General features: G+C 33.4%; 2 protein-coding genes and 1 long non-coding RNA gene across 3 annotated transcripts; 2 read left to right on the top strand and 1 right to left on the bottom strand.

The window, feature by feature from the left end:
• The first annotated feature begins 9350 nt into the window (after window positions 1-9350).
• On the top strand, window positions 9351-11921 carry LOC143612711 (uncharacterized). Its single transcript, XM_077086628.1, has 4 exons — window positions 9351-9622; window positions 10041-10676; window positions 10749-10893; window positions 11556-11921. The coding sequence occupies exons 2-4, from the start codon at window positions 10121-10123 to the stop codon at window positions 11623-11625; spliced, it is 771 nt and encodes a 256-aa protein (XP_076942743.1). The 5' UTR covers window positions 9351-9622; window positions 10041-10120; the 3' UTR covers window positions 11626-11921.
• A 9245-nt stretch (window positions 11922-21166) lies between these two features.
• On the top strand, window positions 21167-23562 carry LOC143612712 (uncharacterized). The gene is made up of 3 exons (XR_013149985.1): window positions 21167-22365; window positions 22466-23207; window positions 23258-23562. It is a non-coding gene; the product is annotated as an uncharacterized LOC143612712 (long non-coding RNA).
• Window positions 23563-52533: 28971 nt separating this feature from the next.
• LOC143612713 (uncharacterized) lies at window positions 52534-53041 on the bottom strand. Its single transcript, XM_077086630.1, has 2 exons — window positions 52952-53041; window positions 52534-52884 (listed from the first exon to the last, which is right to left on the bottom strand). Exons 1-2 carry the CDS (start codon window positions 53039-53041, stop codon window positions 52534-52536), a joined length of 441 nt encoding a protein of 146 aa, XP_076942745.1.
• Window positions 53042-72089: the final 19048 nt, after the last annotated feature.

Genomic DNA, 72089 nt, shown 5'->3' with positions numbered 1-72089 from the left:
AATTAATATAAAATAATCACAAGTTTCTTAGTTTAGTAATCTTGACCAATCAATTCTGAGTTACAATTTTATTAATATTAACAAACCGAAATTCAAAATTATCTTCCAAACAATTTCAATTTTAAATCCAAAATTATAATCTCTACAACTACTACGAATTATTTCGTACTTTCATTTCAAAACATAAACACATAGGAAATAAAATCTTATGAATCATTTTTTATGTTATAATTATAATATGTATGTTTATTTAAACTTTTGTAATTGTTTATAACATATGAATCCATTTTGTTTATAACATACTAGTCTGAGGCCCGTGTATTACACGGGTAATTGATGAAAAATTTAAACTTTAACTATTAAGTGAAATGAATTTAACAAATTGATCATATTGTTAATACAATTACAATTTACATTAAAATTACAGAAATTATATAAGTAAGATTACACAAATATGTTACAAATAAGTAAATCTTCCTTTTACACTTCATTTGTGATTGTATTAGTAAGTATACATTTTTTTATCAAAAATCATAATCTTTATTCTATATCTGCTATTAACTCTTGATAAGATAACATATAGGTCTACTTATAACTATTGATATAGCCACGTATAGTCTGTGTGACAAAAAATGTTCTCCAATTACATACCAACTCTAGATAAATTATAATATATCCATGAAACTAATAAACAGAATATTCATACACATAAAATATCATAGCTTTTAATCAATTAATATGATGTCATTTGAGAACATATGCTCATGTTTATACCAAAAAAACAATGATTATCTCAAAAACAATATTACCTGAACTTTGATTATATAATCATCCTTATAATATTTAGAATTTGAAATTGATTTATCATGATAAATTTGTTGTCATTAATATTCTATGTATGACGAATTTTTAAATGACTTTATATTTTATAATTATAAAATGTATAATCAAGCAACATAAAAACCAAAAATTAAACTATAACAAAATGATATGCTTCATTTCATATAAATGTAATTGTCAGGAAAATGACATATACATACTAACCTTAAAACCATGTTCAAATAATAGTGATTATTCTGAGTCAGAAGAATATTAGAAGATTTAAAGTTGCATAAATTGAAGGTAGTGATTCTAATCAAACAGTTGAAAGTAGGGTTGTAACTTTTACCCGTAACCTGTAACCCAACACAAGAAAACCCATACCAAACCCAAACTAACCCAATCCGAGAAACTCAAACCCAAAAAAATACTAACCCGAACCTGAACCGAAGTAATTAGGTTTGGTTCTTGGGTCCGAATTCTAGGTTTCGGGTCAATCCGAATAAGGCATATCAAATGCTTTTAATTAAGTAATTTATCTTCTAAGGCATATTAAATTAAATATATTTAAATGTATTAAAAATTATAAATCAAGTCATAAAACATATGTTTCTGAAGCATTTTGGTTTGAGTTATTGAAGAAAATATTGAAAACTAAATATTGATCTTCTTATTTTTAAAACCCTTTATACTACACAAAAAAGTCATATAAATAGATGACAAATAGTTCATGGAGTAAATCATTATACATATGGATTATGATTATAATATTCAACTTCAATGATTTAATGCTTAACACCACGGTATATATAATAAGTAGTCTCCATGTTTGTAATAATTATACAAAATGTTTTAGAAAATTTAAGAAAATACACATTTCATGAGTTCAATATGTATATGAGAAAATTTTAAATCCAAATTTCAAACCAATCTTTATATAAAAAAATTATTCACTGATGTTCGAATCTCAGCTTAAAAACAATTTGTAGTTTACAAAATCCAAATTCTTCGACAACGATACACCTTTATTTTTTTTAATTTGCAATTACCCATGACTTTCAAATTTTATTCAAACAGACATTGCAACTTCAATTTTGAAATTTCTTATTTCATCATTAATGTTAATGAATGAATCAATTAAAATTACATTTAACAAAAATAAACTTGAATTTATATATTGAAATAACTTACAAGATAAGGACCATATATTGAATTTTGTTGAAAAAAAGGTGAGGAGTGCTATTGTAACATCCTACTTTTGGTTATTAATAAAATAAATTTTGTTTATTTTATAATGGGCGTTATCGATTTAGATGAATAGAATATGAGTTGGGCTAGTGTTGGGAGAATGGATATGGGTTATGGACTTGGGTTATGAAAAGAAAGAAAGAAAGACCATGGGCTTAAGCCCATGATCCATAAATATATAAACCCTTAATACCCATTTAATTCTTCATTCTCACATATTCCATACACCACCAAAACACACACTTAAGATCTCTCTCTAGTTCTTCCTTTTCTCTAAGCCGAAACCAAGAAGGAAAACGATTCCGACCCGAGGTAATACTAGTATGATGTTTTATTTACCTAAACTCGTTAGACATAATCGCGAAACTACGAGCCGACACCGTTAAACCGTTTAAGTCACGAGATCCGGATGGAATCGGGTATAAATCGAACCTAAGATGAGCTTAGGGATCATCCTAGCTCAGATCTAGATCGAACGGGACGAAAAACGGTGAAAAACGAGTTAAAACACGTTTTTCCGACGAATCCGCGATTTTTCCGGCGGCTTTCCGGCGGCAGCGCAGGAAAAGTTAATACGAGGTAGCAGGAATGTCAGGGAATGTTCTGACATTCCCTGACCTAACCCTAGTTCGCTATGGGGACTTAGCGAATCGGAGGGTGATTCTTTAACTGATTCGCATAAGGAAGCCTAACGAACTAGTCCTGATTCGTATCCGATTCGTTAAGGGAAAAGGGTAATGAATTACCCTTGTTTCGTGTTAGCCAGTTCGTTAAAGAAGATAAAGAATTAGATTATCCAATTCGCTACAGGAACTGATTCGTTTAAACAACCAGTTCGTTAAGGGGGTCAATTCGTTACAAGAACCAGCTCGTATGACAGCCCGATTCGTTAAGAATAATGTAAGGAATTAGAAGTTTAATTGAATGACAGAATGGTCCCTAGACTTAGAAAAAGAATGATTTAATTACAAAGAAGCCCTTGGACTTTTAAGTGGCAAATTAAGTAATGATTTAAAATGCTAATGGAAAACGTGATAAGACAGTTAATAGAAATAAAATTTTTCCAAGCTGACCTGGCAGCTTAACCCCAGCCAGGGGCTCTGCCCCTTGAACCCCGCTAGGGGCTGTCGCCCCTAGAACCCCGCTGCCAGGGGTGCTGCCCCCGGACCCCCGTTCGTTGGGGGTAATAATTAAACTAGAAAGACGATATGTGTAGTGATAGTTATTGATACGTATAATTATTATACAGTTAGTCGTGCACAGCTAAAGAAGGGGATAACCTTAAACGGTGAACGCAATCGCCTTGAGGTGAGTTTCTAGCCCCACTTCCTTGTTATGTTTTCGGGGCTGTGTGCATACTCGATGTGATAGTTAATACACTTACCTTAAGTGGTAAGTGTATGTCTGGTATGATTTATGTATGATGATTGCTTGACGGTGCGTGAACGATCTTCGGATATTGCATGTACCGTCAGGTGGTGGTTAAAGATATGATTGATAAGTATGATGTAAGATATGATGCATGTATGAATATATGATGTATGCATAATGTATGTATGTTATGTTGATGTGCGTGAACGCTCTTCGGAGATTGCACGTATTGTCAAGGAAAGTATGTATGAACAGGTACGGTACAGTTGCATGAAACAAAGGGACCAGACCCTAATAATATCTGCGATGGTAGGGACCATACCCTAATAATATCTGTGTTGGTAGGGACCAGACCCTAATAATATCTGTTATGTTGGGGACCAGACCCTTTATAATATATGTGATGTTAGGGACCAGACCCTTATAATATCTGTGAGGTTATAGAGCGGAAGGCTCTTTAAATAGGACAGATAGTTATGTATGAAAAGTAAGTATGAATAATGTACACCCCTTTGGGCACGTGTGCAAGTATGTGAACAGATTGTATGTTGTATGATTAACTAGAACTCACTCAGCGTAGCTGACTTTTAGTATGCACACAGGTGAGTAAATTGAGACAGCTTGCATAAGAGGAAGCACATGGCATGAACTTGAAGAAGCTGGCATCTCAAGAAAAGTTATGTTATTCTAAAGACAATGTTTTTATGTTTTAAATAATTTGAATGTCCGTTAAGACAACAAAGTATGGTTTTGTAATATGATGGTTTGAATGTTATAATATTCCGCGAATGTTTTTATTAACCCTGATATTATGAACTGTGTTTATGAGTAAATCCAACGTCAAAAGTGAGGCACCGGTAACGGGGCCTTACAGCTATGTGATTGACAAGTGGCAAAATTGGTAGTCTTTTATTATAATAGTTAGATTAATTGTACATTGGAGTTTTACTTTTAATTTCAAATGATGCAATTACCGTTTAATTAATATTCATCATGTAATACCTTATAATTCATCTAAAATAATCCGTTATTATAAATATAACATTTACAATTCGTTTTAATTTAAAACATATATGTATATTTTACGTTTTCTATAATTCCCGCTCATGTGTTACACGGGTCACTCACCAGGTTATTTAATTCAAAAGTGGATTTTTTTTTCAAGATGGTAATTTAGTAACTATATATATATATATATATATATATATTTCCAGCTTGACCTTTGTTATAAATAATTCGAATTTGCAACAGCCAAGCAAATCCTAGAGACTCACAATACAAAGTTGATCATTCATTTCAAATTTCATATTGTTTTAAGGAGATGAAGGTTGTGGGTTATAGTTTACTTTTAATTAGTAGTTCGGTACCATATTGTTACTTTGTATTATTAGATTATAAATATGTTTTGGTATATTGTTAGTTCAAATAGTAGCTGGATTATTATGGATTTGAAACTATGACCTAGGTTTGAACAAATTAAGTATATTTTTTATAAGTTCTTATGTTATTGTTTTTATATTTTCAACTGTGTGTAACACGGGCTCTAATCTAGATATCAAACAACGATTATATCAATAATAATCGTTCGCTTAAATATATTAAACTTTCATTTGTTCATTTTATATCAACAATAATCGTATTACCAAGGTTATCGTTATATTAAATAAAATTACTTAAAAAACTGACTTGTATTAATTAATTATCTATTTAGTAAATGTTGCACTTTTAATTATGTTATCAAAACTATATCAATAACTTATTTCTAACTAGAAATAAAATTATTTGTAACTTTTAACTTATATTCGTTAAATAAAATTAATTATAAAGTTTCTTTAATATTCATCAACCATATTCATATACATCATCTACTAATTAATTATAAAGTTTCTTTAATAGTCATCTATTGAATATTGATTAAGACTTTATTTTAAATATAAATTAATTATAGTATTATGAAAGACTAAATTTGGGGTTTTGATTGTCATAATAATTTGTTTTGTAACGTAATTTTATAATATACTTATAAAAAGAAATGTTTTAGATATTGTTCATCTTTTAACATTGATGTGTAATAAATGTTTTTAATTGATGTGTAAATAAACACGGGTATTATCTTAGAGTAATAAACACTACAGTTATTGGTGTGTAACAAATGTCTTAGATAGAGTTTATTTTTTGAATCAAAATTGAGATAGAAGCTTTGTTGAATCGACATTGTAGAATTATTTTATTGATTTGGAGACTAATTTCCTTTGTTTGCTTAATATTGTACTAATGGTGTAAGTTATAAAATATTTAACTTTTCATTTATCTTTGTTAGTCTTTGTATTTGATTTATATAAGTTATGATGTCTTATAATTCATGTAAAATATATTTATGTGATGTTACATATATATATATATATAATATATATATATATATAAACGAAGACATAAAAATCCTACGTGTCGCGATGTGGTCGCTTCCCCCTTTTTTGGAGTCACCAGATTTGCTTGATTTTAAAAAAAAGGCTTCTCATGCATTTGACCTGAATTCATGGGTATGGGTCTTACCAAACCCAGATATTCCTTAAAAGGGTTATAACATCTCATTAAATTAAAAATTATTCTCACCAAATTATTTATGTAAAAATCCTATAAAATAGGATATAATAAAAAATAATATCTTATTTATTTTAGAGAAAAATACTGTTTGCGTCCATGTGGTTTGAGGACGGAGTCACATTGAGTCCCCAAAAAATAAAATGAACTGATTGAATCCCCGTGGTTCCGAAAGTGACACGAATGAGTCCCTGCAGTTAAGATTCCATCTATGAAAATGATAAATTACCAATACGCCCTTTCATAAGATTTTTATGAGTCCCTATGGTTTGTGATCATGCTCAGTTTTAGTCCCTCATTATATATTTCACTCCATACAATTTTTTAATAAAAAAACTAATCGAACCGGGCTACTTTTTTAACAAAACTAATCGAACCAAACTATTTTAAAGAAAAACTAATCGAACCGAACTACAATTTCAACGAAACTAATCGAACCGAACGACTTTTTTCAACAAAAACTAATCGAAATGAACTACTTTTTATCAAAACTAATCGAACCGAACTACTTTTTTAACAAAAACTAATCGAACCGCACTACTTTTTTTAACAGAACTAATCGAACCAAACTACTTTTTTTAACATAACTAATCGAACCAAACTACTTTTTTAACAAAACAAATCGAACCGAACTACTTTTTTAACTAAACTAATCGAACCAAACTACTTCTTTAACTAAACTAATTGAACCAAACTGCTATTTTTTAACAAAATTAATCGAACCGAACTATTTTTTTTTTACATAATTAATCCAACCAAACTATTTTTATTAACAAAACTATCGAACCGAACTACTTAAAAAAAACTAATTCGAGCCAAACTACTTTTTGAGAAAACTAATCGAAGTATCGAACCCCAAGTATCGAACCCCACTTGTTTTCTTTCTTTTGGTGTTATGATTCTGTTTACACTTGTTTCTAGACAATTAACCTTTTCTTTCCTGCAAAAAAAAAAAAAAAAAAAAAAAAACTATCAGACATATATTGCAAGATGAAGCTGTTGTCATCTCAAAGTTACAGACTTTAGGTTGAGCAAAATTGAACACGAGAAATATGTTAATAGATACAAAATGACATGAGGCACTAGTTCATGTACCAAAATGTGTCATTGTAACATAATAATTATAAAATTGATTTTTTTTAAGATTACATGTTTGGTGTGTTTCTTTTAGATTGGTACATGGCTCTTGAAGTGTATCGCCAGGAATCTTACGGCAAGAGTTTTGATGTTTACGCATTTGCTTTCATTGTTCACGAAGTACGGCATACTCGGCTGTTAACTAAAGATACATAATTTGACTTTTACTGTCAAAATAGTCAATCTTTGAATGCAAAACTTGTTTGAATTCTGTCAAGGTTTCATAACAAGCTACCTTATAGTTTAAAGCTTTCTTTAATCTTTTGACTCCAATAGTCAATGTATGCATTAAAAAGAGGCACATGTTATATTGACTTTTATGATTAAATTGGTCAACTTTAGAACACAAACTGGATGTTAGTCCAGTTAAATCTAAAAATATATCAAAAATAATGCCAATATAAAAGCTTGTAATCTGAAATCTAAACTAAATTATGCAAAAATTACCCTTTTCTTTTTCTCAATTTGACTTTAAAAGACAAAAAGACTCCAAAACTTTTATGTTCATTTAATTTCCAATGTTTCCATATTATATCTAGATGTGGCTTTAGATGTTTCAGGGAAGGCCATCTAACAGAGAAGAATCACCAGAACATATAGTGGACAAACGGGCATACGAGAATTCAAGGTCGCCTTTATCTTGTTATCTAAACAAATCGAACCGATTTACTTTTTTAACTAAACTAATCGAACCAAACTACAATTTTTTTATCAAAAATTAATCGAACCAGCCTACTTTTTTTAAGAAAACTAGTTGAACCGAACCACTTTAGAAAACACTAATCGAACCAAATTACTTTTCTTACTAAACTAATCGAACCGAACTACTTTTTTAGATAAACTAATTGAACGACCTAACCTTATTAACAAAATATTTTGAACCAAAATTTATTAATGTCAAACCTAATCGAATTAGGTAATCATTTCACAAAAACTTACAAAAAGCGCTCAATTTGATAATTTGATCCTAAGCGGCATTTCGTCGAACACTTGGTAGGCATCACCAAATTAGTGAACTTTACACAAAACCCACTTCAAATAAGCACAAAATTTGACAGTGATGATGAAAAATTAAACATTTTGGGTATGGTTGAGGTTTAGAATACAAAAACACAATTGAGTATGAACCCTAAAATAACAACAATTAACAACACCTAGTTCAAACCTGATAACAGATCACCGTCAGCAATTGAGCTAACCAAGAATAGAACTAGCTAACAATGCAACAACATCAAATCGAAGAAGTAGAATTTTATTATTCATAGATGTCCTCCACGTTCGCTTCAGATTCACAAAATTCAGCTCCGGCGACGGATCCATTTGATATTATGATTACTCGAGGAAGGGAGGGGGAAATTTATAGAATCTAGTGGTGAATGGATGGATACACAGACTTAAATCTTGGTGATGAGCTGCAAGAACAGTTATGCTTTTTTATTTTTCTCTTTATAATCTTTTAAGGAGTGAAAGACCAGTTTGCCCCTAATTTTAACAGCCTGAAGGTTGATGGAGGGACTCATTCATGTCACTTTCGGAACCACAGAGATTCAATCAATTCATTTTTTTTTCGAGGACTAAATGTAACTCCGCCCTCAAACCACAGGGACTCAAACAGTAATTTTTTCTTTATTTTAATATATATATATATATATATATATATATATTATTTAAATTAAAAACCCAATTTGATAGTAAAAGAAATAAATGGGTCTTAGGTCTCATAAAACCATAAGTATATTATTAACTTTTATAAATATTATTTATAATTAAAAAACCAATTTCATAGTAAAAAAAATAAACGGGTTTTAGGTCTCATTAAAACCATATAGCTTTTAAACCGGGTTATAACATCTCATTTATTTGTGAAACAAATTATCATCAAACCATAAGTATATTATTAATTTTCATACAATAAAAACATATAAATTAAAAAAATAAATAAATATTAGAACAAACAAATAGATGGCCACATATATTCCTGAAAGCTATATACCAAAAGACATTATACATGTAACGTTTACCTTTCCTATCTATTTTGAAATAGTCAATTGTAATTAGGACTCCACATGATATTTAGGATAAGGTATATTACTAAACCTTTTGGCATCCTTATGCAATACAACTAAAATGACAAAATAAAATAAATGAAAGAAGCCAATATCGGATAAACAAGATACAATTAAAAACCAAAAACGTCATTTTTATAAAAACTAGACTAAGACTAAAATATTAAAAACAACAAACGGGTAGAAATTTGAGAAGAAGATTGGGAAAAGGAAGAACAAACAAACAAACATCCCTCTGCTCTTTAGAATCTCGCAATATGCTCAATAATCCAGCTCATATTATTTATATCTTAATAATATTATTAATAATAATACACCATTAATATTTTCTTTCCGGCATTTGTAGCTGCTCTGTTAACAACGATCGGTGGTGGCTGAAGGTATTAAATTAAATTATTTTCTATTCATTTCTAGCTTTACGTTTTTATTATTATTCTGCAATCGTATTATGATTTTTCCTCCGTGGATAATGTTAGGGTTTTGGATTTATATGATGTTAATATCTAATCGGTGTGATACGTTAACAATTGATTTTATAATTAATGTTGGGCCTTCAATCATACATACACATCTGATGATTATGTGGGGGCTTTTCATGAATTAATTAATTTTTTTATTAAATAAGTTTTCAAATGATTTGTCAGAATATTCAGAAAGAAACCCTACCAATAAGTTTATGTGTATTCACCGATCTGTATGTTTTGAAATTACGTAGATGATTCAAATGATGGATATTAGGTAGTATTTCACTATTTCTTACTGTTGATCGGTTGGTTATACGTATATTCTTACATACAGGATTTGGATGATTAGGTTTTGTGGTGAACTGGTGATTATAAAGATTTTTTAAAGAATATTGGAGTTGTTGATTACATGAAATGGACAATAATAAACCGCGAATAAACACGGACACGATTGTTGACATTGTGAGTAGTGAAAGTGAATATTCAGAGGACGGGACAACCGAGACTGTTACAGCTAACAAACGAGCAAAAACTGTGGTTCGAAGCGTAGGTAGATCTGTTAGTTTTGAAGGATTAGAAGATGGTGAATGCAGTAGTAATTCGTACAGAGCTTCGCAGATAACATCAAGTGATAATGGATATGAAGATATAGAGTCACTAAAACACATGAAATTTGGGAAAAATGGTCAGCTTTTGGAAAAAACGAAAGAGAAACGGAAGATTTCGAATTCGAAAAAGGCGCCAAAGCCACCTAGACCACGTAAGGGCCCGTCACTCGACACAGCCGACTTGCAGTTGGTTAAAGAGATTGCTGAACAGACCATGAAAAAGCGCGCTCGGGTTGAAAGGTTGAAATCTTTGAAGAAAAGAAGAGCGGTTAAAGCTTCTTCACCGCCACCTACGTCATCAAGTATTAGCATATTTGCTATGGTTGTCACAGTTCTTTTTTTCGTCATTATTATTTTTCAAGGTAGCACATGGATATTTAATAATTTATGTATGTGATGTAGCATGAATTATTATTAATGGACCTTGCTTGCAGGTTTTGGTTCTGGTCACAGTCCAAATTTTACTTTTGATGATTCACCAAAGTCATCTGGAGAACCATCAGACGGTCTGATCTCGGTTCAGCTCGGGAATGACATCTTGGAAAACAATGGTGGTCAGCAATTTGCCAAGCCTCCCAAGTATGTTACTCGTTCTTCATCTTATACGTTTATTAAACCTTAATTAATTACTCAAAAGACGAGTGATAGAATTTTCCTACGAATCTTATGAAGGCCTGTAAACGGACCGAACGTTAAGTGAACAGTTCGTGAACCACTGAACTGTTCAGGTTCCGTGGAAAGTTTGTTTAAGTTGGTTTATTTAGAAAACAAACGAACATGAACATAAAATTTTGTTCATTGAGTTAAACGAATGAGCATGAACACACGTTTCATTCGTTCATTTATGTTCGTAAACGTTCGTTCATTTACATTTGTTCATTTCTGTTTGTTCGTATTCACATTACATAGTCTAGTTTCAATAACTTTTTAGACAACACATTGTTATTCACATTACTTTTAATTGGTTTTAGCTCGGTTATGTTCGCTCATGAACTGATTGTTTACACTGAACAAATATAAACTAACGAACACGAAACATGTTCATTTTCTTAACAAACGAGTACAAACAAGAAAACTCCAGTCAAACTGTCCGTGTTTGATTGTTTGTGCTGTTGAAGTTAAATGAACGAATAGTCGAACACAAACATGCTCCGTTCGGTTCGTTGTTCGTTTACAAGTCTAATCTTATAAAAAAGGGAGAAAACTGTACATTTTATAACTTTTTTATTAATTTACCTCAGGAAATCAATGCGACGGGAGATATATCGTACTGGTTCCAAGTTTGTGGAACAGAAATCTGACCGACTGTAGAGTTGAGTTAGTTAGTTAAACATGTGGCTACAGAAATGCATTATCTTTCTGATTTTCAGGCTAATTTCGAACACAGTGAGTTTTTTTTTTGCTGTACATACTAATTTAGACTTGATTTTGTTTTGTAGAACGCCATCTTTGTTGTTGATTAATTCAGAAGTCTTGACACTTTTTTTCGAAAAAAGATTAAGTGGTCTCATTTTTATTATAAAATCTGCATATATCGATAGTTTAACACGTTTACAAGTTGGTTTAGATGTGTGCGAGCCAGGTGATAGGACTTTTTAATATGGAGTGAAATGAGTAAAAACACTTTTTGGTTAATTTTTAGCTTTTTGTAGATAATTCATTTACTGAACATCATTATGCAAAATATTTGCTATGGTAAGGGAAAATGTACACACATGTTAAATTTCAGCATCATTTTGGTTTTGTTTTCTCTCTAAGTAGGGTTGTTAAAGGACAAACTGTCTCTTAAAGTTTTTTCTTTCACATATGGAGTTGTGGAACGACAAAATAACCTTGAATCTTCTGATATCTTTTGGCAACCCATCTTGGTTGATTGTTTTTCAAGTAAATGATAACTTTAGGTGATGCTTATATATTTAATTTAACGTCTTTCATGTAATAAGGACACAAATTCGACGTTAGTTTATTCAAGATCCAGAAGCACAAGTGTATGCCTGAACCATGGTATTTTAAGGTTATGCAATAAGGACACAAATTATTGCTTTTCAAATTTGGTCTATTGTCAGACTTGTGAAAGAGGATTGTTTCTGTAGTGTTTTTCCCATGGATGAAAAAATGTTGGTTGTTTGGTTGTTCAACTTTGGGCCAGTCCCAACAGTACAGATTCTTATACAACAGTTCATTTTGTGCCCTGATTTATAACCGAAGGTCCCCATCAGTTTCAAATTTACTAATCAAACTTTGAAGTAGGTTCGGGTCTAATTTGTATTTTAGATTTTTTTTTTTTAAAAAAAAACCTTAAAATCATGTTTAATAGTTTGATTTAATCATACCCCCCCCCCCCACCCCCCAAACCCAAACCATGATATTGTCAGTTTTGCCCTCACGGTCTTATGGTTCATGTCAAGGCCGTCTCCGAGAATCATATGTCTCAGCTGGGCTGAAATGGGGCCGAAATGAAAAAGCCCGTAGCTAGGCCCTAACGAGTAACTGAATTATATAAGTTAATTTTTTAAACAACATTAACGTAATAACAATAAACGTAACAAAAATATAGTATTAAAGTCAAATACCTTAAATTTATACATAACACCAGTTTAAGACTTTTTTATTGCATCTAGTTTTCGTTTTTGAGCACTGGATGGTTGTTTAGGAGGTATATTCCTATTATTTAAATACAAAATTAATGATTATGTACAGTTATACACACTAATACATTATACACATATTACAAATCACATATAACAAATTTTCAAATATCACAAATAATTACCTAAAGCCCAAAAGCGTTTGCACCTCACAATCTCACATGATGTTATGATATAATTGTTTCTCACAATCTCACATGATGTTATGATATAATTGTTTAAGAGCATTCTCAACTCGTTCCCCATCTCTATCTCTATAATTACACTAAAAAAGATATATTTCTTTATCCTGTTCAATTAAATAATATTTTTATACCTTTATAATTACAGTTTTTTCTCTCCTTTACTCACAACCAATCCAACAAATATTAAAAAATAAATAGGGACAAACAATGTTTCCTCAAATTTACAAAAAGTCATTACATTTATCTCTCCACCCTATAATTTACACTCACAATCACTCACAACCTCACTCTATAATTTACAAACTTTCCTCACATAATTATAGGAATGAGATGAGAATGCTCTAACTAAATCAGTAAATGGAAGTAAAGATAACTAAATAAGAACCAATGTATCACAATTTGACACTCATTCAATGATAAATTATTCAAATCTTCAATCAATACAAGTCAAATATTAAAAAAACATAACTTATTAATTATTATGAATATCATAATATGATTTGGTCCATACTCAAGATTCAGTAGCTTCTGGTCTTTTGGAGGTCACAATTTGGATTTTGGAATCAGCCTCTGGTCTCTCAATATTTAGGAAATTCAATCAGCCACCGCTCGTGTATGTTTATATTATTATTAGCATTATTTGATTTTAAATTTAACTTTACCCCAATAACTCAAATGGATTATGGGTAAAAAAAATATCAGGCTCAATATATAAGGAGATTAAGATTTGTACCTATGTTATAATTTTTTTAAAGTATATATGTATAAAATCTACCTATACTAATAAAAGTAAATAATTTTGGATACATGGCATTCTAAGTTTAATTCACACTATCAAAATCCCGCTCAAATCATTCTCTTCTATTGATGAAAAAGGAAAAAAAATATATCTTTCAATATATAGTATTGATTATAAATTCAACATACCGTATTAATTGGTAAATCTCAATTGATTGAATTATTAATGCCTTAATTTATATTGTAAACATACTTAATATAAAAAAATATATTAAAATAACAATTACATATCGTAAAAGATATTTTCTTTAAAAATTAATATATATATATATATATATAAGAGTTTATGTTTAAAGAGTACACTAACATTCAATTTTTGAAACATCTAAGAAAACTATGATAAATTTTTTTATTTTAAACTTTTTACAAATATTCAATGTTTAATAAGTCTTAGAAATAATAAGTCTTAAAAATTAAATAATATAAAGAGACTTAATTATCATTTTTTATTTGTATTAATATATCATTGTAATATATACATTAACTTATCCCGTGTAATACACGGGTTTCTAAAGCTAGTATCTATATTATATATAAATGAAACCTTTAAAAGCCATCAGATTGTTTTATTTGTAAATGAATGATTCTCATGCATTTGACCCAAATTCTTGGGTATAGGTCTCACCAAACCCAAATAGCCTTTAAACGGGTTATAACATCTCATTAAATTAAAAATTAATCTCATCAAATACTTGATATTAATATTCCTATAAAATAGGAATATACTACTAAATGAATATCCTATTATTTACAAAAATATACTCCCTCCCCAGTAAAAGTGTAATGGTTTGAAAACACATAGTTCAAGGTAGATTGAATGATAATTTTTTTTGATTACCAAATGACAGTAATGCCCTTGGAAATTGGGTCCATCATTTATTAATCTTAATTGCGTTTGTTTAAGGGTAAACTTAGAAATTGACTAATAAATTTTGAAAGTGAACATTTGTAATGAGACAAACAAAAAATGAAATATGAACATTTTTAATGGGACGGAGGGAGTATACAATTAAAAAACAATTTTATAGTAAAAAAAATAAACAGGTCATGAATCACCAAACACAGATTAAAACAGATTATAACATCTCGTTTATTTGCGAACCTCGTTCATCATCAAATCCTAATTACATTATTCAGTTCCTTATAATAAATAAAATTAAAATCCAAAGAATATATAAACATTAGAAACGAATAATGTAAAACAGCCCTTTAATACGGAGGGATAAAAGCTAGTGTGTGTGTGTATATATATATGGTAGGGTCAACGTAAAAAACAATAGTTTTGTGTGAGAAACATAAGAATAAATTAAGCCCTTGGATCTAGGATCTAGTGGTTGAGATTGATAGTTTTTTAAAAACCGTATAGTTTCCTATTTACATGGTATAGTGTCCTATTTATGTGATATTCTTTATTTTAAAGCCTTCTCACAAAACAATTATTTTTTATTTGAACCATTATATATATATATATATTTATATATATATATATATATGAGAGTTATCCTAAAAATAAGTAGTTTTCTAGGAAGACTAGGAATAAATTATAGCCATTGGATCATGTCAATCAATGGTCGAGATTTAAAATTACCAAAAACCGTCATAATTTCCTAGAATTACTCTTTCACCATTATAACCAATATAGTTTCCTAGAATTGTTATTTCACCATAGATTGTAACGCCACATGCCAAAAATTTATTGGTTCTTACAATTTCTAGGAAACTCCTTATTTTTATTTGAACAATTTTCTATATATATATATATATATATAAAGTTTTGTACCCCCAAAGTTCAAGTGCCCCGTCCAGGTTACAGTGTAACCATTACACTATGCCCAAGTCGGGCCCAGTTTTTGCTCTCGGTGACTTCACAAAAAGAATATCATAGGATCTTTCATCCTTGTACTACTATCGGTCATGCCCACTTAATGTGTTGTGCTTGTACCCTCAAGACGTTTCATACATGGAGATGCATTGCACTATATTCAATATCTATCTAGTCCATGATTAATAGATTCATCTAAGGTAAAGGGTTAGTGTGTTACAAATATTACTCCCACATGATGAGCTCATTGTGTTTGCACAAGAGTTGTTTGTATATTAGCCCACCAGATCACGTGGATCCTAATCTGCCCCTCCATGAATCCCAATCTGGTCCTCTCTTTTTCTCACAACCTTAAATGATACACGAGTTGCTAACACCCAACTGGCTTGCGATTTTGTTTTTGTCAATCAGACGACCACTTCCAAGACTCTTCCATTCTAATGATACATGCTTGATAATGTAGTTCTGATGGGAAATCCTTATGTTGCCTCAACATGCATAATACCTTGATGCACTTTGTTTAATGGGATATCTTTCATGTCCACGACTGATGTGTGATTCATCTAAAATGTTACAAAATGATTCTTCATATAAGATAAAGTTGAAATGGAGATGACTTGTGCACAATAGAAATGGTTCACAAGTAACATGCATGCGTACTTTAAAAACTATAAATATAACACTCATTCCTTGTTCATCTCCCATCATCTTCTATGTATTTTAACTAATAACTAAAATGTACACAGTTTTCTAAAATTAGCTCTCATTTTTAAAAACATCTCACATTTCATCCCCCCATATCTAACCCTCTTCAAGTAAACAATACCTTACCATTCCCTCTCTAACTAATTTTTTCTCTTTCTTTTATTCACATCACACTCAAAAACTATTAAAACAATATATATGAGGGTGACCATTGACCCATCAAATACGAGAGATGTACTTGCTTTCCCCAAAAAATACGGGTTTTAATGTCTTACGTTAAAATATGGAGATAGGTTTTGAAATGAAGGTTGGGTTCATGTATGAATCATAGTAATACACAAATTAGAAAACTAATATTTCAAAACATCTCCGCTTGCTCGTTAAAGTTTTGTGAGTGAGTTTCGTAAGTTATGGTGTGATTATGAGTGAAAGAATGAGAAAATGTGGAAAGTTAAATTTGTTGATACATTATTCATACCACATAATTTTTTATTATTTTCTGAAAGTGGTTATAAGTAGAGAGAAAAAAGTATTGATAAATGTATAAAATTGTATTATTATTTGAAAATGAAAAAAAATTTAGTGATTTTAAATGTAATTATATCGATGTGGACAAGAAACTGGCCGAGGGTTCTGTCACACCCCTACTTAGGGCCTAGAAGTGTGACCAATCGTTGGCACCTGCTTTGTAAATATATTAGAGTTTAATGTTGTAAAGCGGAAGTTATGATTAAAATATTAATATATTTCAAAAGATGGGGATTAAACACCCGTTCGTTTGTTACAAATAGTTTGAACATGAAAACCATAATTTACATTATTTTAATATAAAAAAGCTTCATCTGAGCCATCAGATCATTGACAGGTGCATCGGAGTATGACCCGTAAGTGAGCTTAAACGATATAAAAATCTACGTAATAAGTGTTAATTTCATGGAACTAGATGACTACTGTTGTGTGGTTATTTGCAGGTTAAAAGGATGTTCCGGAGCTATTATGGTGTACAATGAGGCAACCGAAGGAACTGGAGACTCGAAAGAGGTCAAAAGAGACAAGTAAATGAAGATGGCGGCTGAAGACCAATGTGACCCACCGTCTGGACCGTGGGCCACGGTCCAAATGATCAGAATGGACCAGAGCCTACCATATCGTGAGCTCTGGTCCACCGGTGCCCACGGTTTGGATAGTAACTGCCGAGTCTCTTGCGTTTTTATTCCGTTTTCAATGTCTTTTCACCTATCTATCATTTGGAGACAACCTAGAGGCGATTTTTGGGCTCAAGAACAATAGTTTGGTGAATCCAATCATTGATTTGGTGTTTTTGATTCATATGCATAATCTAAATGATGTGAGGATGAACCGAATTATGTGTGGCTAATTTCTTTCGTGTTCTCTCCCGAATTGTAAGGTTTTCAATTGAATGTTTGTTAATTGTTTGTGTTATTTGTGGGATAGTAATTTGATCTTATGATTATATTGCTATGGTGATTGTGAGTTTGATTAGTAATTGTTAATATAGTGTAATTCGTGTTCTTGACTATCAATTCTTGTTGCCATAGGCAATCGGGATTTATTGGAAGGGAATTAGGGTTGGCTATATTAAACTGATTATCGAGTGACAACCTTGCGTTTTTACAACCCAAGTACTTAGTCCTCTTTTACAACCCAAGTAATTTGATCTTATGATTATATTGCTATGGTGATTGTGAGTTTGATTAGTAATTGTTAATATAGTGTAATTCGTGTTCTTGACTATCAATTAAACTGATTATCGAGTGACAACCTTGCGTTTTTACAACCCAAGTACTTAGTCATCTTTTATCACAATCAAACACATACTCACGAACTATGTCTATGTAGTACCTCCCAAAAGTAAAAATTAACATTATCAATCTTGGAAACCTGAAATCGGGAGATAGCATTCTTTTTATTGAATCAGTTAAAACTCGTTATTTGTTTTCAGTTCTTTTTGTTAATCAAATCAAACAACCAACTCTTTGAATTTATTTTCTGCATTTAGTTTAATATAGTTAGATTACAAACTACCTAGTAACACATTTTCCACAAACTCCCTGTGTTCGACACCCACTTACTGCTATCTAATTAGTTGTATTTGGTCTATTTTTGAGTGAGTCTTCGATATCACATTAATCATCCTGCTATCCATCATCTCCAAACACCTATTATTGATGACCTGTAAAACAATTATAAAATACGTCAGCAACACATGCTGGTGAACGCTTTGACACAAAATATTTTGTTACTTAATTATCCCCTCAAGACATAACTTAGGTCTTGGCCCGACGTTGCTTAGGAAATAATCAAGTTTTGAAATCTGAACAACAGTTACAAACTCTAGCTCAATTCAAAACCGCTTAGCAAACACCGCAACGTTCTAGATTACGCTACTACCAATATACACAAGACAATCCCCACTCGGACTTTACTTAGGCCTGGTCCAACGTGGCAGAGGCATTATCAAGCGTGGTGCGGTGCGCCCACCGTATAACCACATATGCAAGGATCCGGATAAACGTGTACGATAGCCTAAGGGTCAACGATTACATTTGTTTATAATGTTTTAAGAATACGTAATCCCATGCAAATAATTAAAGACACTATTTATAAAGTTGTAAAGAGTTTGGATGTATTCACCTTTGTTAAAATCATTGTGTCTCACTGATATATGCTTCTTGTTACCTCAGACCTATAGTACATGAATAACCTTTTATAAATACTAGATCAACGATCTAGCTTTAGACCTTTAGTTTATTTGCATAATCATTACCTTGATCATCATTTTTTTTACAAAATACTTGGACCTTTAGTCCAAGGGATTTCATCATTTAGATAGTACGTTTCTTCTTTATGAAAAACGTACATACCAAGTTTCTTCTTTCTTAAGAAACATTATAAAATCTTTATAATCATAAAGAAATAATATTTTATCTATACCATCGTCTTATGAAACTATATTTCACTTATTAGTTGATCAAGGAATAGACTATGCCCCCGACTAAGGTCTAAGCCATATATAATAAAATAATCGCGCAGAACCCATACCTTGTATGGCTAGTATATATGAAATGCCTAGGCTTGACGAGGGCAACACATCTACTTGTTGGTGGGTATTCGAGAAAATAAACGAATATAACTTCAACTCTTTGCATGTACTTCGAGAAACGAACGCGTTAGAGGGTTGGGATCGTGGCACGCTTATTGAGGTTAAGTGTGTGTCTTGAAGTATGGATGGATGAATGAGACATCACCCCATGGCTGCCTATTTATTGGCAAAAATTGTGCTCCTTCGCGTCGCGCTAAAGGCTTCCATCATGTCCGTTCGCGTATCTGAAAGGACCACTTAACCGTCATTGTTATCTTTTGTCCTTCGCGTATCGCAAAGCACTCGTTCGCATCGCGCGAAGTAGACATATAGTCTGATGTGTCAGCTACTAGGCTTTCCATATGTTGTTACCTGGCACGGTTACTTCGTGACCATTTCGCGTGCGAAACACTTCTTTTTGGTTTCTTCGCGTAGCGCGAAGTGTCTCATATTTCAGAATTTTCATATTAGTCCCTTGACTTTGATAACTTGTCACGTCTTGGTTGTCACACCTCGACCAAAGACGGAACATGTCGGGGCGTAACGTATTGATTGGACATAAGCTCAAAAGACACTAATTAAAGTGACAATAATTATTTAATTCATTAATATCAAAACAAGTACACAATTATAATAATCAAGACAATTACATCATATTTATTGTTTGGATATATATCCTATGGTAAACTAATATCTTCAATCTTGATCAATGTAAATTACTTGTACCTGTAGCATGTATAAAAATAAAGTTTGTCAACACGAATGTTGGTGAGAATACATAAGTTTTAGTTTTGTATAAATATAGAGAGAGAAATCACAATTCATATGTAAATGATGAGTATTACAATTCATATGAAAATGTAAACAACTAAATAGATGCGGACCCGTTCTTATTGATATGAAATCAAAGTACTTGGGTAAGTGTATGATCATACTAGATGAGGATAGATGAGGATGAGATACCAACCACCAAACATAAAATAAACAATTAAGCACATAGAGCATTATCATAGAGCATGCAATAATCACACATAAACATATATTGAATTGTGTTATAAATAGATAAATAAATAAAATGAGTAATTTAAATAGGGTATACATACCACCCTCAAAATTTAAAAGATGAAAAAGGGGGATATGTAAACTCACCTCAAGGACGAACAAAAGTGATTAAGATAACGAGAAGACGAGAAAAGTCACACGCGAACGTTAAAGCCTAAGAGAAACGAGAGTAAACGGATTTGCTAAGTATAAGATTTAATTATGACAACTAGTTAATCAATAACCAAAAGATATTATAATAATATTATCTATATTACATTGATAGACAACTCTTCACCTTACTATCTTCTCTCTTCATAAGACGCCTTAATATTTATGATGTTCATCGCCGGGAACTTTAATTCACCGGTATATTTATTATCACTCACCACCGACGACCTTTCTTCTGCCGTTATAGATTATCCTCCTACAACCTTTATTCTTCAATTATTACCTCATCAATGAACATGCAATTACTCCCTCATCAATGATCGTGGATATGTTAACAATTCAACTCGGCGCTTCAGATTGCCCCAGAAGGATGACTGGTGATTGCAGTAATATGAACATGTTCGGTCTCGGTTCTATGTGGTGTTGGTCATTCGGTCCTTTGCAATTGACCGAGACCGGATATCAACTCCTTCATCCTGGGCGATTGTTGTCTAAATTCATGGCAATGATGTTGATTCGACTCACTTGCATCTTCTAATCTGTTAATAGATGATTCCCAAAAATCAAGTTCTCCAATAGGTATATTGCATCTTCTTTTTGTGCAGTTTATTTAATGATCGATTATAATTTTCTTTTGAGATTTTGAAGTATTTGTTTGATGATTCTACCTATATAATTGTTTAGTACAATCTAATTTTGCAATTTTGCTGCTTAACTGATCAACATATGCTTAGTTTATTGCTTGATTATATATGCACTCCAACTGTTTGATAAAATGTCTCAGTGAACTTGTGCTGGTATGTCATCTGCTTGATTATGGAGTATGGATTAGAGGTTGCGAATTTTATTGTGTTTAGGAGATGTTGGCTGCTCGTTTTTTGGACACGACTGTTTGCCATCCTCAATCGATCGTTCAAGTCGTTTTGCTTCAAATGGCCTCAAGTGACTACCACCACCGGGTCGCCGTCTCAGTAGGTTTTCGATATTACTTATTATTATTGTTAATAAATTTTATTAGAAGTCGAGTAATCTGCCCTGAGTTCAACATTTATTTCAGTTACATTTTGTTAAAAAATGACCTGAATTTAGTTTGAAGTTGGATAATAATTTAGAGTAGTTATGATTTGGATTGTTTGGAACTAATTTGAGCTAAATTTGAAGCTTATGGATAACCCTAATTTTGAGATTCTGAAATAAAATTTGAGTATGTGGATGGAATCACACTGCAAATTGGATGTGAATTTGTAGCCTGGTTCTGATTAGTTAGTAAATTTGTAATGCACAGTCCCGGACTTAATACTGCAACTACTGCTAATAATCCCCAAAATTTATAAAATTGGTGCTCTTGAAGGTGACAGATTTGGTGTAAGATAAAATAATGGCGATACAGTCTTATGCTCAGGCGGTTAAGTCGTTGAACAATGGAGCTGGAAGAAGTTAAAAGATGAGGTAATAGCTCACCCCAAAAAGACCAAAATCAAACAAGAAACTTATTATGACTATGAAGCATCCGTAAATGGACAAACTATGTGATCTGAATTCATGGATGACGTTCCTTCCAAAAATGAGAAGTAAGAGGTAATAATAAGCTTTTTAATGTTTAAATTTTTATTAGTTTGTATTATATAAATACCATATTAATGCTGATGCTCATGAACTAATTACTATTCACCAACAGAGTTTGCAACAAATCTCTTCTCAGTTTCATGTTTCTCTAAGGTTGAACCAATTTGATGACATTTTTGTCCTACAAGATCATTGGTTTTGTAACGGAACGCTATTCTTTGTTTGGAATAATACATGAAAAAGTTCATTTTCTTTTGTCTAATAATGAAGGTGAAGCTCGGATTTAAGTATAGGACAGCTAGCATCTGCTGTCATTGCACCTCAAGTTATTCAGTAATCAAAGGATGGTGAGGCCTACCAAAAAAAGCGGATAACATTACACATAATAATTCATCGGTACGAAATATTGCAGCAGGGGAAGGCTTTATTTGATGAAGTAACTTTATTGGCTTGTGTCGTTCGAACAATACCAGCTGGTCCGTGTTGAAGGATACAAATTAAGTCAACGATTTGTAACATTTATGATATCTTATTATATAATAAGTAAGTGGATTATATTTATATGTTAACAATTATGATTTTTTATCATATAACACATGTTAACAGCTTTTGACTCGGCTCACAAAAATCTATATCACCACTTTGTTGGTCTAATTATGAGAATAAACATTAAAAATGTGATGCTTTTTTGGCAGACCTGAAGTAAGCTCAAATGCTCAATTGTTTACTTACCTTTGAGCATTTGACTTTTATTCCGGGCTTCCTTTTTTTTAGTTGTTTATGATAAAAGGGGATTATGTTCAGGTGAGTGAGGGTGCGAAGAAATCATAGTTGGCATGGTGATACGCGCAAAGGTTCGTGTCACGCAGTAGAAATTATAGTTGGCATGGTGATACGCGCAAAGGTTCGTGTCGCCTCTGAAGCCGCATCTCACCCGTAAAAATTGTCAATTGTTGTAACACATGCGGCTCAACCCCGCTGGGTGGGTCCCATCTTCTGACTCACGGAATCCAAATGGTGGTTCACTCAATCCTATATGTGTGAGAATTTTGAGCAAAAACAATGATCAAATGAAACAAGTATTGGTAATGGTAATGGGACATATTTGAATTGAAATAATTTGTGGAATCAAGGCAAGGTTATTAACAATGGGAGATGTGGTCCAAGTTGGTGGTTTTAATTTGCTTTAGTTTATATTATACTTGTAATAATTTGTGGTCACTGATGTGTACTTTTACTATTTCTATTGAACTCCTTAGATCCATCTTGTCTGCTGTAATATGCTTATAATTACTGAAACAGTAATTCAATCAATTTGTTTTGGATTTGATGATTTCTACCTTTATCATACATGAAATTAATTGGTGAGTGTACTCTAACAGATCTTTGTTCTTGCAAAAACGCAAGTAAAATTAAATTTGTAACATATGTATCTATATTATCCGTATCCGTGGTCACAAAAACCGCGTCAAGGCGCCGAGTACTCGACGAGTAATTCGTGAGTACTTCCTGCCTAGACCGAGTATTCACGACTAATTCTTGAGTACTCTAATTTTCAAGATATGATGTGCAATTAAAGCCAACAAAACATTTAAATATAATGATTATTTGCATAATTTGAACGGAGACTAGATGAGATGATTTTATCCGTATAAATAAAGGTGTGTGACATTGACCTTGCAAAGATTCTGAAATCAACGAAACGATTCAACTTATATTTTTTTTCACGGTCCTAAATAATGGAAAAGTAAATAAATTGCAGATGTCAATATAACATCTATCAAGTAAATTTTGATTGGTTTCGGTCACATTTGACATACCAGTACCACTTAGTCCAGTTCGGTTCGTGATGACTCTTAAGTGTTTTTTATTTTTTCAAAATTTTTATTTATGATGGGTCAAAATGTAAACAAAAAAAAACACTACATATTTATATATATAACATCTAACCAGTGAATTTTGATTGGTTTGAGTCACAATTTTGGGGTCTAAAAAGTTTACCACAGTCACATTTGATCCGAGCATGACCGAAGCGGATAATTTGGAAATAATATGCGCATGTGCTATACTTCTTGTTGTCACTATAGTTCAAATTCCTAGCTTTTCATATTGTTGACATGTTTTCTAACACAGAAACATGTCTTTTTATCAGAACATGTTATTATTACTTGGCGTATGCATTTTTTTTGTTCAGTTACGCTACAAACTAAATCATATACATTTAACGTAGGAGCAATACTTTATGGAATTAGCGTATTACACACAAACACTCATAAAATTAAACTACTATGTCTACCTCTGGATGTATGGAATAAAATGTTTAAAACCAACATTGGCTTGCCGGATACACAACCAAATTTAATCTAACATTAGAGTTGTGACACCTGATTCAACTCACCTGTTTTATAACGTCATAGAGTTATGCATTATTCATAGTTAACTCGTTAGATCCAATCTAATAACAATAGTTTCCTTTCTTTCAACTATATAAATCATTTGTTCACTTACCGACCGCATGTCACTATGATTCTAATCAAGCACAATCAAATGCATCTCACGCCCTCGTCACAACGCCCAAAACGTGACTGAATTCTCATTGCATTATCCCCACACCGCAAACCAAATCATACCGACCGCATCCCCATTGTGTCCCCGCCGCAACGCGCGGGCACATCTACTATAATAATATTATATTTATTTAAGGATTTATTATATAAACTATTATTTTGATTTATGAAAACATACTTAATAAAATATTATCTGTAGTTTTTATAAATATATATGAAAATTTGTTTACTTGGTTTATATATATATATATACCTTTGAGTTAACACGTATATGAGTGAAAATGAAAATTTAACGAGTGTTACAAAGTTGGTTTTTAGTGAAATAATTATTATTTAGTTGTTATTATAGTTAATCTATCAAAAATAACTTGAAAATAATAAATAATGTAAATTTAAAAAAAGGATATAGGGTGCAGGGAGGGTCGAACCCGCGACCTCCAACCCATAACACATAAGAATTAACCAGCTCGGCTACCAGCAACAAGCGACAATGGCTTGTTTCCATGATTTAAGAAAACAAACAGATGAAAAAAAATTGATCAAGAACCCTAATTTCCAATTTGATTAATCCCGACGTTATTAACCAAATTAACATTGGGGCTTTTGATCTTTATGAAATCTAGATTTTAAACATGTGCTTAATTACCTCAAACGAAGATCAGAAGTGGGTTAACGAGATATAACAGGGCCGGCTGAGATGAGGTGAAGAACGAGCTACTGAATGAACAAATTAATTTAATTATCTATAGGGGTTAGGTTCGCGACACATAGAGGAGTGTGTGATACCAGTTAATTGAATTAAGATTGTGTATTTATAGGGTAAATTGATCTTGCTAGCCGCGGTTCGTGAAAATGACGAATTAGTTGTCACTCGCTATCAATTTCCATGTTTATGTGATGATTGAACGCGTAATTGGCTCCTCGACGCGTAAGGATGGTCAATTCTGTGATTCCCGGCACATTTTATGGATCAAAATCACAAGGGGGTGGGTTGGACGCTGACGGGAAGAGAGGGAAAAGGTTTTGGGAAATTTTGCAATATAGTCCCTAGTTTATAGGTGTGGATTCAAAAATGGTAATAAGTTAGTTAGGGGGGGGGGGGGGGGGGGGGGGGGGGTTGGGTATTATATCTTATTGTTCATAGTTATTATTAATAAATTATTAAACGAAATATATATCCTTACACGAGGACAGAAATTTATTTAGTAACGACCGTTCGAATAATAAATGAGGCAAAAATAAATAAACGGGTCGGGTTTCGAATTTTAAATTTGACGAATGTTATATTGGTATTGCTTTCATTTCCAAAAATACTAAGGCTGCTTGCAACGACGAGAGCGTACCAAGTGCGCCCATTTACAAAAATATTATAAATACTTAGCCAACATCCATCTATTTATCTCTTAGTTGGCTTCTTTTATTTTTTAGCCTTGTTAATTTAGGCCCCAAAATTAAATATTTTTACCTGCCCAATTAAATACTTAGCCGACTTTTTTTCCCTCTCATAGCCGTCGGCGTGTTTTATCCGTAAAAAAAATAAATGCTTTTACCTACCCAATTAAACTTTTAACTGGCTTCCATCTTTTTCTCTTTTAACCGCTCTTTTTTTCTTTTAGCCGACATGTTTTAGCCATGATATTAGGTGTTTAATTTTTTTACCATTCTTTTAAAAGTTATAAACCATCTTCACCATACTTTAAAAATAAAAGGAGCAGGGGTAGTTTTGTAATTTCGTAGATATAGGTTAACAATTTCGGTGCTTATAACGTGTCACTTGTTTATTGGACCAAAACTCAATGATTAAGGCCATGTAAGCAGGGGGCGGACATACATTGTAGGTATCGGGTTCACATGAACTCAATGAGTTTCGGTTTTTTAGTACAACACTTATATAAAAAACTACAGTGAACTCATAAACAAATAGACTAAACCCACATACATAATGAACAAGCAGTCTAGTGGTTAAAACCTTGCTTTGTGATAGAATATATCTAGGCTTGATTCTCTTTTGCAGCGCGTTTTTGCTGAATTTTTTTTATAGAACTTACAAAAGAATTGATGGTTCTAGCTTTAATCTTGGTCTTGTGTCTGTTTTAGCATCAGATCTGATGTATTATTTTATTCTTTTGCAAGTAGAGTTGTTAAAATATGTCAGTTTCATTTTTGGGGTTCTAGACTAAGGCTTTTTTAATTGTTAGAATGTAACAGCATAGATAGGAGTTGCAACTTGCAAGTAGGTCAACTCAAGTGTAGATAGTAAAACTATTTTGAATCCTCAGATTTCATGTGTACCAGACCACAACGATTATATTGTTCTTAGGTATCCTTTTGCCTATCTCAACTTGATTCATACCACAATTATTAATAACTTAATATGCACCTTTTTTGGTTGTGCATTTTGAGCTTTTAGAATCTATGAAAATGTTTTGTCTGACCCTTAGGTCACTTTGTTAATAAAATATTGAGGAGATGGATACAGGGTGATAATACTATATGAATAAAATTTTCGAGCCGGGGTTTCATCGGAAGCAGCCTCTCTATCCCTATAAGGTAGAGGTAAGGCTGTCTGCATCTTACCCTCCTCAGAACCTACCATAGCTTTGTTATTGGTGGGATATGCTGAGTACGATGATGATGATGATATATGATATAATTGTTGGAACTAGGTGCCCAATACACAACGTATATCATTGTTGCCATAGACACATGATCCCAATAGGTAACACACCAAGCAAATATTCCAAGTATACCATTAAACTCGGTTTATTGCGTATAACCCTAATATTATGTCAAGATTAATATCATTTAGGTAAATGATAGTATGATTATGTATTCTGATATTTGGTTTAAGAGAGTTTTTAGACTTACATTAAATTAGCTATTACTTATATAGAAAATGGTTCAAAAAAACAATTGTTTTGTGAGAAGTGTGAGAAGACTTTAAAATAAAGTACACCATCTAAATATGATATTATACAATGTAAATAGGAAACCATACAACATTTAGAAACTACCAATCTCAACCACTAGATCCTAAATCCAAGGGTTCACATCTATTCTTACACTTCTTACAAAACTATTGTTTTTTACGTTAACCCTACCATATATATATATATATATATATATTTGTTTAAATCTATAAAACTAATTTGAAGGGTAAGAAATTAAAACTAAATCTTATATTGGTTTTAATGGGTTGAGTTATTTTACAAATTGCAACAAAAATGACAAGTGTGAGAAGCCATAACTAATTGACATGTGTCAGGTATGGACCAAAGGAAAAAGAGTATAAAAGTAATAGTACACATTTTCTCTCTCCACATGCAGGTCACATGTTAATTCCCTCATCATTTTTAAACGTCTATGACCTTTTCACATGATATTTTTTTAAATTAAAATTCACCATATTAACAAGCGTTTTTTATCTTTAATATGAGTATGATTTTGTTAAATAAAAACAAAACATTTTTTACGTCATTGTGTCTTTTTTTCTTACCATTATGTCTTTTTTCGTCGTTGTGTCTTTCTGTTTGTCAATGTGTTTTTTTCGCCATTGTGTATTTCAACTGATCATTGTGTTTTTTTTAAAATACTAATAACACAGTTGTGTAATAATATGTAAATATAATGAATAATACCAACGAATTTTCTAATACATAAAACACAATGATGAATACATATTACACAATAACCTGAAACGTAAAACACAATAATGAATACATATAACACAATGTCCTGAAACGTAAGACACAATGGTAAATACATATAACACAATGACCTGAAACGTAAAACACAATGGAATTTACATATTACACAATGACTTGAACGTAATACACAATGAACATAATACTATTTGTCTCAACTTAAGTGAATGTTGATCACAATGACTAAAACACAATAATAAGTAGAAAGACAAATGTTGAGCATAAAAACACAATGATGTAATCTTTTTTAATTTTTATCTTTAATATGAGTAACAATTGAAAAACACAATGACCAAAATTTATAATACAATGCATAGATAAACTCAATTAAAAAATGTTAGTGCACGGTTTTTGACTGGTGATTTGCAGTTAAAGTATTTAAGGATAAAGTAATCGATAGCTACGGAAAAGGGGGAGTCTGTTAGTGCACGGTTTCAGTGTCTGTAACGATCGAATAAGTTATAGGTTGTCTGGTATGTGTATTTAATGTATATTGTAAATTAGCCTATAAATAGGGAGCTCATGCTCATAATTTAGTAGAGAACTTGTACATAGATCTAAATTATCCTCTCCATAACTTATTATTCTCTCTAATGTATTCGTCCATATTTATCAATAAAGTATATATTTAAGTATCGATTTCGTGTTGATGTATCGTATTAGCGGCTAGATCTTGGTCTTTATGACGTTCTCTCAAAAAACACAATGAATAACTAAATAACACAATATAAAAAACCCACTAACTTTTATTTTTATTTTTATATAACAATATGATATTGATATTAAAGATAAAAGAACGCCTGTTATTATGGTAAATTTTTTTTTAAAAATGTCGTATGAAAAAGTTATAGACGTTTTAAAATGATAGAGGAATTGACATGTGCCTTGCATGTGGAGAAAGAAAATCATCATAAGTGAGTTATTACCTTCATGCCCTTTTCATCAATTTTTATTTTTAAATTAATCTTCACCATCCAAATTTAAAATCAATGTATTTGATTTCTTCTCACCATATTCATTTTTGTTGTATTTTGTATTTTAATTTTACCCTAGTCTTAATATCAACAAATATCATGAGGACATTTTTGTCTTTTATTTCTTTGTTTAGTGTCAATAGATTCAAAAGAACTAACTTTGAATAGTCCTTATCAAGCACAAATAAAGCTAGGAACAAACTTGCTTTAACTTAGTTTGACTTTTGGGGTATTATCAATTTTATATAAGTTCTTATATTCATGTCACATGCATACATAATTAAAGACATAATATTTCCTATATATGTATGCATTGAACTCAAGTGTTGGTGTGATAGAAAATTTGGCCTTGAGTTTGGAGTGAAGAAGGCAAGGAAGAAAACATAGTTAGAATACTCTCAAATCACTAGTTCTTATAGTTTTTTGAGTTTATTTTACAAGTTGTTTAATTCCATTTCTTGACATATTCAAAGGGTGCAAGACTAGCATCTTGGAATTCAAATTGCTTGGTGTGTCACTAGTTGGAGAACATTCAGGTTAGAAGTTTTCATCCTTCCACCTTGTTAAGGTTGTCTCTATAAACACCCTATGGTTGTACTTTAAGTTTCAAGATGTATACATATGGATCCTTGTTCATGAGTTTAGATTTTAAAGTTTTAAAACCGAATATACTTATATATGCTTCCGTTGCCAAAAAAATTTTGTTTAAGGCATGTCAAAACCCAACAAAAATGATGACTTGTAAGTCATTTTAACTTGATGATTTAATCATTTTAATACTTCTTTCTAAATTGACATGTGTTAGTTTTGTTAAAATGCATTCCGACCCAAAAGAAATATTCCATTTCTAAACCTACCTTTTAACGCACCTGGCCGCCAACCCATTTTGCCACGTATAATCACTAGTCTATGCCATAAAGGCCTCAATCACATGATTGCCCGACCCAAACTGTCGGAAGGGGCCCGAAAATTTGTTTGTCTAAATACTGTGAACCCATTGAAAAAAATTTCTGGATCCATCAATACATGTAGGTTAAATTAGCCATGTCTATATTTGAAAATTGTTGGTCAAAATTGTTCATTTTGGTAATTTTCCATATAAAATATGCTTTAAAGTTTAAATTAAAGTCTACCATGTATTCAATTATCTATAGAGTAAAACTAAAAGTTGGCGCTATTATGGTATGAGATGTTTGATTTATTTCAATAAATATTATTGGAATGGAAACATAATTATGTTTTATTCCTCCCACCTCATTTTGGTTAAAAACTCTAAGTCAAAGGTTACGTTTTACAATTTATTTTTTCTTATATCGGGTGGGTTGTTGGTGGTGGGTCCGGGCTATTGTATGCCACTTGTCATTTATGTTTCCTTTTTCAATTGCATCATGTTGTGGCTTTATTTCTCTGGAGTTCCGATCATCGTGTGAGTTTGCCGTTGAGTTGAGTTGTTTTTATCTTTAGTTTTTGGTTAATTTCAAACACTTAAGATTTTGCAAGAGTACTCTTTTTTCTTTATTGAAGGTTTGGGGTTTGTCCACATGTACTCTGCATCATATATACAACCAAAATTAACCACTTATGTTTCTTTATTTTGATTTGTTTATTTTTGTGCAGCCAAGGAAAGACGAACACCCAAAAGACCTCTTAATCTTAACAGGTACTAAACATCGCGTTCTATTTAATCAACATATCATCATTATAGGTTGGTAACAATTAACATGTCTGTTTTGTGGAAGTACCAGCAGAACTGGGTTAGATTACTGATTTGTTTGATTTCGTGTTATAAATGAAATATATGAAAAAAAATTAAATTTATTGTGCGCATGTTAAAATATAGAAACTTGGGTGGTTATAAGTGACCCGTTTTGTCTTAACCTCACGCCATCTTCTCAACAGGAAGAATACTTTATTTTATAATGAAGAGATTAATAAATGTTGTTAAGAGTTGTTTGTTTATGTTTGTTCGTTTAGATTTTAATAAATACGTAAGTAGTTTAACACACACACACTTGGTTATTTTTGTTGAACAATGTTGTGTTCATCTATGCTTGGTCATTTGTGGTCATTTATGTATGTTCGGTTATGTTCGTTTAAGTTTGTTTCTTTGTTTATGTTCGGTCGTCTTTGTTGACGATCGTGAACTCTTCGTTTAGGTTTTAAATGAACGAAAATGAATAACACGAACTCACCCATTTTCTAATTAACGGACATTAACCAAAAAAATTGTTTGATTATATGCACATTTTTGTATTTGGTTAAAGTTTGATGAACGAACATGATCTTGTCCCTATTCGTGTTCGTTTACATGCCTAAGAACTGGTGCTAATTTAGAATGATCTTGAATCCATTTTACACGAAATTCAGTTATATATACTTGATGGTCAATCTTTTCATAATATGATTAAAGAGTATTAAATATCGATTTATGGTCTAATAGTGAACAAATTGTGTATGATTTTCTGTAGTATGTTAGCAAATGTTCAGTAACTCTAATTCAAAGGATATAATTTGACTTTTGAGGTAAAAGTTAGTAATATGCATTATAAAGTTGATATGAAATCTTCAAAATTTCAGGAAATAAAATACCGATTAAAATGCTGCATATATAAACACATTTGTGAATCTTGAATCATTTGAAGATGTTTGTTATTAGTATCAGCAACATACTAACCTCATGTATATATTTTATATATATATTAGATAACATTGGATGTCTCGTGGCGATTTGGCATTTCTGATGACACTGAAGAAGACATGAAGGCTTGCCTAGAGTTGAAAAAGGACATGTATGAATATCGAATTTTAAACAAGCCATCATATTGATTTGTTAGAAAGATCATACCCTTACCATTCAGCATTATTTTCCTTCAAACAACATGAAGTTAGTACAGGTGACTTTATGGCCTGAAATATGCAAAACATTTGATGAATCAAAGGTACCAGCTAACGAACCACATGTCATTGTTGTTGTCACATCAACAGAAGTGCATCATTTTATAGGTAAGTCTCTCCACCCGGTTACCACACATAAGCATATATGTTAAAATCACTTCCAATAAACCGTAACACATCAATACAATCCGTTTTTTTAACTTTCTCCCAACAGATGACATGCAACTAGCAACATCAATATATGTCAACCCAGCAATCTCAGAATTGCCACAGCTCATCGACAGCGACAGGTATGCATGCTTCACTTAATTATATAAGAAAACTCGATATTGTTATGTAACATAAACCTATTAACTGAGAAAGCTAAACAATGCTGTTTCCAAATTTAGACTTATGCTGCTCATAAAACAAATTCATCACAAAAGAAAAATTCATTGAAATAATATACTAGCGAATTTCATTGAAATACTGCAAATTTCATTGAAATAGTATAAAAAATAACTCTAGCAATATACCATAGCCAACATACACAAATTCATTAAAACACCACAACAGAATGGGTTGAAAGTATACTAATTTCATGGTTGAGTATGTGATTTTAGGAGAACTATCTTCAATCAATCAATCAAGCCCTGTATATCCCATCGCATAGCACGCTATCGGTAGGGTCAGGGGAGGGTGGGATGTAGGCAAGTCTTTCCTATATCCGTGAGAATAGAGAGACTGCTTCCAGAAAGACCCCCGGCTCACAAATTTACATACAGGTATACAGAGTAAACATACATCCTACAAGCAAAGACACTTGGCAATATATAGCTAGCAAACTACCAACTAGCAAGGAATATGTAACCTACTAAGAATAGGGCATAAGAAGCAAAAAGCAGCATCAAACAAAATATATACATAAACAACATGGAGCCAGGCTGGCTAACTAGACCCTAAATACAAAGCTAAGCTAACTGGGTACCTTCCCCAAGAAGTCGCTAACCTTAATCCTACGTCTTCACGAACCTCTATCCTGGACCATGTCCTCAGAGAGGTGCAACCCTGTCAAGTTATAACATAGACGGTGTAGTTACTTATAAGTTGCATTGTTCATGGAAGTAACCAATGAATTCCTCAATTTTCTTGTATGGGGTGTCTCCTCCTTAGCTAACAACTCGTTCAACTCTTTCAAATGTTCAAACATAGGTTTGGGGAGCTGAGACCATTCTTTCATTTTTGCCCAGATGTGAAAGGAAATTCCATCAATTATATCTTCTGCTTTAGGAGAACTATCTTAAAATAGCTAAATATGTTTACTATTATTATGTTATTTGTTATACTGACTTTCGGGCTAACATGACATGCATGTTGATTTTTTTAAACTGTGAATTTCTTTACCTTGCTAAAAATAAAAATAATTGACTAAATTACCTAGGAATGTTAATTGATGAGTAGGAAAAACCAAACATAATAGATAATTTTGACTAAATTGATCATCAGATTTGTAACCCGTTTCATATGGATCGGTTAACAACTTATTAGCGATACATGTAAAATACTGAGTTTTCAAAAAATCAAATGTTGACCTATTGGGGCAAAGGGAATACATGTATAATGGTGACCGACTAAATTAGTAATCGGTTTAAATAAAACTGTTTATTTAGTAAATAACATTCAGCTACTATAAAGCGACTATAATAAACTGTTTTGACTTTTATTAACCATAACCATTTTGGGAAAAATAAATAGCGTGTTATACAACAGTGAACTGAGAACAACTACACATTACATGACAATTTAACAACCACAATGACCGGTTTATAATGTATGGTATAAACATATCCAAGGAGCTAAACTACCCCGCTCCTACGATCCCCATTGTCCAACCACATCAGGCTCAAGAGTCAGACATAACAATATCCTCAACGACAGATCTATTCAACAATGAAACAACTATATGCCCACAATCCTAAATTAAACATATGATTAGGATACTTAAAAATGCCACACTCATTAAAAAGCTATTTTGATGCAGCGCAAGCAGCTTCACTACGTGGCTACCATAAAAGACGTCATTGGTGGTTAAAATAAGGCATGGTACTGCACCTCCTGCAACATGTGTAAACAATGAAGCCTTCAAGACAAAGATTAGCCCTTCATACAGATCGCAAATTCAAGGGATTTCTACAAATGCGACTACCACGTTGTTGTAGCCGACATAATACTAAGGTAAAGACTACTCTTGTTTATGATTTTCATTTTTAACTATATATATAAAATTCCAAAATTACTCCTGAACTTCCTTCTCTTCCATAAACTCATATTAGTTTATCATCATCACAAAAATCAGTTTAATGTATAGTTTATGGCAGTCATATCTGGAATATATATGAAAACTAACCAAACACCATTTTAACTTATAAAAATTAGTAAGTTATAGCCTTATAGGAGGTAAAAATAAGAAATCCAAACAGCCCCTTAAATGAACGAATAATTACAATGGAATGTAATTTGACTTGGTCAAAGTTGTTTTGATATCTTTTAAGTATTTACAATCTATCCCTTAAATGAGTGAATGATAACAATGGAATGTAATTGACTTGGTCATAGTTGTTTTGATATCTTTTAAGTATTTACAATCTATTATAAAATGCATCTATTTCAAAAACTTTCGTAAATGATTTATGACATTGTTTAAAATCCATATTTATTATGTTTTGTCATAATTATTGTTATAAGGTTTCAATAATTCGGGTTAAACATCTACTTTGTTGCTTTTAGCTCTAGCTTGATCAACATCTTTGAAGTGTGAAATAGGTATAACTACAAACGAGTTAAATCGTTAAACTTGTGTATCTAACATCTTTCGAAATACGAGTTGAAATGTCAAAATTCGAATTTTAAGCTGAAAAGGTTAGATAAGCCAAATCATTGAGACCAAAATAGAAATTAACACAATACTTAGGTAAACCCTGCCGTCTACATTCCATTTGTGCAGAGGGATTCGAACCCTCGATAGTAAACTATACCGGTTTTCAAGACCGGGGCTTTCAACCACTCAGCCATCTCTCCGAAATACAATTTTATATTATTCCTCCGAATAGAACATGACCATATGAGTGGATACCGCCACTATCAAAGATCTTGGGTGTGATGGTCAATCTATCTATCCTGATATATAGATATATGATTCAGCATGCCCTTTTGTAAAATAAAATGTAAAAAAAATTTCACTCTCCCCCGACTCCAGAATAAATTGGTAAAGGGGTAGTAATATAATAAATCATAAAACACAAACGAAGGCTGGGACCACAAAATCTTCATCCGATGTAAAATAATTTCTGAAAGTAAGAATTTCATAAAACTTCACAAATGCACTTGTTTTCGTTAGTTGAATCGGTTTTTTTAAGAATTTCGTGACCACAAAAGCTTCATCTTTGAAGTTGCATTATTAAATTAGTTATTTCTAACCACCACTGTGATAGTTGGAGGTGTGTTTTCATGCTATCTATTTTGTTGTGCATATATAGACAAACAAACACATGTTTTCTTAATTTGGTGTGGTTTTAGGAATTGGATTCGTTTGATGTGTTTCTAGATTTTCTGGTTGTGCAAGTTTGATTAATTAGCATGTGTGGCTAGGGTTTCAGATTTCGCAAGTTTGATTTTCAAATGTAGGTGAGATTTTGACATATTGTGGTGTGGTGTAGTAATTGGATTCCTTTTATGTGTTTCCAGGGTTTCAGATTGTGCAAGTTTAATTAGCATTATGATATGTTTGTTGTTTTGGTTCAAGAGTAGGTTTAGTTGAGATTTGACATGATTTGTGGTATGGCTTTAGCCTTCGGATTCATTTGATGTGTTTCTAGAGTTTCTGATGTCATTGATGGTGTACATTGTGCGGGATCGATTAGCATTACGATATGGTTGTTGTTTTGGGCGATCGTTAAAATTCAAATGTAGTTGAGATTTTGACATGATTTGTGGTATGGTTTTAGCCATTTTTTAGGGTTTGTTGCGAGTCAGTGTTCAGCTTGCATTGTTTAGAAATTTGTAAAAATATTGTATGCATTATTGAGTATTTCTTAACAAATCTTTTAAAAGTTGTATGAGCATTTTTAATATGATTTTTTGGAACTTTTCTTAGTTTGGGTCAACAATGAATCAAGAAAATACTGCCAAGTGGCATCATTGTCTTGAAAAGTTCAAAGATCTCGTCGGTTGCATTGTGGAGTTCCCTTCAACAGAAAATTCTGGAGTTTACAAAGATCTTTTTGGCAGTTGCATTCAATGGTTAGAGTCTTTAAAGCTAATGACTCCTATTAATGATGATAATGAAACTTTAAGATTTTTTGGAACTTTTCTTAGTTTGGGTCAACAATGAATCAAGAAAATACTGCCAAGTGGCATCATTGTCTTGAAAAGTTCAAAGATCTCGTCGGTTGCATTGTGGAGTTCCCTTCAACAGAAAATTCTGGAGTTTACAAAGATCTTTTTGGCAGTTGCATTCAATGGTTAGAGTCTTTAAAGCTAATGACTCCTATTAATGATGATAATGAGACTCTAAGATTTCCCCCCCCCCCAGTTCATTTGTCCAGTAGTAATATTGTCTGGGGGGTTAGTTTTATTTTTTAATCATCCTATTTTTCTTTATTTGTATTCTTATCACACAATTTTTTGCAGACTTATGAGATGGAATCTATCTATAAATGTCTGCGAGAAAACAGAACTTGCCCCTTCACCAATATGTAGATTGTTGAAGCAACTAAGGTACCTAACGTGCTTCTGCTAGAATTGATAATGATATGGTCTTCTAAAAACTCAAAACATGGTCCGTTCAAGTACTCCGCCACCGAAGAAGATCTGAAACCAGAGGAAGAGTATAAACTCTCACTGATTTTACGTAACGTTCAATCGACCGACCCATCAGCTCCTTGAGCAAGATCTGCGGAAATTCTTAGAGCTTTAACGAAGTTTAGAAAGTCTTATCGAATCTATTTGGGGTCACATGAAACATTTCTAGATACAATTCTCAATGGGTTCATTTTAAAAGAGCAGCATGCATTAAGTTTCGAGGAGGATCTTTTCCACACTGTTTTACATTTAGCAATGCACGAGCCCAACAGGCGTGCATGGGGCGAATATATACCATTGATTGTGAATTTGCTTAATGGTCTAGTTACTGCCAAATTGGAAGATCTCATAAGCATAGGTGTCTCTATTTTGACCATGCTTTCATCAGTTCAGTCAAACCAAGAACTGTTTAAGGAAACTTGGAGTGGTCAAAGGGTTAATTGGCATCTTAAAGAGTAATGATGTAAAGTTGATAAAAAATGCCATAAAGGGCTTGTTAATTCTTGCTGAGACACAATCTAATGTTGAAATTTTCATTGATGAAAGTGGAGTTGAGTTGTATGCTAAACATATGTCTAAGGGGACATTACAGTTGATGATGAAGGAAACAAGCATGATCTTTGAGTTAACCAAGACTACTAAAGGAAGCACCACTTGGAGAGCTAATGATGGCATACAAGTTACTCAAACTTTGCTAAGAAATAAAGAGTGTGCTTCTAAAGCAAAGCTTATTTGCCTTCAGATTCTCAAGAATCTTTGTATGCGTGATGGGGGGTCCTTTACATACACCGGAGCAGACAGTGAACTTGCAAGTTGTATTAAAGAGCTTGCTTGCTGTAAAAGTTCAGATCTCAAGGCCAGAGCCAAAGAGGTCTATCAAAAGTTCTATAACTGAGAGATGCAATTTTGTTTATATAAGTTGTGTTCTGACTTCTGATGATAATATGTGGTATGGTTGTCTACCACTTGATATGACTTATGAATGTGTGGTATGGTTATCTTTAATATATCTACCACTAGATATGGTTATGACTCTAAATGATTTTGATTTTTATATGAGCTTTATCTTTATCTATCTACCACTACCATATGATCTAGAATGGTCCAAGTGGTGCTTGTTTGATTGTTTTAAGCATGGCCAGTGGGGTGCATTTTTTTTCTTGTTTTTATTTTGGCTAGAACTGATGGTATTTTTTGTTATGGTATTTTTTGTTATGGTCTGTGTATTTGTACTATGTATGTTCTTGGTTTGGGCCTAGCCACTAGCCACTTACTAGGTTCTTTTAGATACTCGGTTTAAAGCTAACTGGGTTTAGTGGGACCCATTACTCGCTCATTTATTTTTTTTACTACAAAATTGTTTCTTAAAATAAATAAAATCTTTTTTTTTAAAAAAAATGGATATTAAGTTTTTTGTGTATCCCTATTTTATAAAATTTTCATATTAAATATTTGATAAGATTAGTTTTTAATATAATAATATGTTATAACCCGTTTAAGGGCTATCTGGGTTTGATGAGACCCATATCCATGAATTCGGGTCAAATGCATGAGAAATCTTCATTTAAGAATAAAGAAATCTGGTGGCTTAAGAGAATTTATGGAGCTTTCATTTATATACATTTAATACTAGTTTTTATTTCCCGTATTACGGGGTTGTTTTATATTACTTGTTTTCAATATTTATTTATATTTTGAATTATTATTTTTTATTGTATGAAAGTTAATAATATACTTATGGTTTGATAATAAATTGTTTCATAAATAAATGAGATTTTATAACCCGGTTTGAAAGATATATGGGTTTGATGAGACCCAAAACCCGCTTATTTTTTTTTTACTATAAAATTGGTTTTTTAATTATAAATCATATATATCTTTTTTTTAAATAAATCAGATATTAGTTTTTAGTATATCCCTACTTTATAAAGTTTTTATATCAAATATTTTGTGAGATTAATTTTTTATTTAATTAGATGTTATAACCCATTTAAGAATATTTGGGTTTGATAAGACCCATACCTGTGAATTCGGGTCAAATGCATGAGAAGCATCAATTTAAAAATCAAGCAAATCTGGTGACTCAAAAAAAAGGGGAGCGACCACATCGCGGAACGTAGGATTTTTATGTTTTCGTTTATATTATATATATATATATATGGTAATGATCCCAAGAGAACCATTTGAAAATTCAGAACTTTGAAAACCATTTTGGACCACTAAAATACCCTTTATTGAAATATTTTAAAAAATTATAAAAAACAAACAAATTAAAAAATATAAAACCAAAATTATTATATTTCATTCCGGTTTTATATATATAAAACAAAAAAAAAAGCAAAAAAAAAAAAAAAACTTTATATTATACACATGTGTATAATTTCATTCAATTTCTAGTTATGTAATGTAAACATATATACATTATCATTTACCTTAAATTGTACATATGTGTATAAAAAAACATGTATGTACAAATATGTACATATTATACACATATGTATAATCTAGCTAAACCGAGACATTTTTTGTTTTGTTTTTTTATGAAACCGAGATGATAAATAAGAATTTTAGCTTTTTTAATTCTTTCATTTTTGCGGTTTTTTTGTCTTATGTTTTTTTTTAATTTTGGGTTTTTTGTTATCTAAAATGGTTCTAAAAGTTCTAAATTTCAAAATAGTTCTCACGTGATCCTAATCCTGTATATATATATATATATATATATATATATATATATATATATATATATATATATATATATAGTTTACTAAATTAATCGAAAATATAAATGGACAGATTTAAAACATATATTTATATTTTATAATTTTACATGACAATTTACAATAAGAATAATAATAATAATAGATAAATGGATTGATTTTTGATTTTATAAGAAGGGGACGACTTTTAAACATATATTTATAATTTAAGAATTAAAAAAATTACTTTGTAAAATGAAAGCATATTCGAGTTTTGTTTTTCTTTATAATCTTCTACAATATATATAGTATAATATGTTAATAATAACATTTGAAATTATATTTTTTCGATTTTTGAGAAAAATGGGTTGTTGATTTTTGGATTTTACCAAGTATTTTGGAATATATAGTAAAAATAATATGTTAATATTATGTGACATCCCACATCGGTTGGGAAGGAGAACTGAGCCTTCTTTATAAGGAGGTGGATACCTTCCCCCATCATAACGCGTTTTGGGCACTTAATGGTAGTGGATGAGAGGAGAATTCCACAGTTAAGCGTGCTCAGGTGGGAGAAATATGAGGATGGGTGACCACCTGGGCAACCAAAAGCAAATCCGTGAGGCGATGGTGGTACGTCCCGGCCAAAGCAGACAATATTATGGTGCGGTGATTGCTGGGCTGTTACAGATGGTATCAGAGCCAGGGTTGGACCGGTGATGCCAGGTCCCCCGAGGACGCTGGACTCTAAGAGGGGTGGATTGTGACATCCCACATCAGTTGGGAAGGAGAACTAAGCCTTCTTTATAAGGAGGTGGATACCTTCCCCATCATAACGCGTTTTGGGCGCTTATCTGTCATATAATAGGATTCTGTTAGGTCATTTACTGTGTGTTTTTTACTAGTTTATGGTTGATTTGCAATAATACCATATGAACAATATAATAAATCAAGTAGATCTAAGTGTGCTGCTAATCTAAATAGCTGTAAGGTGATAGATTATGTGATAGGTCTTGGTTGATGAATTGCTAGATTTAGTTCTCTGTAAGGAGTCCGTCTAGGTTTGGTTTATTTGCCTTGTCTATCTAGTCGAGTGAGTGCTTTAAACTACCTTTGATTTCCGCGCTGTAAGGTAGGATTTCTTATAGAGGTACTTGTCATAAAATAAATTAGTGACCGTAAGGGAGTCTAATTAAAACCGGTAATTTTAATAGCTTATTAGGATTCCATAGGTGTCTTCTTGAGAAGGGTCAAGGGTCCTGTTTGGTTTCCCATTAAGTGAATAGTTTAAGATCCTGGTTCCATAACTTAGCAATTTCCTACCATTTGATAATTGATACATCATGGATTCTAGCCTAGGTGGTTGTTCGTCATCATTTGAATTAAGTCTAGATTTAAGTCGTCTTTAGTTTTATTAATTAGTTTAATATTAATTTTTAGTAAAACCCCCTTTTTAATAATAAATAAATAGTCGTGTCTGTAGTTAAGTATAATTTAGCTAGTTTACGTAACTAAAAGAGTCTCGTGGGTTCGATATCCGGACTTACTTAGCTGTACTAGAGTCGACTGATTCACTTGCCGGTTAGTAGTTTAAGTTAAGTGTAAGAGTCTAGAACTATTACTTAGTGTCTAGATTAGCTTATTTTTAGTTAATAATTATTTGACTACTTTTAGCACATCAAGTTTTTGGCGCCGTTGCCGGGGAGTATTGGCGATTGCGTTATTAGTTTTGGTTAGATTTACTTGCTACATACGTGCTATTTTTTTGTTTTTTTAGTCATAAGAGTCTAAGTAGTTTTCTTTTTATTTTTGTTTTTTTATAACTTGTTTTGAGTCGTAGTAGTTAGGTTAATATAGTTTAGTTTAGTTTTCTGTAATATATATATATATGTATATATATATTATTTTACTACTATCTGGTGCTCGTGATCCTTTTCTGTTTAAGTTTATCGTTGCAGTGATCTTCATGGATTGTTACTACGGGGCCAGAGTTGAAGGAAATCCTCATAAAAATCAAAGAGGTTTAACTATATGGGAGTCAGAAATACAGGCAATTATGGACAACCTAGATAAAAAAAGCTATCAGCCTAAATCCTGTGTGGTGTATGATAAGATGGGGAATATTATCGGTTGTAAAGACTCATCTGGCGCAATGATGGATCACATACCACATCCAGAAGAGATATTATACGATGTTTTACGTGTCACCCATAGCATTAATCCAAAAGCACCACTTTCAGATATAATGGATGATTTCGGCAAGGCTTAAAGTATCAAATACAATTTTATCAGCCGACGATCAAGTTTAAAGATGTTTGGTTGCAGGATAAGACAGAGGATCGTATTCCCTCTTGGGAAGACGAGTTTAGGTATGAATTTGGTGAAGATTTGGTGGGTTCAGCCGATATGGATGAGAGTGATTTTAACCCCGAAAGAGTCTTGAGGAGGTTGAAGTTTTGTTATTCGGGGAGCCAGTTAAGAAACAAAATGTCAAAGAGGAATCACAAGAGATATCTGAAGAATTGAAGAGTAAAGGATTGCATCTCGTTGTGAAAGAACATCCACTTCTACACGGTAAAGCGGATATGTTTTTAAAAATAGTTGTTCGTGGATCGCCACGTAAATCAAGAGCCCCAAGAAGGAAGATTTTCGGGCTCGGGAATCAAAGTATGCCGAATTTGTCGTATTTTCAGAATTTTAATAATGGGTGGATCGAGTCGAATGCGTATTTTTGGGCCTACATGAGTTTGGAAATTAGTTTCTTCCCAACTGATTTTAAGAGGAGAGTGTTGAGGAGCACCGATGGGAAGAGGATCAAGGAGAAGCCTCCTGATTGAGCATTCGGGACTAAGTCTGGCTGAAGACTTTTTGTAAACTTAGCGCTTCCCGGGAGGCAACCCGGTACTATCATTTTCTTCTATTTTTATTTCTGTTTTGTTTTTACTTCTTTGCTCTGCCAAGTGTTTTCTTCTCTTACTTGCAGGTTGTTCTAGGGTTGCTTATGAGATGGTTGGTGATCAATGGTTTTAAACAAGTGTGGGGATGCCACTTGTTTCAGGATTGCTGCTTTTGTTCGTGAAAGATGACGTTATTTGAAGATAGTTTATTGATCGCCTTGTAATTGGAGGGCGTAGAACATGACTCACGAGGCATATCGTCTATTTACCAGGGGAGTCTGTTCCAATTCATTAATCTATTTATATATCTTGCATAATTTTATTTGTAATTTCCTTTTTCTCACATTGAGGACAATGTGAAATTTAAGTGTGGGGATGAGAAATCAATCTTTTCGGCAAAAATAAAAATTTTTGAAAAAAAAAGTAAAAATGTCACACACCCATCGTAGGCCTAGAAGTGTGATCAATAGTTGGTACCATATTTGTAAATAAATCAGAGTTGCGGGTTAATGCGGAAGACTTTAATAAACATGTGGATTTAAAGTTAAAATATTTACATTACAAAAGACGAGACGAAAGTCTCGTTTAGTTTTACTTGTTTATATGTTTTACAAAACCACCATATTTTTATATTTACACAAAGTTATCCGAGCCATCGGATTCTTGAGCTCTTCATCTTTCAAGCTCTAATCTTGGTTACCTGCAAAATGTTATAAAATACGTCAGCAACGAATGCTGGTGAATATGTTGACGCGTAAATATTTTCTTTACTTAATTACCCCTCGAGACTACGTAAGCCTCGTCCCATCTTGGCTTAGGAATAATCAAGTTAAACAATCATTATAAACTTGAGTCTCTACACTAGGTCACCTCAGCAAAACACCGCAACGTTTCAACATAACTTAAGTACCATAAATATACACATGGTCAGTCTCACTCGGACGTAACTTAGGTCCGGCCCATCGTGGATGGAGGTCGTGACAAGGCGTGGTGCGATGTGCCCACCGCATACCACATATGTAAGGATCCAGACAAACGTATACTACAGCTTGAGGGCTAGGCTTATACTCTTATTTACAATGTTTTTAGAGACACGTAGGCCTCATGTAAAGTTTTACACATAACACGTTTGATTTGTTTGAAAACAAGTTTATAAAAGTGGTATTCACCTTTTCAATAGAACCGGCTTCCAACACCGTCCGTGTGTCTTTCTCTTGCTATCTCGCACCTATAGTACGAGTATAACTTTTGTTAGTCGGATACACGATCCGACTTAAGACCTTTAGTCTTATTTATCTCGATGAACCTTTAGTTCATTTTCTCTTTTTACTTTAAAACATTTAGTTTTAATAGTAATTTATAAATCTTTAGTTTATTCTTAAAACCCGACGTTTCTTCTTCTTTAAGAAACGTATTCTTTTCTTTATTATTTAAGAATACTCATTATTCTTAAATAATATATTTTATAACTAAGATTAATCATATTCATATATATACTCACATATATGTTTTCGTTTTTCTTTTATTTATTTTCTTTGTTATATGTTTCTTCGTTTATCGAGAATAACTTCGACTCGGGTATTAAGCCTTTATAACATTTTAATATATTTTAATTGAGCATCATGCCTACCTTTGTTGGCTTAGAAATACCCTAGTCACTTGGACAGCACTTCGACGCCAATTGCTCTTTTCTACTCTTGGCACGCTTTTCGAGACACCAACCCTTCTTGGCACGTACTTCGAGATTATTGTCGGGACGTTGGAACAACACTTCTTTCTTGTTTGGAATATCGTCGGGGAATGGCATGTTTATCGAGGTTTCGGGGCACTTTTATCGAGGTGAATTCATGGCACGTATTTCAAGGTAGTGAGAGAAGTTAGAGAGAGAGTAATTGTGTGAGATTTTGATGTGTTAGGAATGAATCCCGTGGCCGCTATTTATAGGGCTGATTTTGGATCCCGTCGCAGTACGCGACAAGTCCCTTGGCAAGCCTGTCGCGTACCGCGACGTAGGCTTGATGAATCAGTGAGTAGACCTGCCACGTGGTGACACGTGGCAGGCGCCGCTCCACGTTGCGAACGTGTTGCCACGTGGTGACACGTGGCGGTAGACGATGCCATCGTGTGCCACGTGGCACACGTGTCACAACGTGTCAGACACTCCATCGCGATACGCGATGGAGGTCTCTCATGATCCATCGCGTAGAGCGATGGGTCAAGAAAACAGAATTTACATTTTAGACCCTAGAGTTTGTTATATGGAAAAATTGGTCCATTGACTTTGGAAACTTGATATTTTTGGCCCGAAATTTACTTGATGTTACAAAAAATAAAAGGTTGAAAAAAATAGCATAAAAATTGAAAAAACGTCCCAACATTTTAAATTTAATTTTTGAAAAATAATGAAAAATGATAGTAAATCGGAAATTGGTTTTTCAAACTACTAATAATATGAGATAAATAAAAGAAAACGCAGTTAACTTGAGATGTGTCAGTAGGCTCAGCTTTGAAAATGAAAGGGCAAATTTGATAAAATGGTTAAAACAGAAATCTTTTGTGGGTAAAGCGTTTTGTCCGTGGAAAATAAGTAATGAACGGTCGGGCCATACTCAAGCCTCAAATTTTGGTATGAAAAAGTGGAAATGTCATAAATTTTAAAAAATCTGAATACATTATCATATGATGTTTGGGTAGGTATAACGTTAGAGTATGTCGTGTAGCCTTTGATATAAATCTTAAACTGCTTATTTTTAGTGTTTTACACCTCATTGGCGTATGGTTTTATAACCTTAATTCTTGTATTGATGGGATACTTCGGGTCCGGAGACCATGGGTCTGTATGCAATATATTCATTTAGGTATTCACAATTCCTAAGTGGGGTTGTGGATATTTAAATAAAGCTTAAAAGAGCAAACCCTTATAAGTCTTTAAACATGATCACAAAAGTACAATATTACAAATACACTACAGACTTGATCATCCACGCTGTTAGCCATGTGGGGTCCCCTTGCTCGCGTCTCATTACCATTAAGAAACGGACCACAAGGGACACGCTACATGTAAGCCCTACAGATGAAATATTGCATCGACACCTATGGTGATGGTTCGGTGTATTGCTTGATAACGGGGGTATGTCATGTTGTGGGGAACACTAGCTATTAATTAATTATACCTTAATCGTATCTAATGGATGCTTGGTAGACTTTGATGCTTAAGCTTAGGTGGATAAACAATACCCTTGATCATCTTAACTATTCATAAAAAAAAAGAGAGCAACAAAAGTTTTAATTATGCTAATTTTGAGGGTTAAGTCAAGTTGGGTGGTCTGGTCCGGTAAAAGCTGAAAATAAGCGGGTCTTCATTGTGTAAACCACTGAGTGATTATAATTGTCGGATCTTATTTGTCTCGGTAAAGATTAAGGCATGAGTTTAAGTGGACAACAATATCCGTGATCGCGGTTTTTGCGTTTATCTGAGCTTTAAATTAACCTATATGTTTTTAAGACTGTATTTTCCGATTTTGATTCCATTGCATTAGACTTTTTCGGGAACGAAAAAAGAGCAAGTGTTGGGATGTTTGATGTGAGCTAAATTAGACATATATTATACAAATATTTCTTACACTTTCAATTGGGTTTGAGTTGGTTTTCATTGAATATTATTCAAAAGTGATTCGTATTTGAATTTAAAGGGTTTGAACAGACAACAAACTAAAACAAGTAAACAAATTATTAATTTGTCTATTTTATGAACTTGTAAATTAAGAAAGCATTTTTTATAAACTCTATTGAAAATTAATCATGTATAAAATAATAAAAAGAAAAGTAAAGGAGAGCTATAATATTAATTAATTGAATTATGTGGTTTACATAATCTCGTGATAGTCTGTATTATTATTATTATTAATCTTTGTTTTCGGTGAACCCAAGTAGAAAAGGAAAAGAGATTTGTATATCTTAATATGGGCTTTTTTATAGATATGGGATGATTAGTGGATTGGAGCATCACAAAATAAACAGAGAAGTCGTTGGTGGAAAAATACAAAAAAAAGGTTAGATGGATATATTTTAAAAAGGAGGAGCATAACCCCCACAGCCCTACGAACGAAAAGAAAAGGGGGGCTGCGATTGATTCTTGGAGTATTATTGAAGGTCTGGTCAACTTAAGGAAAGAGAATTGAGCATCTTGGTTCGAGCAGAGAGCGTTTGGGTTTGACATCTACTCATCCAAACATCTTTATTATTTGGTTTGAATTTATTGTTTTCATCATGAATTCATTATTTAAACTTATTTACTTTGGTTTGTTCTTGAGTATGGTTGTTGGCTAAACCCTTAGACCACCTAGGCTTATGATGAACTTTTGTTGATTTTGGATTTTGGTTTGGATTTTGTTTTCGTTTATGGATTTATGATTAAGTAAGAGGTTGATTTTTATTCGTTCGATGCATATGCGTGCTTAGGTTTGTTTGGTGAGTTTTATTGTTTCACAGTTTTCTTGGTGATTATCTGTCATATAATAGGATTCTGTTAGGTCATTTACTGTGTGTTTTTTACTAGTTTATGGTTGATTTGCAATAATACCATATGAACAATATAATAAATCAAGTAGATCTAAGTGTGCTGCTAATCTAAATAGCTGTAAGGTGATAGATTATGTGATAGGTCTTGGTTGATGAATTGCTAGATTTAGTTCTCTGTAAGGAGTCCGTCTAGGTTTGGTTTATTTGCCTTGTCTATCTAGTCGAGTGAGTGCTTTAAACTACCTTTGATTTCCGCGCTGTAAGGTAGGATTTCTTATAGAGGTACTTGTCATAAAATAAATTAGCGACCGTAAGGGAGTCTAATTAAAACCGGTAATTTTAATAGCTTATTAGGATTCCATAGGTGTCTTCTTGAGAAGGGTCAAGGGTCCTGTTCGGTTTCCCATTTAGTGAATAGTTTAAGATCCTGGTTCCATAACTTAGAACTTTCCTACCATTTGATAATTGATACATCATGGTTCTAGCCTAAGTGGTTGTTCGTCATCATTTGAATTAAGTCTAGATTTAAGTCGTCTTTATTTTTATTAATTAGTTTAATATTAATTTTTAGTAAAACCCCCTTTTTAATAATAAATAAATAGTCGTGTCTGTAGTTAAGTATAATTTAGCTAGTTTACGTAACTAAAAGAGTCTCGTGGGTTCGATATCCGGACTTACTTAGCTGTACTAGAGTCGACTGGTTCACTTGCCGGTTAGTAGTTTAAGTTAAGTTTAAGAGTCTAGAACTATTACTTAGTGTCTAGATTAGCTTATTTTTAGCTAATAATTATTTGACTACTTTTAGCACATCACACCAACTAACGTTACCTTCCCTGTCTACACGTGCAATATCCGAAGATCGTTCACGCATTGACAGCGTCCATTATAGCATACACTTACCACTTAAGGTAAGTGTATTAACACTTCACATCAAGTATGCACACAGCTCGAACACATAACAAGGAAGTGGGGCTAGAAACTCACCTGAATGCGGTTACGCTTGTCATTAATAGTTATCCCTTTTCTTGAGCTGTGCGCGACTAACTGTTTAATAAATACAATATTAAATACCACTCTAGCCATTCTCATAGTTTACTTAATTAATCTTAAGTGTCTAAGTCGGTTTTACTTCATTGAATCTTTACCCGGTTAGTTAATCGTTACCCGTTAACCTTTAAATGTATCTTTCTTAAATTATCAAAGTCCAAGGAGTATTATGTAATTATCTCATTCTTTTCTAAGTCCAGGGACTGTTCTGTCATTCTATTAAACTTTCAGTTCGTTACTCAGTTCTTTTAACGAATTGACCTATCATAACGAACTGGTCCTTGTAACGAATAAGTCCATGCAACAAATTGGACCTTCTAATTCGTTATCTCTTTTAACGAATGGTCATAGTGAATTGAACCTATCAGTTCGTTATCTCCTTTTAACGAACAGTCATAACGAATTGTGGCTAGTTCGTTATCTTTTCCATAACGAACTGGGACACGATCTAAGACTAGTTCGTTAAACTTCCATTAGCGAACCACATGACGAATCACCCTTAGTTTGTTAACTCTCCGTTAACGAATTAGGGTTAGGTCAGAGAATGTCAGAAACATTCTCTGACATTCCCCTTACCTCGTACACACTTTCTGGCGCCGCCTGCGCCAGAAAACCGGGATCTTGCCGAAAAAATGAGATCTCAGCCGTTTCACCACCGAAAAAAATTGTGAGAATTAACTAAAAGATGACAAGTGTCCACAATTATTTTACTTTATTAGAACAGGTAGTTTATAATAACTAATAAGAAAAGAAAAATTGTTGTTATTATTATTATTTGTTTGTTCATTAATGAACACAAAAATAAGGAGAGTTGGTTTTGGTTTGGCCCAGTAGTCCACAACAAACAAACATTGATTTTGGTGGGTTTTTAGAGATTTCGTGGGATCCAAGGCTCAAGAAACAAGTTAAAGGTTTTGTGTGTTTAAGGTGCACACAAATTTAACAAGCATACATCACACATAATATATATATATTTTTTTCTGGCGTCTTAAAAAGAACAGAGACAAAGACAGGTTGGGTGCTATATTATTTTTGGGTGTTTTCGAGAAGAGACGTTTCGGAGAATGATTTTGCTCTCGTTAATGATACCTCTTGCTCGCTTTTTTATCTTTAATTTTATATACTTGATATTAGTTTGTTCCATGTATATAAAAATTTGTGTATATCTCTAGTTATATCTAGACAACACTTTGTATTGCTACTATTGGTAATAGTGGATCTGAAGCGACTCTAGTAGTCTCGTGATTTTTACTCTCATCTTAAGAAGTTTTCCACGCTAAAATTTTGTGTCCCTTATTACATTTAAATACCCTATTTGTTTCCGTCTTCATTGGTTCATTCGGGTCACGAAAAGGTTTAGGCAAACGAAGATTAATTCCACAATTTTTGTTTAAAGTTCGTGGCTAGGTTGTCGCTTTTCCCAACAATAACTACAAATGCATTTATAATAATTTAAAAATATATTTCGTGTATTCGAAATATCCAATTTCTTATATAGCTTTCTGAATTTGAAAATCTGGAAATCCATATGTTTGAATATTTCGGGTTCAGAATTTCAAATAATTTGGGTTTGGTTTCAGTTTTTTTTCCCACACCCTTAGTTTAACGAAAAAAAAAGTTACTGAATATTAATTAGATAACGACATGTTATACTCACACACCATCTATGCCTATCAACTAGGCTTAATTACACACCATTTAGCATACGCTTTGTATGCCCAGCATACGACCCGTATGCTGAAAAACTTTTTCAGACGTCATACGCTTTGTATGTGATGTTATACGGTTCATATAGCTTATTTAAACAAATATACGAATAATATGAAATGCATACGAGTCGTATGAATAACTTTTGTGTAAAATTAATAAACATCTCGTATAGAAAGGATACAGTTCATATAATATAACATGTGAATCGTCTAAATTGTATACTAGTCGTGCTCTCACTTTTGTGTAAATTAGATAATATGACATTTTACGAGGCGTTAGAGAACATGTGAACGTTATAAGAATCATATGCTATTTTATATGATTTGCATACTTAATTTACAACTATAAAACTAGATTTTAGATTTAGAAAAAAACACAATCTTTCTGTAATAAAATCTACGTTCATATATCACTTCCCACTTTCATTTCTACTTGTTACCGGACGCATAATTTTAATATATTTTATTTTTATAATATTTATAATATTTGGTTTTTGATAATACAGAGTTATTGTAATAGTCCATAAGCTTTATTAAATTTGTTCGGCTATGATTTTCATCGTGTGCTTTGTGTTACTTCAGTTTGATTTCAACTACCAAAAACCGCTAGTAACTGTTTAGCACAAGTTTGACCTAAAAACACGAAACTATGAACATTCCTAAGCACTAAGCTCACATAGTTATATAAAAAATACATAAAAATATAAATACTAGCATACATCAAACCCCAACATAGTTGGAAAAGAAAATACTACTACATCCATCCAAATTACTAGAATCCACACATACAACAAAAAAATATAACGTTTACGTGCGTCAACTTTAAAAGATAAACCATAATAACTAAATTGTGCATTTATCATACTAGGCATCATCATAAACCATGATCTTCGTCACTACCATCACCAAATTTGTCATCATAACCAATATAATCATTACCGTCACCTATATCATCATCATCACCAACACCAACACCACTAGCATCATCATCACCAGCATCATCGCTACCGTCATCACCAACATCATGAACGCACCACTCCTCCTGCGGCTGCGACTCCTTTGGTGGAGCTGGGGTATCACGTAATGGCACATCATCAGTGGGAGTGTTCCTGTCCCTAATTAACCACTCTATCATCCTCTCCATCCTTATCATACGATGCTCCATATTAATTAATCGCATATTCTGATTCACCGTCCCGGCATTGCCATGCGGCTGCCCCTGATAGACACATGGCCCCTGAAGAAGTGTGTTTCGTAGCAATAGACTAAAGATTGGAAGTTTATGGTGATGATGGAGAATGATTTGGCTATGTTCAAAGGTTGATTTTATATTAGTGACTTGCAACTTCACCATTGTTCAATGATTATCGGAAACTTTTCTAGGGTAGATTTGGAGTTTCTCAAATGTCTCTTTAACAAAGAGTGTTGACTTTCCACTCGGTTGGTTGTATGATTACCGAAATTGAGATGTTTATCGCACCATGTAGACACAATTTTTTTGTGCTAGGCTTTAACAATGTATCATACAAGTAAGGAAATAGTCCTGTATATGTGAACACAATTGGTCACACCTCAATTGACAGTAACATGTAAAACAACACGGTGAATAGAATTAAGACTTACTTGGGTGGCTTGAAGAGTACTTTTCTTCAAGTCGCTGGCAATGGTAAAGGTACGACTCCTTAGTGGTAGATTTGAGTAAAACTCTCCACTTAGGGAGGAAGACCTCCCAGTCTTCTTCAAGTTGAAAACTTTGCTTGTGGTGCTTGGTAATATTTTGATATATGTGAAACCAACACAATAACATTTCGGCGTCTGGGAATTGCCGTTGACATGCATTAATCAAAACATACTCCATGTCTGTTAGTATGACACGTGACTGCATACACTTGTCCACGTCCTTTTTAGTTGGCTTAAGACCCACGTGTAACTATCTTCTGTTTTGTCACTTATAAAAGCGAAAGCTACACAAAAGGTCTTACATGTAGAAGTTACACCTACAATCTCAACAAATGGCAAACCGTACCTATTTGTCATGTATGTTGCATTTATGAGCAACACATGCGGGAATGCACGCCAAATCGAAAACGATAACTCATGAACGATGAGTAGCCTCTCCAACTTGTGAGTGGATTCATTTACATCATGCTCTTGAGGGTAACCAGCATTAGCTAGGAGTGTGAAAAGAACCTGCATCGAAGTCTTATTTCCTTGAAGGGATACTCGTTGCCTTAGTTGTTCGTTGTATACGTTTTTTTACCATAGACGCACAACGAGGGTCATGTTTTCTCATTATTGATATTATGTTTTGGGGATCCACGTTTTGGTTTGTCAGATCCTTAACAAAACTTTTAGTTTAGGTTTCAGCCTCTTTGAAAGTTCACGACCTTCCATATATATAGCAGTCAGATGATTATGTGTACCACACACAACTTTTAGTTTCCAACCATCTTCTTCTTTGTGGTACTTTGCAATCAACTGAAACAGACAATTGATTTTCTTGGTACCAGCGAGTCTGACAGTTGTCTTCCCCTTGTATACACCACCATGATCACATCTAAGAAACACCTTGTTCTTGTCGCCAGCAACATTTGTCTTAGACCTTTGGGTCACTATCACGTAACCATTGTTAAGTCCGGTGTTGTACGCCCATTGCTTCAACTCCTCGAAACACATAAACAACTAAAATAAGATTCATTTTTGTTAATTACAGGACAACTAAATACAAACATGAATAGAAAACGTATACCTGTTCGGTTGCGAAAAAATAACCAGATTCCACAAAAACGGTGGCGAAAGATTCATTGGATTCCACAACATTTTCTTCAAAATTATGCATTTCATCAAGAAATTTATCAGTGTGGTTTGAAAAATAAATTAAAAAAGTCTTTAGGTTGGTAATTTTTTAACAACATTTGGAAGGGATGAAGGGGTTAAAAGAAGTGAGTAAAATTTAATTGTATATCCCAATTATATATACTTCATAACTTGTTTATAGTTATCTGGTTCAAAGAAAGAAGTGGGTAAAAAGAACACAATGTGATTACACAGTTTATATGGTTCAAAGAATCTTTGAATACCTAATATTCTTCTTAAAAGTTTATATGGTCAAATAAATTGATTACACAATTCGTATGATCAGTGATAGATTGATTGATTAATTGTTGAAACACACTTCATGCAAAAGTAATTGCTCAATTTCAACGATTCTTTGGCATATGTTTCGTATTATTTCTTATATAGATCGTATTGATTATTTTTCATGATTTTTCAAAAAACTACATGCATACAATTTGTATTCTTTCTTATACAGTTCATATTGTTATGTTAGATTTATATGCTTCGAATGAAATGTTCTACGTCTCGTCTTCCATATACAACGGAGGATACGAACTCTATACAAAAGAATATGGCTCGTATAGTTTTTATAGTATATGACTCGTATAGTTTTCCATATGATTCATATGTCTTCTTTGATTTGACTAACTTAAGTTATTATTCCATACGCTATGTATGTCAGCATACGCTTCGTATACAGCCTATGATATGATGGGGGAATGGTTTCAAATGTGTGTAAATGGTGTATCTATAGCAGAGCCCATGCCCTATTTATATTAAAAATATCACATACATTTAGGTTGATATAACCAATGTTTCAGACATGGAAACATCAACGCATACGATTTACTCGGTCATATGTCATATCGGACATTGACTGAGATGACACACATGTATATGGGTAGAGTTAAAAGATAACTTTAAAATAGTGGGTAACCACCTACGAGCTATTCGGATTTCAAAGTTTTAAATCTTGACCCGAAACCCAACCCAAATCTCTCTCGGGTTTTCTGAGTTTGGGTAATTCAGGATCGAGTTTTTTTAGGTTGAGTTAATTGAGTTTCGAGTATCCTACGAAAAAAAACAAAAAAAAAATTAAGAAACTACAATGCTAAAATTAAAACAAAATATTATTTTTTTGCTTATAATGCAAATAACAAATAATAAACCAACAAAACTTGATAAAACAATTCAAAAGAAGAGTAAAACTAACTCGAACCATAATCGTATTCTATCGGGCGTGATGTGGTTGTTCGATTACGGTTGCTATTAGTAATAAACGGAAAGCATAAATTAATAATAAACAACTGATCCATAATAGTTAGAATGACAACATTCGACTAGAGCCAGATTATGTTAACTTTGGTGGCTAAGGCTTAGCCATTATACCTAATATATCTATAAAAATCAAAATTAAAAGTTTATTCGTGTTGACCCGAAACTTACAAATCAAATCCGAGAACCAACCCCAATTACTTCAGTTCGGGTTCGAGTTAGTTCGGATTCGAATAGATGTTTTTTCGGATTGGATTTCGGTAAAAGTAATAGCCCTAATCTAAACCCTCTCGCATCCTCCCTTCTCGCCCAAAAGATAAATTACACCCACCCACCACCTTTACACAATTGGATTGTACTGTTTAAAGTTTGGCCGCCCCTTTTTAAAAGAAAAAGTTGTGCTGGAAATTATATTAATTAAGTTGTTAATAAAAACCCGATGTTTGAAAAGTTAATAAAATGTTTGAGATTATTTATATTGTGAGATTATAAATTAATAAGTCAAGATATTATGATTTATTAACTTTTGACAAAGTTATAGGGAGAGAAAATAAAGAATTCTAAACACCCCTTAAGAATTTATACGGCATTTTGACTTAGATGCTAAACCGAAAATAGTGGATTGTTTTTGTTGATGTTGGGTCATCAGATCAGGATTGGGGTTAGGGTACTCTAGGGATGAGCAAACAGGTACGGGTACCGAGCTCATTCATAAGGTACTTCGTCGTCACTTGCGTAGAACTCGACGACACACCAGTATTAACCACCACTGGAGCACGTGCAACAACGTACGCCACATCATATGGAGCAACGTACTTCACATCATATTGAAGCTTCTTCTGGTGTTGTTAATTATCATCCACGTGTATTCTAATCGGCGATAAGCTAGCTAACGACGGAGACAAAGAAGCAGCTCCAAATAATGAGATAGACAATATATTTTTTCAAATGCCGACAGAGCTTTAAATAGTCGGACGTGATTGTTTAAAAATCTGTCGTATTTTTATAACTGGTCGGATCAATGGTGGATCCTGAAATTTTTTTCAGAGGGTTCACTAGTTTTAGAAGCTCCAATTTGATATAGCCGAACATAAAAATGTTTGGTCGGTTCGACAGTCGGATAACGTTCATCACATGTACCGTTCATCACATGTACCGCACTCACTAAAGTAGCCTACTAATTCTATCTAGTTGTACCCACGCGTTACATATTGCTCACTATTAAGATATTTGTAATGGTTAATGACTAAATAAGGCATATTTATTTCCTTTCTAGTGAGTGCATTCCAATCCTCTATATTCAAGTTCAAAAGCTTACAAGAATACCTCTGACAATGTGATGATCTTCAAATAAATTCACACCACATTTGATCTACAACCAAGATTAATTATCATATTTTAGTCAACCCTTTATAGGCTCAGAAGAAAAAAGAGATACGAAATCGTCTCCTTTTTGACTCATAAGAAACCAAGCGATACTAAATCATCTCCTTTTAGTGATAGTATCATAAGGATCCAAATGGGACAACAAGATATTATTATGAAACTAGTTTTATAACCCTTGTAACACGCGGAATTATCCAAATTATAAAATTGCAGGTAAAGAAATTATATCTAAACTTGTATTTATACTATGTGTATATAAATTGATTTTATTTATATCATAACATGATTTTTTTTCAATGAACTTAATAAAAAAACCGCACATGCAAAAACGTGCTCGAGAACGCTCATTTTAGTGAAACTTTCATTGTCAGTATCATATATGTATAATTGAAAGAATTCCACAATAAGACTTCTCATACAATAGTAGTTCTGACTACTCAGCATATTACTGAATTAGTGTTATCTTTATTGATATATTTATCAATTTACAACCCATAGAAGGAAATGAGAACATTAAATTATAACGACGGGTGTTCTTCAAGAACTATGTTTTTCTGAGATAAACCATGTAATATACTTGGAAAAGTTTGACATCATAAAAAAATAACATGTTAAATCAATTAATTTTGTGAATATTTTGCTTCATTTGAGCATAGTTTTGCATGACATGCTTTTCATACAACGTTGTGATCGATCATAATTGAAGGAAAAGTTGATGCTGACACAAATGTTTCAAATTTGATCCAAGTTAGAAGCATTGATAGGCATGGGGTGGGATGTCGTAAGTGTTCACTATATATTCGTAAATTCTAATAGTCGATGGAAAAATAGTTAATTTACCAAATCTCGAACCTTTTGATTTTTTCCAAAAATGTCCTTGAAAATAAATTTGAAACCCAAATCATGTTTAAAATTCTAACTTTTATTCGTTTGACATTTTCAAGTCAACACTTATAACCCGTAACAAATTTGATGATAAATCTATTTGCATTCTCAAACTTTTAAAAATACTCAGATTTATCATTTTTGGCCATTTTGACTCAATGTAGTTAACTTGTACCAAACAATCTATTTACCAATTTTTTACTATAAAACCAAATTATAATCTTCAATAATATACATGTTAAAATATGTTAATGATAACATTTAAAATTATATATTCTTTTCAATCTTTAACAAACCTGATTTGTTGTTAATTTTTTAATTTCATCAAGTATTTTGGAATATATAGTAAAATAATATGTTAATATTTATTTTTATAAAAAATATATAAATATAATATAAATAAAATGTAAACGGAAAGTGAATATGAACATATATTATGGTCAATTAAGATCATAGTTTTGGAGGGAAAAAGTTGTGAGGTTTAACCATAAACTAACATGTGTCACGATTAGTTTAATTTATTATAATAGGTAGATTAACATAATACGTAAAGGTGGCAAATGGGTTGGGTTAGGTCGAACGAGTCATGGGTTGAAATGAGTCATGGATCAAAACGAGTTTGGGTCAGAATGGGTTTGGGTCAAAACGGGTCAATTAAAAAAGGGTTGTTTTGGTTTGGGTCGAAATAGGTTAGGGTCGAACCGGGTTTTGAGTGTTTTTTTTTTTTTTGTTGTGAACGAGAATAACGCGGGAACATTTTAGTTTTTTTAAAACTTTTGTTTTTTATTTATATTTTAAGTTATGATTTTTTTATTTTTTTAAGGGTATTCTATTCAGATAAAAAAAACCCTTAAAAATATTCAAAAATAATAATAAAAAAATTATAACTCAAAATATAAAGCATAAATAAAAAAAGTAAAAACATTAAAATGTTTTCTGTGTTGTCCTTGTTCCATATATTAAAAAAAAACCAACTAGAGTCGAACCGAAACCGAAAGAATCGCCGAAAATGAAACAAAAAGCCAAATCCGGAGTACATCAATCAAAATCGAAAAATACATTCAAAACGAAAATAAAAGAATTCAATTCGAACAAAAACAAAACTAAAAAAAAACGGACAAAAACGAGCCCGGAATCGACCAGAAAGTAACTTAAGAAACCAAAACCCAACATGTCACGGGTGAAAATTCGTGTTGGCTTGAAACCTGAACCGAACCCGTTCCAATCTGAAACCCGTTTCGTGCCAAAACATGTCTTGTACGAAAACCCGTTCCGATCCAAAACCTGTCACATTTCCTTGGGACACTAACCCACATCGACCCATTTCTTTGAACTTGTCGACCCATTTTGACCCGAAAATAAAAGGATTGAATTTCAAATGACTCATTTTGACCCATTTAGTTAAAACCTTTTACCCAAAACCAACTCATTTAACTTTTAAAACAACTCATATTGACTCATTTGAAAGGGTTTGGGTTAAAATTGTGAGCGGTATTAATACGTTAATAAAAAGAAACATAAATCCAAAAATCTTGCAAGAAGATTCCGTTGTTTTCTTCCATTCTAACCACTTTCTGAACAATTCTTGAAATTTAAACTCAATAGATTGTTGTATGTGGGCTTATTATAAAAGCACATCATTATATGCATCAAACATCAGTGTGCACAAATTCTAGGTACATTAAGTTCATAATCCGAAACCATCAATTCAAGGAAGTGAAATTTGATGAAAATTTAACCGAAAACTCAAAGTGAATCCGGCACATATGATCCAGAGGTTTTTTCTTCAAACACACAAGTATTTGATCAAGTTACGGACCATTGATCAAGCTTTATGCACATTAAAACAAGCATAAATTACACAATTGAGACCTAGAATTCTAGATATCCTTACTATATTGAAGCAAATTCAACATCATACTCCATTGATTCCTCAAAACAAAAACATATGTCCTGACTAATGTATCATATATTGGACGGTAAGATAAAAAAAACTTCTACTTCTCAAATTAACAATTTAAACATGTAAAAAACATTCACAAATGAACAATTTTAACATGTAAATAGATAACAAATCAGAATATAAATCAAAGAATGAAATGGGTGGCGAATCATTGGTTATTGGTTAAAACCCCAAATTGCTTTGAAAGAAATTTCAAAAAACTGCTCAAACCCAGAATAAAACTAATACCTTTCATATATCAATTGATTCAATACGATGTCTTTTCCAACACACCGTTCAGAACTATTTTAAAAGGTGTGTAGTGGATGGGTTAAAAGAAGAATGTGAGACATGCGACACTGGCGTCCAGTCAGCAAATGATGAGTTTTTGGTATAGGAGTGTAATGGTGTGGTAGCTAGGGGTGTCCAAAAAACCCAAACTCGAACCCGAATAAGCAAATTCGGGTCGGGTTAAATCGGGTCAAAAAGTATTAATCGGGTTATTCGGGTCAACCTGAATAACCCGAATTGTTAATAGGGTCGGGTTTCGGGTTCATTTTTGGGAAAAAGTCGGGTTTCGGGTTAACCCGAATAACCCGATTTGTGGCGATACTTAACTTTATATACAATGATTAAAATGTGAAATAAGCACTATAAAGGCAATGATATTTCATTTATGTTGTGTTCAAATAAATAAACGAACACGCATGAACACATATTTCATTTGTTCATCTATGTTTGTGAATATTTGTTTATGATCGTTCATTTAAGTTTGTTTACGTTCATTCATATTCATTTACATATTAATAGAAAATTATTAAATATTATTTACATTTAGTAATTATATCACCCTAATATGTTTTATATTTGTTTGTTTGTGTTTATTTAAATGCGTTCATTTATGTTTGTGTTCATTAATGTATGTTCATATATGTTCCTTCATGTTCGTTTATCCTTGTTTAATTATGTTCATTTATGTTCGTAAATTCTTCGTTTAGATTTTAAATGAATGATCATGAACACAAATATTTGTTCGATTAAGTGTTCTTGTTCGTTAAAAGTTAAATGAAAGAATACAGACGCCCTTGCTCATGTTCGTTCAGTTCATTTACAGGTTTATATGTGAAATTATAAGATAATTACTTGTAAAAGAAATTAAAAATTAAGCGGAATGAGAAATTTTGCAACCTACAAGTTACAAACACATAAAACAGCTTAAAATTATAAAGTAACATGGTTAACCCGATTAACCCGACCCGACAAACCCGAAACCCGAATAAACCCAAACCCGACTAACCCGAACCCTAATAGGGTCGGGTAGCGGTTTAGATATTTTTTAAGGAAAACCCGACTAACCCGACCCGATTAACCCGAAACCCGATCGGGTTGACCCGATTAGCACCCCTAGTTGTAGTTGTAGCCCCTCATTGGCACCTCACCTTTTATAGTTTTATTATTATTATTTTTTATAAATAAAATAAACAAATAAAAACCCATTAAATTAAATAATTAAATAAAAATACATTAAAAAAAGAATTAAAAAAAAGATACATAACAAAAAAACATAAACTAATATCCATAATATTCGTGATTTTTTTGAACTCGGCGTTATTGCAATAATGCGGCCTCTTCGTCTAACCCGGCCGCTTTGAGGGACTCATATTCTTTACTCATTTGCCGCAATTCTAACACATCGGCAATCTTTTCGTGGTGTTTGTTGGTTTCTTTAATGGTAGCGATAAGTTCCACGGTAAGGGTTTTGAAATAACCGAACACCTCGTTTAGATGTTCGACTTCTTTGTTGGCCTCCACATTGAATCCTTTTTCGTATTCTTTTTTCTTGCTCTCTCGCGAGGTCGAGCCAACTCATGTATTTTGTCGTCGTCGCGGTTATGTGTGTCAACGAGGCTGAAGTTACGAGCATCCGAGGGTGTTGTTGGTGTCCTCGGATTTGTCGTAGACAATGTCCTCAACTTTTTTGAAGCTCGGGATGATGCGCCGGCTCGTCGAGCGACCGAAACAGTGGGTGCCCCAGTCCATTTCGGGCAAACATTGAGTTTTTCCCAACAACTTAAATGTTTAAACACTTTCCCAACCCGCCCTTCGGTTTGCCCTTAAGTTCGAAAGTCGCTTAACGCTCGATATTGGATGTCGGCCTCGTTTGGCCCGCTACGCTAACCGCAATCACGCAAGAGGTTGTATATTCAGGCAAATTTTTGGCATTCGGAATTAACGACATTCCAATGGGCTTGAACCGCTTCTTTACCCCAGTATTCTTCTAGTTTACCCGTTAGCACGAGCCAAACTTCGAATACTTTCCTCCAAATATTCCAACGGCTTGAAAGTTAGCTACAAAGTAAAATAATTTTTCGCAATTAATATAAATTTTAATTTAATAAACACTAAATAAAGTTATATAAATACTTAATATTAAAAAACTTACCAACGTCGGGATCCTCCGAAATGACGATCCAAGCTTTTGTGAGGCTACTTCCTCATCCTTGGTCCATTGCTTGTATGGATCATGTTGCATCATCGGCTCCCCGGTTGTTGTTGTTTTTTTATGTGTTTACGGGTCAGCTTTTGGCTTGAACCGGAGGCCCATATCGTTTGAGTCTCTGGCACCGTCACCATCTCTGGCTCCGGTTGGCTAGACCCGAACACCGACATGAGGATTTGGGGCCTGAGGAAGTTGGCATGCATGTTTAAGTTTGGGTCGGGAAAAGGAAACGAATAGTTTAGTTTCGGCTGGATTCCGGTGTTCAGGAACCATTGCATGTTTACTCTCGGTTTTGCGAACCATGGTATTGACCGAAAAGAAGGAATGGTAGGTTTGGTTGGTTCGGGTTGTTTCTAGGATCCATTTTTGTGTGTTTTTGTGAAGAATTTGGTTAATGGTTTGTATGAAATGGAGATGAGGTTGGAGGAGAAGAGGTGTGTGTCCATATATATATATATATATATATATATATATATATAGGTTAAATTCATTAGAGAAGTCATTTTATTGCTAGAAGTGCGTGAAATCATTTTATCCAATCACAAAATTTCTTTTCATTTTTTCTTTTAATTAAATGAAAGGGCATAATGGTAAAGATTAAATTAGTTTATTTTGGTAAGTATAAATTTTTTTTTTGAAGTTTCAGTTTATTCTTTAATAGTGTATTTATTTGTTATTTGATTTAAAAATTAAGACAAGACATTAAACAAATTTGCATACAGTAAACTTTATGATCACTTTTAATTTCTTTTTAAATTGATATGTTTAATTAAAAGTGTGTTGCAACGTTTTTTTCTTTTGCTATGTAATTGATTTTACCCTATATTAAAAGTATGTTCACACATTTTACAATTTCACATCTAAAAAATGCAAAATAATAATAATAATAGTAATAAATAATTTTTGTTATTAACAAAGCAAAAAAAAAAAAAAAACAACAGCAGTTATAATAATAATAATAATAAATATTTAACTATACAAAAAGTCACCACATTAAAATTTTTGAAGCTTCGGTTTTGTTTTTTGATTAGTTAATTTATGTGCTAATTAAGTTTATTTAATAACCTACGCAGACGAGAGACATATTAAGAACCTACATATATATTCACATTAACCTACATAAACTATACTTATAAATAAAATAAGCACATATCGTAATACTACCTACACTTAATATAATATATACATATATACTACATAACCGTACCTACACATAACATTATAACATATTAAAAAAATGCATAATTTGCAGATAAGCCCTACACAGCCTACACATAACATAATATATACTCAAATTAACATCTACACCTACACACCTATACATTGGTAGTTCATTTTATTTTCATCTATACACAACTCATATACGCCTACACATACTTCATATTCGCATACATAGATTGTCAGTTATTTTACTTTCACCAACACATACTAATATTTGCCTACACATAATATTGTGTTTGTTTTACAATGTGTCGGCTTTTGTGTTAATTGTGTAGGATTATGTTTGTTTTGACATTGGCAGACTTTGTATTAATTATGTAGGCTTTATGTAGTCTTGAGGATGTGTCACATATAAGTATATAACATATCATAATTAAATCCCACGCTAGATCATATAAGTATATAACATACCATAATTATGTAGGCTTTATGTAGTCTTGAGGATGTGTCACACTTCATACACAATTATTAAATAGCACATCACTACACAACCAACATGTACCTACATAACTTTATAACAGTCTACATAATTTATATGTATTTAGATAACCAAATTAACATATACCTACACAAACTTTTAACAACCTACACTACCAATACGTATTTGGATAACTTTATTTAGATATATCTACACAAACTTTTAATAATCTACACTACCAATATGTATTTGGAGAACTATATATAGATACACCTACATAAACTTTTAGCAGCATACAAAACTAAAAATTTATCAGCTTAGTTTGATTATTAAATCCAAGTATATTTATTGATGTGCTTGTAATAACTATATAATATATGATTTTAAAATATTGAAGGCTAAAAAAAACAAGTGAAAATACTTCTCGCAGGTAATTACAAACAAAATTCAAAAAACACCCAAGTATTAAATTTCATTAAAGATAATAGCTAAAACTTAGTAACGTTTCCTTAATTAATTCTGCAATAAAAATACAACAATACCCTTTTAGTGCTAAATCAACTAAAATAAAGTGCTAAAAATTACAATATTGTCATTTTAATTAATGACCATTGATTAAACATAATCAAGGGCTATAAATCACTTCTTCCACTTCTCGCATTAAATTGATTTCTTTCTTGAACCATCCCCTATATATATATATATATTGTTTTAATTAGTTTTGTTTTTATAAAATTTTATTTTTTTAATGACCGTTGTAACGGTCATATTGAATATAATAACATAAAAGTTGGGCGAGTAAAAATCATCAACCCCCTCCCTCCCGAACCAATCACTTCATTTATCGTCGAGAGAGGGGGGATGTTAAAACCAAATTCGCCCCTCATCGTCTATATTAATCAACCAGTACGGATAGCATAATGAAGCTTCTTATGATCCAACTTAGAGTAGTAGATGCCCATCCAAATCAAACGGATTGGTGACCCGATTTACAAAATAATTCGGTTTTGATTGTGTTGACACGTAGCTTTCTGAATTACTTTGTTCATGGGCCGATTAACTTCACTGGGGCCTTGGGATGGGGTTGGTTAAATTGGGTTTATTTTCATAAAGGAATAATTTTTACCCACAAATTTAATGAACCTTTAAGTTTGGTTTGCGGTAATAGAATGAAAGAAGAATGTAATAAAAGAAAAAAAATAAAATAGATAATGAATTAAAATGGATAATTATCATTTCTTCATTATATTTGATTAATTTATGGAATGAAATGAATTATAATTTCTTTGCTTTATTAAAATTTACTACAGCTTTTGAAATTATTTTATATATTGGTGACTTTCTAGTATTCTAAGTTAAAACTCCTTAAAACTTTTGTTTCTTCAAAGTCATGTTTTAATCAAACGTTTTGTAAATCCACACGATGGGACGAATCATGTGGACCGTCCGACGATGAACATAATTATGGTCCGGAACATAATTATCGAAATCCTCGCATGGAAATCATGATGCGAAAGATTGTGTGTCATAATATAGAATCGGAAGTAGTTGGGATGACGGTACAAATGTAAAGATGATAAGGACATGGTGGATACGCCGCTGGTACATCCTATATATAAGTGTCCTTATCGGATTTGCATTTGGAGCGTTATTTTAACTATTCAAAGTTCGATGTTATGATAAATTTTTAAATTTTATTTTAAAATATTCTTTTTCTCAAATAATAATGTTTTGTTATAATATCCTTTAATTTGGGACGAAATTCCCTAAAGTAGGGGAGACTGTAACAATTCAGATTTTTCCATATATTATTTTAATCGATACCCGGCCCACTTTTATGTTCGGGTTATTTTTATCAAACTAAAATACCATATTTAGCGAGTGAATAAACTGTTATTATATTATACCTTAATTATTAATATAATGTATATCTATATACTTTCAAATTATGGCAAATATAACCCTAAACTAAACTTTTGTCCAAGTATGTTTCCCTCTTCACACTCCAGGGTCTAAGATGCAAATTTAGTATACTATAACCCATAACCCAGTTACTTGATCCAAACCCAAACCCGACTCATGAACCCTTTGGTGAGATTTGATGGATTGGACCGCAATTCTCGTGATTATTTTTAGCAAGTGATTCAGCATTCGTGTTATACCTTCCAATAACGAGCTCACCGACGTATTTGATTAGGAAATTAGCTTAATTTTGATACGAATTCGTATATTACTCTAACCGTCTTTGACCTAACTTCAAATTTACCATCTAACGTTGTTTATAATTCAATTAAACGAGTTCGCAACACCCTCTAAATCTCGCGATCAAAACCCCTATACTTAATTGGGTTATAACACTCTATAAATACCCAGTTCATCATCATCTTTGCCGTCAGCCTCGTCTCGCCATTCATCATCAATCAAACCTCTACAAAGGTAATTATTTTGTGTAACGAGGTCGTTTTTAATCAGGAATCAAAAGCCCTAACGTTAATTAACCAATAACTTGACGGATTACGCGATTAAGATTGTTAGGTTTCTTAGTTAAACTGGTTCATTTGTATGACTGGTTATATATTTTCGTTTCTGAAGTGTAAGCAACTAATCATGTAGACCAGTTGCCTGGTGGCTGTAATTTGAGTTATGGGCTGGAGGGCTGGGTTCAAGTCCCTCCAGTAGCGATTTTGGTTTTTATTTTCTTTTTAGTATTATTTAGTTATAATATATATATCAATCTATTTAACCACTTAAATCATATAGTAAATATTAACTAATTCATATTTTATTAAAACCGGCACACTAACTAGTCGTTTTTTCGAACCTTTGTAATATATATATATATATATATATATATATAATCTTGTTAATTAATATATTAAAATACATAATATACATAATTAATTTATATAATTATTGAGTATTTTATTAAAGGCTTTATTTTATATAAATTATTTATTATCTATTAACTATTATTTACAACATTTACTTAAAAGAACTCTTTATTAATAATATAAATATAAATACAATTAAAACATATTTTTAGTTAAAATAATCATTTAGATCAGATCTCTTTATATATACTATAATGTTTTATAAATATTCATTTAAATACTTTAAAGTATTTTATATTTTTAAATCTTAATATTTATGATAAACTTTGATAATAAAATTTAGAATAAACCTATTAATATTTAACTTTCATAAGAACGCACCCGATCTTCAAATCCCGAACGTCTATCTAGTTTAAGATTCATTTTTGAAATCATAGTTATTATATTCGTTTCCGCAATTATTGTTACTTAGGATTTCTCGTTGATAACTTCCGAAGAGCGTAACTCTTGTTTACTACCGTTCTTACCGCATTTGTTTTTCTCTTGCTTATTGCTAAGGTGAGTACCACATTCCCCTATTTTACTTGTTTTCCACGTTTTGGGGACATATGCGTAAATATATTTCTCATATATACTTAAACTTAAAACTGCAACTTTGTCTTATGTGTTAACAACTTATACCTTACTTGTTTATGTGCTTATTTGCTTTGTATGCTTTCACATTCGGAGAGGTCCAACATAATCTTAGTCTAGTATGATCATACGCCAGTCGTTATAGCTTTGTGCTTCTCGACATCTCAGTTATACTTGCTCATTTGGTTATTTTGTTATTCTCATATGACTGGTTGAAAATATATATTTTTATTTATACTTTGAACTGGTGTGTTGCTCACTCAACCTTGTGTTGACAAAATTATTCTATTTTCAACGCATATGCAAGTATTCGTTTGATGTGAAGTACAAGATCACCTAAGGATTTATACTAGAAGAAAACTTAATGAGACATAATGTTGTTGATTATTATATGTACTTGTGTATTTGGATTTTGTATTGATGTTTGTTATTTGGATATTTATTTAATAGATATCGAAACTTATATTATTACTTAATAGTAACCTTGAGAGCTGTGACAATCAGTTCGCGCCCCGGCATTTCCGCTGTAGGTTGGGGTGTGACAATAAGTTCCACGGTATGGGTTTTGAAACGACCGAAAACCCTGTTTAGATGTTCGACTTCTTCATTGGGCTCAACATTGAATAGTGACGATGATGAACCCTCCCCTTTTTCGTATTCTTTTTTCTTGCTCTCTCGCGGGGTCGAGCCAACTCATGTATTTTGTCATCGTCGCGGATATGTGCGTTAACGAGGTTGAAGTTACGAGCATCGAAGGGTGTTGTTGGTGTGCTCAGATTTGTCAAAGACAATGTCCTCGACTTTTTTAAAGCTCGGGATGACGTGCCGGCTCGTCGAGCGACCGAAACGGTGGGTGCTCCGGTCCATTTCGGGCAAACATTGAGTTTTTCCCAATAACTAAAATGCTTAAACGCTTTCCCGACCCGCCCTTCAGTTTGCCCTTGAGTTCGAAAGTCGCTTAACGCTCGATATTGGATGTCGGCCTCGTTTTGCCCGCTACGCTAACCACGATCACGCAAGCGGTTGTATATCCCGACAAATTTTTGGTATTCGGAATTAACGACCTTCCAATGGTCTTGAACCGCTTCTTTAACCCGGTATTCTTCCGGTTTACCCGTTAGAACGAGCCAAACTTCAAATACTTTCCTCCAAAATATTCCAACGGCTTGAAAGTTAGCTACAAACTAAAATAATTTTTCGCAATTAATATAAATTTTAATTTAATAAACACTAAATAAAGTTATATAAATACTTAATATTAAAAAACTTACCAACGCCGTGATTCTTCGAAATGACGATACAAGCTTTTGTGAGGCTACTTCCTCATTCTCGGTCCATTGCTTGTATGGATCATGTTGCGCCATTGGCTCCCCCGGTTGTTTTTTTGTTTTTACGGGTCGGCTTATGGCTTGAACCGGAGGCCCATATCGTTTGAGTCTCTGGCACCGTCACCATCTCTGGCTCCGGTTGGCTAGACCCGAACGCCGACATGAGGTTTTGGGGCCTGAGGAAGTTGGCATGCATGTTTAAGTTCCGGTCGGGAAAAGGAAACGAACAGTTTAGGTTCGGTTGGATTCCAGTGTTCAGGAACCGTTGCATGTATACGCTCGGTTGGTCCGGTTGGTTTTGCGAACCATGGTATTGACCGAAAGGAAGGAATGGTAGGTTTGGTTGGTTCGGGTTGTTTCTAGGATCCATTTTTGTATGTTTTTGTGAAGAATTTGGTTAATGATTTGTATGAAATGGAGATGAGGTTGGAGGAGAAGATATGTATATATATATATATATATATATATATATATATATATATATATATATATATATTGTTTTAACTAATTTTTTTTTATAAAGTTTTATTTATTTAATGACCGTTGTAACGGTCATATTGAATATAATAATATAAAGTTGGGCGAGTAAAAATCATCAACCCCCCCCACTTCGTTTATCATCGGGAGAGGAGGGGATGTTTTAAACCAAAATCGCCCCTCGTCGCTCATATTAATCGCTCAGTACGTATATCCTAATGAAGCTTCATATGATCCAACTTAGAGTCTAGTAGATGCCCATCCAAATCAAACGGATTGGTGACCCGATATACATAATAATAATTCGGTTTTGATTGTGTTGACACGTAGCTTTCTGAATTACTTTGTTGATGGGCCGATTAACTTCAATGGGGCCTTGGGGTGGGGTTGGTTAAATTGGGTTTATTTTCATAAAAGGAATAATTTTTACCCACAAATTTATTGAACATTTAAGTTTGGCTATATAATAGAATGAAAGGAGAATGTAATAAAAAGAAAAAAAGTAAAATAGATATGAATTGAAATGGACAATTACTATTTAATTAATTTATGGAATGAAATGAATTACTACTTTATGTAAAAAAGTTTACATACATATTATTTTTTTATATGATATAACTTTCTGACTAACTATGGAATCCATTATCATTGGCTCAGTTTGTAAATGTTAGTTTGGTTAAGTGTGAGGTCAGAGCCGGCCATGAGGGAAGGCAAGGTAGTCGATGGCCATAGGCCTGACACCCCGCTAGGCCCGGAATTGTTTTTTTAAATTATTTTTATGAAAAATAATATGTATAATCAATGTTTCAACACAATTACATGACCACTAGCTTGGTCTAGTGGCAAAGAGGTATAACATCTAACCAAGAGGTTGTGGGCTATAGTTTTATTAGAAACATTTTTAAGTTTACTTTTATACAAAAGTTTTTTAAACAGCTCAAAATTCAAATCAAACCAAGTAAGCCCATTAAAATTAAATTGTTTAAACCCAATAAAATGTTCCTTTCACTTAAGGCTCAAAAAAAATTCTCATTTGGCCCAAAAAAATTTCTGCCTTCTCGGAGCCGGCACTATGTGAGGTAAGGGGTTGCATCCAGTGGCGAACACATGAATTTTTCTAACTGTGATTTGAAAATTTTTGGGTCGGTATTCAGTTGACTGTCGGTATATAACTCTTTTTTCCGATTCCGGTTTGGTCGTTCAAGTCGGGTAACCGATATATAGTTATTTTAGGTTCGGTTGGGCTGTTTCGGTCGGTGTCGAAGCACGAAATGGAATCTGACCTGACCCATGACGGAGCTTCCACGGATTTCGAGATGAATCTGAAACCGCATCCTGGTCTGCTGATCCTCTCCTCCGGCTGCTCGCGATCTGCAGTGGCGTTTTGGGGGTGTGGAGGTGACCGCTAAGATGATCTTGAAGATCTCTTGTTCACAGACACAAAAACTGGTGGTGGCACCTACTGAGCATGACCCCTTGATAAGGAGGTGAAGACCTCCTTATATAGAGTCTCATGGCCACCATCATGATACCCTAATGGGCCTAGCCCAATTAGGGCTACCTCCACAAACCTCCTCAGCCCAATAACAAATGTATTAGCCCATATAATAAAACAAACCAAATATAATAAATTTAGGATTGTAAACCGGGTTTAATACCATACCCCTACAAGCCCCCCAAGTCCAGCGTTGCTCCTGGGCGCGCAAGCGCTTAGGTGGAGCGTTGGACTTTATAAGGTGTTAGGGCGGTTTTTTCCCTTTTATTCGGCCTTATCTTTATTGTCTTGAGTCTGGGAGATTTTCTCCATGATGGTGACGCGTTGTGATCCTTAAGATAATGGTGGTGTCGAGTTATAAGGATAATAAAGCTTGCGCGCGAGTGGCGTCTTACGAGATGAGAATAATAAAGCCTGCGCGCGAGAGGCGTCTTACGAGCTAAAAATAATAAAGCGTGCGCGAGAGGCGTCTTACGAGCTGAAAATAATAAAGCCTGCGCGCGAGAGGCGTCTTACGAGCTGAAAATAATAAAGCCTGCGCGCGAGAGGCGTCTTACGAGCTGAAAATAATAAAGCCTGCGCGCGAGAGGCGTCTTACGAGCTGAAAATAATAAAGCCTGCGCGCGAGAGGCGTCTTACGAGCTGAAAATAATAAAGCCTGCGCGCGAGAGGCGTCTTACGAGCTGAAAATAATAAAGCTTGCGCGCGAGAGGCGACTTACGAGCTGTAATAATAACTGAGCTGGCGCGTGAGGCGACTTACAAGCTGTAATAATAACAGTAGCCTGCGCGCGAAGCGTCTTACGGCTGTAATAATAATGTAAACCTGCGCGCGGGGCGTCTTACGGGCTGTAATAATAATGGAAACCTGCGCGCGGGGCGTCTTACGGGCTGTTAATAATAATAGTAACATGCGGGCGAAGCGTCTTACGGGCTGTAATAATAATGTAAACCTGCGCGCGGGGCGTCTTACGGGCTGTAATAATAATGGAAACCTGCGCGCGGGGCGTCTTACGGGCAATGAAAGTAATGATAATAAAGGCTGGCGCGTGGCCGACGGGTTTATGAGGATTCCCAACCTTCAAGTATGGCGGGGAGCCGTATGGGAAATTGAGGATTCCCAACCTTTAAGTATGGCGCGGAGCCGTATGGGAAATTGTGAGGATTCCCAGCCTATGGCGCGGAGCCGTATGGGAAATTGTGAGGATTCCCAGCCTATGGCGCGGGGCCGTATGGGATATTATGAGGGTCCCCAACCCTTAAGTTTGCGCTAAAGCTCATATTTTTGGGCTAAGGCCCTGACGTTTTAGAGTTAAGACTCGTCAACGCGTTTGAGCTTGGAGCTCACGCATGTATGTTTTTACTTCGCTTTCTTTTTAATTTGATGTCAATATAATGTTGTCATATTGCTCAAATTAGTAAAAGGAAGTGCGAAACATGTATGCGAAAACTTGTATGCGGTGGCGCGAATGCAAAACTGCTGTGGCGAAGTGATCGCCGGGAGCGCGCATGCGGAACCCGAAGTTGATACGCGGTGGGACGCGTAATCTAAAGATTTTGAATGCGTGAGCATCTGTGATGTGTGAGCATGCGTTACGCGTGAGCATGTGATATGCGTGAGCGTACTTGATGCTTGAGCATGCTTGATGCTTGAGCATGCTTGCTGCTTGAGCATGCTTATTGCTTGAGCATGCTTGAGCATGCTTGATGCTTGAGCATGCTTGCTGCTTGAGCATGCTTGATGCTTGGGCATGCTTATTGCTTGAGCATGCTTGATGCTTGAGCATGCTTGCTGCTTGAGCATGCTTATTGCTTGGGCATGTTTATTGCTTGAGCATGCTTGATGCTTGAGCATGCTTGCTGCTTGAGCATGCTTATTGCTTGAGCATGCTTGATGCTTGAGCATGCTTATTGCTTGGGCATGCTTATTGCTTGAGCATGCTTGATGCTTGAGCATGCTTGCTGCTGGAGCATGCTTATTGCTTGAGCATGCTTGATGCTTGAGCATGCTTGCTGCTTGAGCATGCTTATTGCTTGAGCATGCTCTGCCTTCATGTCTGGGCGCGCGCGCAGCGACCCGCTGAGGCGCAGAGTAATTGCCTGGGCGCTGCGCGCGCGACCCGCTGAGGCGCAGAGTAATTGCCTGGGCGCGCGCGCGACCCGCTGTGGCGCAGAGTAATCGCCTGGGCGCGCGCGCGCGCGCTGTGGCGCAGAGTAATCGCCTGGGCGCGCGCGCGACCCGCTGTGGCGCAGAGTAATCGCCTGGGCGCGCGCGCGACCCGCTGTGGCGCAGAGTAATCGCCTGGGCGCGGCGCGCGACCCGCTGTGGCGCAGAGTAATCGCCTGGGCGCGCGCGCGACCCGCTGTGGCGCAGAGTAATCGCCTGGGCGCGATCGCGCGACCCTCTGTGGCGCAGAGTAATCGCCTGGGCGCGCGCGCGCGACCCGCTGAGGCGCAGAGTAATTGCCTGGGCGCGCGCGCGCGACCCGCTGAGGCGCAGAGTAATTGCCTGGGCGCGCGCGCAGCGACCCGCTGTGGCGCAGAATAATTGCCTGTGCGCGCGCGCGACCCGCTGTGGCGCAGAGTAATTGCCTGGGCGCGCGCGCGCGACCCGCTGAGGCGCAGAGTAATTGCCTGGGCGCGCGCCGCGACCCGCTGT

This window comes from Bidens hawaiensis, unplaced genomic scaffold (assembly GCF_021521415.1).
Source record: "Bidens hawaiensis isolate Kalapana, Puna unplaced genomic scaffold, B.hawaiensis_p1.1 tig00035423_1, whole genome shotgun sequence".
Lineage (NCBI taxonomy): Eukaryota > Viridiplantae > Streptophyta > Magnoliopsida > Asterales > Asteraceae > Bidens > Bidens hawaiensis.
The sequence above is the reverse complement of the archived record's forward strand: the minus strand, read 5'-3'. Positions and strand labels throughout refer to the sequence as shown.

Bases quoted from the DNA above. Each gene is read 5' to 3' on its own strand.
- LOC143612711 (XM_077086628.1), top strand. From the start codon at position 10,121: ATGGACAATAATAAACCGCGAATAAACACGGACACGATTGTTGACATT. The intron at 10,677-10,748 runs GTAGCACATGGA...CCTTGCTTGCAG, and splicing joins CGTCATTATTATTTTTCAAG to GTTTTGGTTCTGGTCACAGT. The intron at 10,894-11,555 runs GTATGTTACTCG...AATTTACCTCAG, and splicing joins CAATTTGCCAAGCCTCCCAA to GAAATCAATGCGACGGGAGA.
- LOC143612713 (XM_077086630.1), bottom strand. From the start codon at position 53,041: ATGCATAATTTTGAAGAAAATGTTGTGGAATCCAATGAATCTTTCGCC. The intron at 52,885-52,951 runs GTATACGTTTTC...ATCTTATTTTAG, and splicing joins ATTTTTTCGCAACCGAACAG to TTGTTTATGTGTTTCGAGGA.